This window comes from Arachis hypogaea, chromosome 13, assembly GCF_003086295.3.
Source record: "Arachis hypogaea cultivar Tifrunner chromosome 13, arahy.Tifrunner.gnm2.J5K5, whole genome shotgun sequence".
In the NCBI taxonomy this organism is placed as follows: Eukaryota; Viridiplantae; Streptophyta; class Magnoliopsida; order Fabales; family Fabaceae; genus Arachis; species Arachis hypogaea.
Window position 1 is genome coordinate 89,929,887 of NC_092048.1, and position 72,089 is coordinate 90,001,975.

The 72,089-nt window shown below is 37.3% G+C and overlaps 2 non-coding genes across 2 annotated transcripts; both read right to left on the reverse strand.

Annotated features, from left to right (window-relative positions):
• Positions 1-12,430: 12,430 nt before the first annotated feature.
• LOC112739574 (small nucleolar RNA R71) lies at positions 12,431-12,537 on the reverse strand. The gene has a single exon (XR_003170506.1). It is a non-coding gene; the product is annotated as a small nucleolar RNA R71 (small nucleolar RNA).
• Positions 12,538-22,658: 10,121 nt separating this feature from the next.
• LOC112739079 (small nucleolar RNA R71) lies at positions 22,659-22,766 on the reverse strand. Its single transcript, XR_003170019.1, has one exon. It is a non-coding gene; the product is annotated as a small nucleolar RNA R71 (small nucleolar RNA).
• Positions 22,767-72,089: the final 49,323 nt, after the last annotated feature.

Consider the following 72,089-nt stretch of genomic DNA (forward strand, 5'->3'; position numbering starts at 1 on the left):
TTCTTAATCACACTCTTTTTGCTTTGAATCACGACTTTAACCGCTTAGTCTCAAGCTTTTCACTTGACACCTTCACGCCACAAGCACATGGTTAGGGACAGCTTGGTTTAGCCGCTTAGGCCAGGATTTTATTCCTGTGGGCCCTCCTATCCACTGATGCTCAAAGCCTTGGATATTTTTTATTTTACCATTGCCTTTTGGTTTAAAGGGCTATTGGCTTTTTTCTGCTTGCTTTTTCTTTTTTTCTTTTTCTTTTTTTTTGCATATTTATATATTTTTTTCTGCAAGCTTTTCACTACTTTTTCTTGCTTTAAGAATCAATTTCATGATTTTTCAGATTATCAATAACATTTCTCCTTTTCCATCATTCTTTCAAGAGCCAACAATTTTAACAGTCATAAACAACAAATTCAAAAATATGCACTGTTCAAGCATTCATTCAGAAAAAAAAAAGGTATTGTCACCACATCAAAATAATTAAACTAATTTCAAGATAGAATTTGAAACCATGTACTTCTTATTCTTTTGTAATTAAAACATTTTTCATTTAAGAAAGGTGATGGATTCATAGGACATTCATAGCTTTAAGGCATAGACACTAAGATACTATTGATCATGTAATAAAGACACAAATATAAATAAAACATAAAGCATAAACAACGAAAAACAGAAAAAAGAATAAATAGACAAGGAGATTAAGGAATGAGTCCACCTTAGTGAGGGTGGCGTCTTTTTCCTCTTGAAGAACCAATGGTGCTCTTGAGCTCCTCTATGTCTCTTCCTTGCCTTTATTGCTTCTTCCTCATAGCTCTTTGATCTTCTCTAATCTCATGGAGAATGATGGAGTGCTCTTGGTGCTCCACCCTTAGTTGTCCCATGTTGGAACTTAATTCTCCTAGGGAGGTGTTAATTTGCTCCCAAAATTTTTTTGGAGGAAAGTGCATCCCTTGAGGCATCTCAGGGATTTCATGCTGAGGAATTTCCTTATGCTCTTGTTGAGGTCCATGAGTGGGCTCTCTTGTTTGCTCCATCCTCTTTTTAGTGATGGGCTTGTCTTCTTCAATGAGGATGTCTCCCGCTATGACAATCCCAGCCGAATTGCAGAGGTGACAAATGAGGTGAGGAAAGGCTATCCTTGCCAAAGTGGAGGACTTGTCAGCCACCTTGTAGAGTTCTTGAGGTATAATCTCATGAACTTCCACTTCCTCCCCAATCATGATACTATGGATCATGATGGCCCGATCCACAGTTACTTCGGATCGGTTGCTAGTAGGAATGATAGAGCGTTGGATGAACTCCAACCATCCTCTAGCTACAGGCTTAAGGTCTGGTCTTCTCAATTGAACCGGTTTTCCTCTTGAGTCACTTTTCCATTGAGCTCCTTCCACACATATGTCCATGAAGACTTGGTCCAACCTTTGATCAAAGTTGACCCTTCTAGTGTAGGGGCGTGCATTTTCTTGCATCATTGGCAAGTTGAATGCTAGCCTTACATTTTCCGGACTGAAATCTAAGTATTTCCCCCGAACCATTGTAAGCCAATTCTTTGGATTTGGGTTCATACTTTGATCATGGTTCCTAGTGATCCATACGTTTGCATAGAACTCTTAAACCATTAAGATTCTGACTTGTTGAATAGGATTTGAGAGAACTTCCCATCCTCTTCTTCTAATCTCATGTCCGATCTTCGGATATCCTTTTGAGCTTGAAAGGGACCTCAGGGATCACCTTCTTCTTGGCCACAACTTCATAGAAGTGGTCTTGATAGACCTTTGAGATGAATCTCTCCATCTCCCATGACTCGAAGGTGGAAGCTTTTGCCTTCCCTTTCCTCTTTTTAGAGGTTTCTCCGGCCTTAGGTGCCATAAATGGTTATGGAAAAACAAAAAGCAATGCTTTTACCACACCAAACTTAGAGTGTTTGCTCGTCCTCGAGAAAATAAGAGAGAATGAAGGAGAAGAAGAAGAAAATGGAGGAGATGGAGGGAGAGAGTGAATTCGGCCAAGGGTGTATAAAGTATGTGTGATGTGTGAAATTGAAGGAGTGATGAGGGGTATATATAGGAGTGGGGTAGGGTTAGGTTTATGGATTTGGGGTTGGGTTTGGGAGGGAAAAGAGTTTTGAATTTAAAGGTGGGTGGTGTTTTGGGGAAAAGTGAATGAGATGATTGGTGAAGGGTATTTGGGGAAGAGTGTTGTGGAAAGGTGTGAAGAAGAGAGAAGAAGAGGTGGGGTAAGTGGGGATCCTGTGGGGTCCATAGATCCTGAGGGGTCAAGGACTTATCATCCCTGCTCCATTTAGGCGTGCAAAACGCCCTTAGAGTGCAATTCTGGTGTTAAACACCAGATTGCTGCTTGTTTCTGGCATTTAACGCCAGCTTTTCTCCGTTTTTTGGCATTTAACGCCAACTTGGTGCCCTGTTCTGGCGTTAAACGCCAGTCTGGTGCCTGTTTCTGGCGTTAAACACCTAGAATGGTGCCAGACTGGGTGTTTAATGCCCATTCTGCTACTTTTACTGGCGTTTAAATGCCAGTAAGCTCTTCCTCCAGGGTGAGCTATTTTTAATACTGGTTTTCATTCTATTTTTGATTTTTCAGTTGTTTTTGTGACTTCACATGATCATCAACCTAAAGAAAACATAAAATAACAATGGAAAATAAATAGATATAATTAAATAACAGTGGGTTGCCTCCCAATAAGCGCTTCTTTAGTGTCAATAGCTTGACAATGAGCTCTCATGGAGCCTCACAGATAATCAGAGCAGGGTTGGGCCTCTCAACACCAAACTTAGAGTTTGGCTGTGGCCTCTCAACACCAAACTTAGAGTTTGGTTGTGGCCTCTCAACACCAAACTTAGAGTTTGGTTGTGGCCTCCCAACACCAAACTTAGAGTTTGAATGTGGGGGTTTTGTTTGACTCTGTATTGAGAGAAGCTCTTCATGCTTCCTCTCCATGGTTACAGAAGGAGAACCTTGAGTGTTGAATACAAGGTAGTCCTCATTCAACTTAAGGACCAACTCTCCTCTGTCAATATCAATCACAGCTTTTGCTGTGGCTAGGAAGGGTCTGCCAAGGATGATGGATTCATCCTCATCCTTCCCAGTATCTAGGATTATGAAATCAGCAGGGATGTAAAGGCCTTTAACCTTCACTAGCACGTCCTCTACTAGTCCATAAGCCTGTTTCATTGATTTGTCTGCCATCTCTAGTGAGATTCTTGCAGCTTGTACCTCAAAGATTCCGAGTTTCTCTATTACAGAGAGTGGCATGAGGTTTATCCCTGACCCCAGGTCACATAGAGCCTTCTCAAAGGTCATGGTGCCTATGGTACAAGGTATGAAGAATTTTCCGGGATCCGGTTTCTTCTCAAAGGTCATGGTGCCTATGGTACAAGGGGGGTTCATCCTCCCAAGTCTCAGTACCAAATAACTTGGCATTCAGCTTCATGATTGCTCCTAGATATTTAGCAACTTGCTCTTCAGTGATGTCTTCATCCTCTTCAGAGGAAGAGTATTCATCAGAGCTCATGAATGGCAGAAGGAAGTTCAATGGAATCTCTATGGTCTCTGTATGAGCCTCAGATTCCTTTGGTTCCTCAAAGGGAAATTCCTTTCTGTCCAGAGGACGTCCCATGAGGCTTTTCTCACCAGGACTCACGTCCTCCTCACTCTCTCCAGGTTCGGCCATGTTGGTCATGGTGATGGCCTTGCAATCTCTCTTGGAATTTTCTTCTATATTGCTTGGGAGAGTACTGGGAGGAGTTTTAGTAATCTTCTTACTCAGCTGACCCACCTGTGCCTCCAAATTTCTAATGGAGGACCTTGTTTCATTCATGAAACTTAGTGTGGTCTTGGATAGATCAGAGACTATGGTTGCTAGGCCAGAATGGCTCTGTACAAAATTCTCTGTCTGTTGTTGAGAAGATGATGGAAAAGGTTTGCTATTGCCAAACCTGTTTCTTCCACCATTGTTATTATTGAAGCCTTGATTAGGCTTCTGTTGATCCTTCCATGAAAGATTAGGATGATTCCTCCATGAAGGATTATATGTGTTCCATAGAGTTCTCCCATGTAATTCACCTCTGCCTTTGTAGGGTTCTCAGGATCATAAGCTTCTTCTTCAGAAGATGCTTCTTTAGTACTGTTGGATGCAGCTTGCAATCTATTCAGACTCTAAGAAATCATATTGACTTGCTAAGTCAATATTTTGTTCTGAGCCAATATGGCGTTCAGAGTATCTATCTCAAGAACTCCCTTCTTCTGAGTTATCCCATTGTTCACAGGATTTCTTTCAGAAGTGTACATGAATTGGTTATTTGTAACCATTTCAATGAGTTCTTGAGCTTCTTCATGCGTCTTCTTCAGATAAAGAAATCCACTTGCAGAGTTGTCCAATGACATCTTGGACAGTTCAGACAGACCATCATAGAATATGCATATGATGCTCCATTCTGAAAGCATACCAGAAGGACACCTTCTGATCAATTGCTTGTATCTTTTCCAAGCTTCATAGAGGGATTCTCCTTCCTTCTGTCTGAAGGTTTGGACTTCCACTCTAAGCTTAATCAATTTTTGAGGTGGAAAGAACTTTGCCAAGAAGGCATTGACCAGCTTTTCCCAAGAGTTCAGGCTGTCCTTAGGTTGTGAGTCCAACCATGTCCTAGCTCTGTCTCTTACAGCAAAAGGGAAAAGCATAAGTTTGTAGATCTCAGGGTCAACCCCATGAGTCTTAACAGTGTCACAGATTTACAGGAACTCAGCTAAAAACTGATGAGGATCTTCCAATGGAACCATGATACTTGCAATTCTGCTGCATTAGAGAAACTAATTGAGGCTTAAGCTCAAAGTTGTTTGCTCCAATTGCAGGAATTGAGATGCTCCTTCCACAGAAGTCAGAAGAGGGTGCAATAAAGTCACCAAGCATCTTCCTTGCATCTCCACCATTATTGTTGGGTTCGGCCATGTTTGTTTTGTCTGCTTCCCTTTCAAAAATTTCTGTTAGGTCCTCTCCAGAGAGTTGTGCTTTAGCTTCTCTTAGCTTTCTCTTCAAGGTCCTTTCAGGTTCAGGATCAACTTCTACAAGAGTTCCTTTATCTTTGTTCCTGCTCATATGATAGAAAAGAAGACAAAGAAAGTATGGAATCCTCTATGTCACAGTATAGAGATTCCTTAATGTGTCAGAGGAAAAGAAGAATAGAAGAATGAGGTAGAGAGGAGAATTTGAACTTATAGAGAGGGAGTGTTCGAATTGCTAATAGAAGAGGATTGTCAGTCTTTAAATAGAAAAAGGTGAGGAGGGAGAAGAATTTTCGAAAACAAATTTTTAAATAAAACTAAAAATTTTAAAATAATTAAAAAGAATTTTGAAAAAGTGGATGATGGTTTTCGAAAATTAAAAGTGAGAAAGTAGTTAAGTGGTTTTGAAAAAGATGTAATTGAGAAGATATGATTGAGAAGATATGATTGAAAAATAATTTAAAAAGATTTGATTTTTAAAATTAATGACTTGGATAACAAGAAATTTAAAAGTTATGATTCTAAAATTCAAATATTGAACATTTCTTAACAAAGAAGTAACAAACTTGAAATTTTTGAATCAAACTATTAATTGGTAGCAAGGATTTTCAAAAATAGTGAGAGAAAGATGGAAAGGATTTGAGTTTGAAAAAGATATGATAAAAAAATATGATTTGGAAAAGATTTGATTTTGAAAAATTTTGAAGATTTGAAAAAGATTTGAATTGAAAACAAAATCTCCCCTCCTGTGCCATCCTGGCGTTAAACGCCCAGAATGGTATCCATTCTGGTGTTTAACGCCCAAAATACTACCCTTTTGGGCATTTAACGCCCAGCCAGGCTGGCGTTTAAATGCCAGTTTTCCTTCCTCACTAGGCATTTTGAACATCCAGCTTTTTCTCTGTAATTCCTCTATTGTATGTTCTGAATCTTCAATTTTTTGTATTATTGACTTGAAAAGACATAATTTTGAAAAATTTTGAATTTTTAATGATGAGAGAGAAAAACAACAGAATGAACTAAACATGGAAAATCAATATCGAAACAAATAATGCATGCAAGACACCAAACTTAGAAGTTTGTATACTAGGGACAATAACAATTTGAAAATGCATATGAAAAATAACAAAAGACACCAAACAGGAGAGTTTAAAGATCAGAACAAAGAAAATCATCAAGAACAACTTGAAGATCAACAAAGAATATCATGCATAAAATTTCGAAAAATGCAAGAAAAGGAAAAACATGCAATTGACACCAAACTTAAAATTTGACACTAGACTCAAACAAGAAACACAATATTTTTGGTTTTATGGTTTTATAATTTTTTTTTGTATTTTTTTTTCGAAAATTAATTGGAAAAAGAGAAAATAAGGAATTCAAAATTTTTAATGAGAATTCCAAGAATCATGCAATGTTAGTCCAAAACTCCGGTCCAGGAATTAGACATGGCTTACTAGCCAGCCAAACTTTCAGTGAAAGCTCCGGTCCAAAACACTAGACATGGCCAATAGCTAGCCAAGCTTTAGCAGATCATTACATTCAACAGCAAGATTGATAGAAATCAATAAGCTATTGTGATGATAAGTTGAAACCTCAGTCCAAAAGTTTAGACATGATTTCACAACCAGCCAGACTTCAACAAATAATCATGAAACTCTAGAATTCATTCTTAAAAATTCTGAAGACATATAAAAAGCTAAAAAAAAAAATAAAATTACCTAATCTGAACAACAAGATGAACCATCAGTTGTCCAAACTCGAACAATCCCCGGCAATAGCGCCAAAAACTTGGTGCACAAAATTGTGATCTCTGAAATGGCACCAAAAACTTGGTACGCACGATCGTAATCTCAACTCTTTTCACAACTCCGCACAACTAACCAGCAAGTGCACTGGGTCATCCAAGTAATAAACCTTACGTGAGTAAGGGTCGATCCCACGGAGATTGTCGGCTTGAAGCAAGCTATGGTCATCCTTGTAAATCTCAATCAGGCGGATTCAAATGGTTATGGAGATTTCATAATTAAAAGATAAATAAAACATAAAATAGGATAGAGATACTTATGCAATTCATTGGTAGAAATTTCAGATAAGCGTATGGAAATGCTTTGTTCCTTCTGAAATTCTGCTTTTCTATTGCCTTCATCCAATCATTCATACTCCTTTCCATGGCAAGCTGTATGTTGGGGGATCACTGTTGTCAATGGCTACCGTCTGTCCTCTCAATGAAAATGGTCCAAATGCACTGTCACCGCACGGCTAATCATCTGTCGGTTCTCACTCATGTTGGAATAAGATCCATTGATCCTTTTGTGTCTGTCACTACGCCCAACACTCGCGAGTTTGAAGCTCGTCACAGTCATCCCTTCCCAGATCTTACTCGGAATACCACAGACATGGTTTAGACTTTCCGGATCTTAGGAATGGCCACCAATAATTCTAGCCTATACCACGAAGACTCTGATCGTGAACCAGGAGGCTAAGAGATACACACTCAAGCTAGCGCAGATAGAACGGAAGTGGTTGTTAGGCACGCGTTCATAGGTGAGAATGATGATGAGTGTCACGGATCATCACATTCATCAGGTTGAAGTGCGAGTGAATATCTTAGAACAAGAATAGGCGTGAATTTAATAGAAAAACAATAGTACTTTGCATCAGTTCATGAGAAATAGTAGAGACCTTAATCTATGGGGTGTAGAAACTCCACCGTTGAAAATACAAAAGTGATGAAGGTCCAGGCATGGCCGAATGGCCAGCCCCCTAAACGTGATCAAGAGATCAAAAGTGATACAAAGATAGTCTCAAAATGATCTAAATATGATATAAAATAAATCACTAAAAGTAATTTTTATACTAAACTAGTAACTAGGGTTACAGAAAATAAGTAACTAAGTGCAGATAGTGCAGAAATCCACTTCTGGGGCCCACTTGGTGTGTTCTTGGGCTGAGCATTGAAGCTTTCACATGTAGAGACTTTTGTTGGAGTTAAACACCAGCTTTGGTGCCAGTTTGGGCGTTTAACTCCAACTTTTATGCCAGTTCTAGCATTTAACGCTAGAATAGGGTAGAAAGTTGGCGTTCAAACGCCATTTTGCATTATCAAAACTCGTGCAAAGTATAAACTATTATATATTGTTGGAAAGCCCAGGATATCTACTTTCCAACGCAATTGAGAGGGCACCAATTGGGTTTCTGTAGCTCCATAAAATCCATTTCGAGTGCAGGGAAGTCAGAATCCAACAGCATCTGCAGTCCTTTTTCAGACTCTGAATCAGATTTTTGCTCAGGTCCCTCAATTTCAACCAGAAAATATCTAAAATCACAGAAAAACACACAAACTCATAGTAAAGTCCAGAAATGTGATTTTTATTTAAAAACTAATAAAAATTAACTAAAATATACTAAAAACTACCTAAAAACAATGCCAAAAAGCATATAAATTATCCGCTCATCACTACTCCTAAGCTTGAGGTACGTCAAATAGGCTTGATCACATCAACCCATAAGTCCCAACCTATCTACTAATTAGATTAGTAGTGGCCTGGTGTCAATGAGTATCAAATTGATCACCAAGGGTTCTCAAATCACCAAATCATTGAGACCCAATGACTCAAGGTCACTCAATTCCCTTAGCCTAGGCCAAGAGTAAAGGAAACTCTCAAAAACTAAAGGAAACATTTTATCAAACACCTAGTGTGCAATAAAAGTAAACATCACAAAATGCAAGAATTAAAGAAACCCATAACTAACACAAGCAAGAAATCAACAATAACAATCAAGATCAACATAAAAGAGACATGGAAACATAAATTTGCATTAGAAGAAATCAAGATCCAACAATTGTTCATCAACAAAAAAGAGAGTAAACTAAGAAACTAACAAGAGAAACAAAGAAGATTAAGACAATAGAACACTAAAATATAAAGAGAATTGAAATCAAAACAAGAATTGAAAGAGAAATTTGAGAGAGATTAACCTAGCTTTACCCTAATTTCTATCCTAAATCTAGAGAGAGGAGAGAGAATTCTACCTTAAAACATGATGAAAACTAAACCATGACTACTTGGTTCATTCCCCCTTCAATCCTTGGGTTCAATAGCATCAGAAATGAGTTGGATTGGGCCCAAAATGAGCTAGAAATCGCCCCAACGAGTTGCCCAAAGTGGACCCACGCTGCTCCATCGGCGCGCACACTGATGCCAGGGCATTTTGGCCAGTTTCACTGACCTTTTCTTTACTGTTTTAGGGTAGTTTCATGCATTTTCTTAGGAAATAAGCAAGTTTTGGGTAGAATTTCACTTACATCTTGATTCAAGCAAACATTGTGAATTTTATATGATTTCAGGAGAATTATGCATGAATTTAATGACAAATTGTATGATGCATAACTCATAACTTGGATTAGAACTTTGATGCACTTTATTTGCTTGATTTCAAGACATAGGAAGCAAGGAAAAGCCACGTTAGTCTAACTAACGTGACCACTAACGTGGAATGGGAGCTAGCTTGCAACGTTAATGAGAAAAGTGATCGCTAATGACGTCTTCGAAGCCATCATAGCCCAAGTTAATTACCACGTTAACTACATTAATGTGGTAGTTAACGTGGAGGAAAAGGAAGCTCCAAGCGTTAGTGGTAAAAGTGAGTGCCACTAATGCTCCAAAAGGGCAATTGGCCATGTTAAGAGTCACGTTAACTCAATTAACGTGAACTCTAACGTGGAAGAGGAAGATAATGCCAACGTTAGTGACACTCACCTTTGTCACCAACGTTGGACTAAGCCCATATTGGCTACGTTAAGAGCCACGTTAACTTAGTTAACATGAACTCTAACGTGGAAGGAGCATGGAATCGCCAACGTTAGTGACACTCACCTTTGTCACTAACGTTGGACTAAGCCACTATGAGCCACGTTAGTTACCACGTTAATTACATTAACGTGGAAGCTAACGTGGAGGAAAGGGATGATGAGCCAACGTTAGTGACACTTACCTTTGTCACTAACGTTGGAGATGGCAATCAACACCACGTTAGTGGTCACGTTAATGTAATTAACGTGAGGCACTAACGTGGGAAAGGGGCGTTTTAGAGCGTTAGTGAAAAGGTAGGTGTCACTAATGCTCTCGAAGATTTGGCAAGCCTACGTTAAAGGTCACGTTAACTATACTAATGTGAACTCTAACGTAGGGAGAAAGGGGTACTCTAAACGTTATTGGGAAAGGTAAACCTCAATAACGTTTGCGAAGGGCCAAGAGGCAACGTTAGTGGTCACGTTAGTGCCACTAACGTTGAAGTTAACGTGGACCATTTTGGATTAGGAACGTTAGTGAAAAAGGTGATTATCACTAACGTTCTCGACCCCATATTTTCACTTAACGTTAACACCACTAACGCCCTAAGCTAAAGTCCATGCCTACTGCACACTTTCTCTGCAAGTGAAGCTGAGCCCACTAAAGATGATAACTGCTTCAACTCAAGATCCAAAGGCCCATATCCAAGACTTGAAGAGCCAACTAGAAGATCAGAAGAGTAGTATAAAAAGGAGTAGTTTTGAGCTAGAGGGGAGCTTTTGGATTGGGAGAACTACTCTCTGTATAATTTTACTTTCTCTGCAACTTCTAGTTTTACTTTCAGAATGCATTCTCCATCTTTGTTTTCCATTCCTAGAGCCATGAACAACTAAACCCCTTTCATTGGGTTAGGGAGCTCTGTCGTAATTTGATGGATCAATAATAGTTTTCATTATTCTTCTTCTTTCTTTTCTCTTGATTTTATTAGAAAGCTTTCAATCTTCATCCAATTGGGTAGTTGTCATGGAAAAAAGCTATTCATACTTGGATCTCTTCAGAACCTTGGTAGAGGAATGAAGAGATCATGCTAGAAATGCTTTCTCAATTTTGGACCAAATTGGGGTTTGGATGGATATAGTGACATATAATCCTACCAATACTTTGAGTTGGAAATACATGTGGTATAATCAGTGACCATACTTCATCTCTTCTCATGAGTAATTGGACCAAGGAATTGGTTATTGATCAAGATTTGAGAGATTGAATTACCAAGGAATTGGAATTCAATCACCTAAGATTGCCAAGGAGATCAATGAATGCATTGATTGAGGAAGAGATGAAAATAAACTTGATCCGGAGAATGCAACATCTCCTAAGCCCAATGAATTCCCCATTTCTGATCTTACCCATTCTCTTTAATTTCTGCAATTTACTTTCATGCTAAATTCCCCATTCCCCATTTAAGATTCTGCAATTTACTTTCCGTCATTTATATTCAGCTCTTTATTCCCAGCATTTACATTTTCTGCTATTTACTTTCTGCCATTTAATTTCCTGCAACTCTCACATCAAATTCTGCTTAGCTCAACTAGAACATTCCTCTAATTAAAGTTGATTGAGCAATCAATCCCTGTGGGATTCGACCTCACTCTATTGTGAGTTTTTACTTGATAACAATTCGGTATATTTGCCGAGGAAAATTGTTGAGAGACAAGTTTCTGTGCATCAAGTTTATGGTGCCGTTGTCGGGGATTGATTTTGCATCAATAATGATTAAATTGGTGGATAACTAGATTGAGCATTTTTTTCTCTTTTGTTTGATTTAATTTCATTCGAGTAATTTACTTTCAGTTTTAGTTATTTCCTTCCATTTACCCTTTACCCGTTTATGGTGTTATCTGCACATTTTTTTTTACTATTTAGTTCACTGACCCACTAACTGTTTGATATATTGCATCACTCACACTAACAGCATTTCTGCAGGGAATACTGTCTGCATCTATCTTTCTTGCTTTTGACTTGTGGGTTGTATGATAGGTAGAAGAAGCAGGGCTTCAACTTCCTTTGATTCTGAACCTGAGAGGACCATCCTTAGATTGAGGAGGGAAGCAAGAGGAAAGAGAGTCGTTAGTGCTGAGGAAGAGGAGGAGTATTTTGAACCAGACATGGATAAGAATATGGAAAACCATCATGAAGAAGAGGCTCACAACCATGGCAGAGAAGGCCCAGTGCATCATGCTGGGCAAGAGAGAAGAGTTCTGGGATCTTACATCAATCCAAATCCAGGAAACTGTGGAAGTAGCATCCAAAAGCCAACCATACATGCCAACAACTTTGAACTAAAGCCACAGCTCATCACCCTTGTTCAGAACAACTGTTCATTTGGAGGAAGAGTTCAAGAAGATCCCAATCAACATCTAACCACCTTCCTGAGGATATGTGATACTGTGAAGTCTAATGGTGTTCATCCTGACACCTACAGACTGCTTCTATTTCCCTTCTCACTCAAGGACAAGGCATCTAAATGGTTGGAATCCTTCCCGAAGGAGAGTTTAACAACCTGGGAGGATGTGGTGAACAAGTTCTTGGCGAGATTCTATCCTCCTCAAAGAATCAACAGGTTGAGAGCTGAAGTTCAAACTTTCAGACAACAGGATGGTGAGACTCTCTACGAAGCATGGGAGAGATTTAAAGACTTGACAAGAAGGTGCCCGCCAGATATATTCAATGAATGGGTGCAGTTACACATTTTCTATGAAGGTCTTTCTTATGAATCAAAGAAGGTAGTAGACCACTCATCCGGGGGATCTCTGAACAAGAAGAAGACCATTGAAGAAGCCATAGATGTCATTGAGACTGTAACTGAGAATGACTACTTCTATGCTTCTGAAAGAGGCAACACTAGAGGAGTGATGGAGCTGAACAACGTGGATGCACTGCTAGTTCAAAACAAGATGATCACCAAGAAGCTGGCTAACCTTACCAAGAAGATGGAGAGGAATCAAGTAGCAGTAATCACTACCTTAATAGCAGCTCAAGAAGGAGTGAATGAAGAAGCAAAGGGTGATCAGGAACAAGCCAACTACATTGAAAATCCACCTAGGCAGAACCATGACCTATACTCCAAAAACCTATAATCCTGGTTGGAGGAACCACCCAAACTTTGGGTGGGGAAATCAACAAGACCAAGGCCAAGACCAGACCCCAATAACAATGCAGCTCACCAATATTCCACACAGAGATCATATCAGTACCCACCTAACAACACACCTCAACATCCATACCAAAGCCAAAATGGTCCTTCTCATCCCTCCAATCTCAACTCACCATCATCGGAAGAAAGACTATCAAGGATTGAGACTCTACTTGAGGGCATATGTAAGGAAATCCAAGATAACAAAGTGTTCAAGGAGGAGGTGCGAGCCAATATCAAGAACCAGGGAGACACCATCAAGAGGCTGGAATTTCAAGTGGAATACCTCTCTGAGAAGATTCCCAAACCTACTGATAGCTTCCCAAGTGACACAGAGAAGAACCCGAGAGGTGAAGCAAAGAAGCTCAGATGGGAAGATTGCAAGATGGTCACTATAAGTGATAAGGGGACTGAGGAAGATCCGAAAAAACCATTAGAACAACCTGAAGATACATCAGCAGAGAAACAGGAAGAGGATCACCAAGAAACCAAAATTTCACAGAAGGAGCTGCTGAGACTCTATGCACCTTTTCCCCCAAAGACTCAAGGGTGGTGTAGAAAAGAGAATATACTCAAGGTTTCTTAACATGTTTGCATCTCTCCATGTAAACATACCATTCATCAAGGCCCACCAACAAATGCCCTCATACATTAAGTATATGAAGGAGCTGCTGGCTAGGAAAAGCTCACTCAAAGGAGGGCAAACAATAGTGATGAATAAGGAGTGCAGTGCTCTCATTCAACCAGAGATGCCTACAAAAAGGAAGGACCCAGGGAGTTTTCACATCCCCTGTGCCATAGGAGAAATAATGTTTGATAAGGAATTCTGTGATCTGGGAGCAAGCATCAACTTAATGCCTTTATCCCTTATGAAGAAGCTGCAGATCAATGAGCTAATGCCCACAGATGTAGTCATCAGGTTGGCTGACAAAACTCAAAAACAAGCAGTAGGAGTGGTGGAAAACGTGTTAGTGAAGGTTGGGAACTACTTCCTTCCCACAGACTTTGTCATAGTAGAAATGGAAGAGAGTCACCTTCACCCAATCATATTGGAAAGACCATTCCTAGCTACAGCCAGAGCGCTTATAGATGTGGAGCGAGGAGAGCTAATGATGAGCGGATAATTTATACGCTTTTTGGCATTGTTTTTACATAGTTTTCAGTATGAGTTAGTTAGTTTTTAGTATATTTTTATTAGTTTTTAATTAAAATTCACATTTCTGGACTTTACTATGAGTTTGTGTGTTTTTCTGTGATTTCAGGTATTTTCTGGTTGAAATTGAGGGACTTGAGCAAAAATCAGATTCAGAGGTTGAAGAAGGACTGCAGATGCTGTTGGATTCTGACCTCCCTGCACTCAAAGTGAATTTTCTAGAGCTATAGAACTCCAAATTGCACGCTCTCAATTGCGTTGGAAAGTAGACATCCAGGGATTTCCAGCAATATATAATAGTCCATACTTTGATTAAGGATAAATGACGTAAAATGGCGTTGAACGCCAGTTCCATGCTGCATTCTGGAGTTAAACGCCAGAAACAGGTTGCAAAGTGGAGTTAAACGCCAGAAACAGGTTACAAACTGGCGTTCAACTCCAAGAAAGACCTCTACACGTGTAAAGCTCAATGCTCAGCCCAAGCACACACCATGTGGGCCCCAGAAGTGGATTTCTGCATCAATTACTCAATTCTGTAAACCCTAGTAATTGGTTTAGTATAAATAGGACTTTTTACTATTGTATTTACATCTCTGGACGTTTAGTTCTTAGATCACGTTTGGGGGCTGGCCATTCGGCCATGCCTGAAACTTCATCACTTATGTATTTTCAACGGTAGAGTTTCTACACACCATAGATTAAGGTGTGGAGCTCTGTTGTTCGTCACAGATTAATGCAAAGTACTACTGTTTTTCTATTCAATTCAAGCTTATTCCTATTCTAAGATATCCATTCGCACCCAAGAACATGATGAATGTGATGATTATGTGACGCTCATCATCATTCTCACCTATGAACACATGCCTGACAAACACTTCCGTTTTACATGCAAACAAGCTAGAATGAGTATCTCTTAGATATCTAATACAGAGGACCGAGTCCGAGATATTAGAATCTTCGTGCACTACAAGAAAACAGCTCTATTGCCACGCTTTTAAAGCGTGGCAAAAAGCTGAAAAAAGCGTGGCAATAGCTTTTTGCCACGCTTTTTGAGCTACCGCCACGCTTTTGAAAGGGTGGCCTCTACAAGCGTGGCGGTTGCTCTATCGCCACGCTTTTGGTGACCTATCGCCACGCTTTTTCTTTTGCCACGCTTTTTACAAATGGCCACCCGTTAAAGCGTGACCGTATGTGGGAGATATGGCCACGCTTTAAGAGCGTGGCCATATAGGAGATATGGCCACGCTTTTGAAGTGTGACAATAGAGAGAGATATGGCCACGCTTTTGAAGCGTAACGATAGCAAGATATCGCCACGCTTTTAAAGCGTGGCCATAGGCAGAGATACAGCCACGCTTTAAAAGCGTGGCCATAGCCTTATAAAATTAAAAAAAAAAATCCCTTTTCTGATTTTTACCTTCATCAATACAAAATATAAAATTTTCAGTTCTTTTTTATTACCAAATTTATAAATATAGTATACAATTTTTATTACAAGACAAATCAAATAATAATTAGTGACATATATAATTTTTGCTATAATTGTTTTATACATTAAAAAACTAATACTCAAATACAACATAAATCTCGAGTTCAAATTCCAAAACTAAAAACTAAAGAAAAATACAAAAACAATACGACTTAAATCCTAAGTCCTTTGCTGTTCCTCCTTCCTCTAGCCCTCTTAAACTTCCTTCCCTTAGATCTTATTCTGCACAAACATGAGATAACATTGGCAGATGATAGTAAGAAAGTAAAGAAACAAAGTTAAACTTAAAAACTACAATTCATCTTTCTACTCAATATCATATCCATGTTCCACTCAAACCTCATTGAATTTCAAATGTTTTAGCAGCAATGTGTAAAATTAAGAACATGATACAGTTCATTTGAATATCAGAATTCCAGATATATATGCCAAAGAAACCTACCATGTTTTGGCTAATATTTTTTTTGTTACCAACCATTTCCGATTCCCCAATTACTCACCAAATCCTTAGTTATATTTGACAAATTAACAATTGAACTTAACCAAGAACACAGACCTCACTAGTCTTGAGTAACCCCATGAGTTGATTTATGTATTCCATTGCATTTAACGGTTCAATCTCTTTAATAACATGGATCATGGTAGCAGCATCCAATGTAGAAGGGAGATAACCCATGAACCTTGAATCTGAATACAATGATAATAAGTATATGAATGTGTATATAATTAATAGAAAATGGTGTAGCATAAATAAATGCTTACTGGGAATGACAGAAAGAAGAACACGCTGGCACCTCCATAAGAACTCCCAATGCAAAAGGGTCTTCAAACCAATCCTTCTAACAATGTGTTCAAAGAAGGAAATTGGGGTGACAGGGTTCATCCTCCATTGGAGTGTAGACAACACAAGAAGCTCCATTCTCTGAACAGTCTTGGCTTCGAACAAGAACTTGGGTTCCTCCACCTATGAATAAAACCCAGGTTCAGAAAGAAAGAAAGAAAGAAAGAAAGAAAGAAACTTGAGGAAGAGTTAGAGAAAAAGAAGTATACTTGGAGGTCCAAGAGAAGTGGGACATGGATTTAAGAAAACTAATTTCATGTATTACATTCTTAAACCGTCATTATGAAATTCCATTCCTCATTTGTATGGGATCAATCAACAAGTATTTAGCAGGGCAAGTTTAAATCCCTTATTATGCTTAACAATAAGTTTATAGGCATCCACTTATATTTTTTCAAAGAAAAAATGAAAACAGAAAGCCTCATAATGACCTATCAATCATTCCAGATCCAAGTTTCTAATCTGCAAAGTATTTTTCTTATTTATCGGTGCTGTTCTCAGACTATACACTCAACATTAAGAAAGATAAGAACAACCCTAAACCAGGCAGCTCAGAAAATTCTAACCATAACCAAAACCAGCCCTTCTCACGTATCACATATGTACAAGTACAATTTACAACTTCAAGCAGATGAACACGAAGAGTGAGATTCCCACAAAATTTAAAGCAATCACAGCAAAACAATACTTAAAATCTCGATTTAATGAAACCAAACCGTACCATCACTCCGATTGTTCACAACAGGTGATTCAGCAGCTAGGGTTCCTGAATTCGACCCCTTCGGAGGTTTATCTGAACTCTTCATCACGCCGCGCTGCGACTCAGTTTCGCAAGGCGATTCACTAGCTCGTTCTTCTCCCTCTGACGCCTTCCCTTGTTGTCCTTGTTTGTTTCCACCTTCGCCGCCATGTTTGAACAATCTGCGGAATAAAGAGGAATCAATAGCATTCCTGCAATGGAAAACAACAAAAACCAAACCAAACCACCACAACTGAGACATGTTTTTTATATAGCATGATAACAAGAAGAAACTGTGTGCCTATCAATTCTCTTTTGCCATTACATCTCATGGGGACTTGTCAAAACCTAGCATCTAATTGAACAAAACCTCCAATATCTAATTTTAGTAGCTGTCAAAACCTGCAGGGTGTGAAAGAGGAAGAAAAGAATGCCTAAATCCATCTTTTAATATAATTATTCAGCACATTCCCTTCCTGAACAAACACACTGTGAACTTTCAACATATATCTCACCCTGAAATCAAAACAAGAACAAAATGTTAAAGAGTGTCATTATAATGTGTAACCTGAGTTTCTTCATTATTAATTCACGTAAGAGAAATAAAATCAAATGAGATGAAAGGAGAACCTGGGAAGCAGGGAATTGGAACAGGGGAAGGGAAGGGAAAGATTGATGATGATGAGTGAATGGCTGGAGCAACACGGTGGCGGCCTAGTGGTGGCGCTGGGGTAGCGGCAGTGGCGGAGGGTGGCTCTTAACAGAATCTTGGACAAGTGCCCCGAGAGTGCCATGCTGAACAAGAATAAAGGTAATTAATTAGTTCAAATAATCACAGTTGCTAGTCCAAAATTTAGTACAGAAAATAGAAAAATGCTCAAAAATTGACTCACATTCTAGCTTATTAATACATTTTCTGCAAGTTAAACTTACATTGCTATTTAAAGAAACAAGATAAACAAATCTTTGTAAAGAACAACATTCAGAGTTTGAGCATTGATAACAAAAAATTGATTTCTGAAACAAAACAAACACTGCAAAACCAACAGAACATCATTTAAAGTTTGAGCATTGATCACAAAAAATTAATTTTTGAAACAAAACAAACAATCAACAAAACAATGAAAACAGAATTTTTTTTCCTTCAGAAGAAGAAAACAATGAAAACATGAAGTATATAATAAATCAATGATCACCAATATCTAGCAAGAATCTCAAAGACAACAATAAATACACAACAACAATTTATTCTAATTTCACGCCCAATCAACTTACTAAGTTTCTAAAGGCTAGAAATGATAAAACCAACCCGAAATATGGTTAAAGCATTTCATCAAACATGTTGAGTGCGAAAAACTTGAAACGAAATAAGAGAATTCAAAGCTTAGTATCAATGTGATAGAGAAGAGAACATAACTATTGTATACTTTAATGCAGTCTATGAAAAAAATCCAAACCACTGCCAAATCAAATAGTTACTTATTGTAATAGAAATAAGAAGTTGCAGAGTTTCAAGCAGTGTATTGGTGTTGTGTGAGTGTGTTGGTGGTGGGTTTAGGGAACTCACGGCGGCGACAAAAGAGAGCAGTTCGACAGCTAGGTGGAGCGCACGGGTTGGTCGCAGAGTTTGAAGCAGGGCAACGTGGCTTCCAGACGAACGCGAACCCGAACGGTGAACGGCGAGTGAACGCGAATGGTGAACGGCGAGTGAACGCGAACGGTGAACGGCGAGTGAACGCGAACGGTGAACGCCGAGCAAACTTGAACGGCGAAGAACGCGAACGAAGACGACGGCTGAACGAAGACGCGAACGTTAACGGCAACCAACGGCGGCGGAAGCGCGGCTGAGCAGACAAAGACGACGGACGCCGAGCTCGAGGAAGCAGCTGCGATCGGTGACAGCGAACGGGGGTTGGAGACTTGGAGCACGAGGGAAGCTAGATAGACGGACGGACGGCATCAGTATGCCACTCCTTGCGGCGGCGGTGGTGTAGGCTTACATTGCTAGGGTTTTTTGGCTGAGTTTCTGTGAATGAAAGAAACGGAGGGAGAAAGGGAGAAAGAAACGAAGGAGCTTTAGAACCAAGCTAAGAGTGAAAGTAAGCAAGTTTGGCAAAAACGACGCCGTTTCTTTTAAACCGGTCGGTTTTCTGTCCGGTTCAACCCTCTCGCCACGCTTTTAAAAACGTTCCTGTAGCTCTCTATGGCCACGCTTTTGAAGCGTGGCAGAAAAAAACCTTTTGGCCACGCTTTTAAAGCGTGCCAAAAGAGTACCAGGATATGGCCACGTTTTGTAAGCGTGGCCGTAATGAAACCCTGTCGCCACGCTTTTAAAACGTCCTTGTTTCTCTCTATGGCCACGCTTTTGAAGTGTGGCAGAAAAAAAATGTTGCCGTTTCTCTAATCAATTGCCACCCTTACAAAAGCGTGGATCCTTTTCGCCACGCTTTTAAAGCGTGACAAAAAAAAAAGTGGCCAAATCTCTAATCTACCGCCACCCTCATAAAAGCGTGGCCATTGACCACTTTTGGCCACGCTTTTGAAGCGTGGCAAGAAAAAAGCGTGGCCATAGGCCTTTTTTCTTGTAGTGGTGGTATAAGTTAGAACCCATGGATGGCCATTCCTGAGATCCGGAAAGTCTAAACCTTGTCTGTGGTATTCCGAGTAGGATCTGGGAAGGGATGGCTGTGACGAGCTTCAAATTCGCGAGTGCTGGGCGTAGTGACAGACGCAAAAGGATAGTAAATCCTATTCCAATATGATCGAGAACCGACAGATGATTAGCCATGCAGTGACAGCGCATTGAAACATTTTTACAGAGAGGATGGGATGTAGCCATTGACAACGGTGATGCCCTACATAAAGCTGGCCATGGAAAGGAGTAGGAATGGTTGGATGAAGACAGCAGGAAAGCAGAGGTTCAGAAGAACGAAAGCATCTCTATACGCTTATCTGAAACTCTCACCAATGAATTACATAAGTATCTCTATCCTATTTTAATGATCTTTTAGTACACTATAATCTCTTAATACATTTGAATCCGCCTGACTGAGATTTACAAGGTGACTATAGCTTGCTTCAAGCCGACAATCTCCGTGGGATCGACCCTTACTCATGTAAGGTTTATTACTTGGACGACCCAGTGCACTTGCTGGTCAGTTGTGCGAAGTTGTGATAAAGAATTAAGATTATGAACGTGCGTATAAAGTTTTCAGCGCCGTTACCAAGGAATGGAACCGTCACGATTTCAATGCACCAAGTTTTTGGCGCCGTTGCTGGGGATTGTTCGAGTTTGGACAACTGACGGTTCATCTTGTTGCTCAGATTAGGTAATTTTATTTTAATTTTAAGCTTTTTATTTCTTATTTTCGAAAAATACATAAAATTTTTTCTTCTTTTTCGTTTTTTCCTAATTAAATTTCGAAAAAAAATAAAAAAAAGTTTAATAAAATAATAAAACCAAAAATATTTGATGTTTCTTGTTTGAGCCTAGAGTCAAGTTTTAAGTTTGTGGTCAATTGCATCTTTTTAATTTTCTAAAAAAATTATTTTCGAAAATTTCATGCATTGCATTCTTCATGATCTTCAAGTTGTTCTTGGCCAATCTTCTTGTTTGATCTTCATATTTTCTTGTTTTGTGTCTTTTCTTGTTTTTCATATGCATTTTTGAAACATTGATGTCTAAAGAATAAAAATTTTTAAGTTTGATGTCTTGCATGTTTTCTTTTCTTGAAAATCTTTCAAAAATAAGTTCTTGGTGTTCATCTTGACATTCAAAGTGTTCTTGGTGTTCATCTTGACATTCATAGTGTTCTTGCATGCATTTTTGGTTTTGATCTTAATTCTTCATGCTTTGTTTCATTCTTGCTGTTTAATAAAAAAAAAGAGAAAAACATCAAAAAGATATATTTTCCTTTTTTCTCTTTCCATATTAAAATTCAAAAATAAAAAAAAATATCTTTTCCTTATTTTACTCCTAATTTTCGAAAATTACATTGAATTAGTCAAAGATTTTCAAAATCATATCTTTTTTTTTTAGTCAAGCAAAATTTTCAATTTAAAAATTCTATCTTTTTCAAATCTTTTTCAAAAATCAAATCTTTTTCACTTTTTTTTTCATAATTTCGAAAATTTCAATTTGATTTTCAAAATCTTTTTCTTATTTCTATTTCATATTTTCAAAGTTAATGCTAACAATTAATGTGATTGATTCAAAAATTTTAAAAGTTTGTTACTTGCCTCTTAAGAAAGGTTCAATCTTTAATTTTTAAATCATATCTTTTTAGTTTCTTGTTAGTCAAGTAATCAACTTTAATTTTCAAAATCAAATCTTTTTAAATTTCTTTTTCAAATCTTTTTCAAAATAAGTTTCAATCACATCTTTTTCAAAATCAATTTCAAAATCTTTTCTAACTTCTTATCTTTTCAAAAATTGATTTTCAAATCTTTTTCAATTAACTACTTGACTTTTTGTTTGATTTTAAAAGTTTACTATTTTAATCATATCTTTTTCAAAACTACCTAACTAATTCTCTCTCTAATTTTCGAAAATCACCTTCCTCTTTTTCAAAATTCCTTTTTAATTAACTAATTGTTTTAAATTTTAATTTAATTCAATTTCATTTTCCTTTTTTTTTTCGAATTCTAACCTTAATTTTAAATTAAAAACAAAAATATTTTTATTTTAATTTGTTTAATTTTCGAATTCTTCCCTCTCATCTCCTTCTAATTATTTATTTAATTACTAACACTTCTCTTCATCTCAAAATTCGAACCCTTATTTCCTCTTGGTGTTCGAATTTCTCTCCTTCCATTCTTTTCTTCTTCTACTCACATAAAGGAATCTCTATACTGTGACATAGAGGATTCCATATTTTCTTTTGTGTTCTCTTCTTTTTCATATGAGCAGGAACAAGGATAAGAACATTCTTGTTGAAGCTGATCCCGAACCTGAAAGAACTCTGAAGAGGAAGCTAAGGGAAGCTAAAGCACAACTCTCTGGAGAAATTCTGACAGAAATTTTCAAAAAATAAGGAGACATGGCCAAAAATAATAACAATGCAAGGAAGATGCTTGGTGACTTTACTGCACCTAATTCCAATTTACATGGAAGAAGCATCTCAATTCCTGCCATTGGAGCAAACAACGTTGAGCTTAAACCTCAATTAGTTTCTCTGATGCAACAAAACTGCAAGTTTCATGGACTTCCATCTGAAGATCCTTTTCAGTTCTTAACTGAATTCTTGCAGATCTGTGATACTGTTAAGACCAATGGGGTTGATCCCGAGGTCTACAGGCTTATGCTTTTCCCATTTGCTGTAAGAGACAGAGCTAGAATATGGTTGGACTCTCAACCTAAGGATAGCCTGAACTCTTGGAATAAGCTGGCCACGGCTTTCTTAGCCAAGTTCTTTCCTCCTCAAAAGCTTAGTAAGCTTAGAGTGGATGTTCAAACCTTCAAACAGAAAGAAGGTGAATCCCTCTATGAAGCTTGGGAGAGATACAAGGAACTGACCAAAAAGTGTCCTTCTGACATGCTTTCAGAATGGACCATCTTGGATATATTCTATAATGGTTTGTCTGAGCTATCAAAGATGTCACTAGACCATTCTGCAGGTGGATCCATTCACCTAAAGAAAACGCCTACAGAAGCTCAAGAACGCATTGACATGGTTGCAAATAACCACTTCATGTACACTTCTGAAAGGAATCCTGTGAATAATGGGACGCCTATGAGGAAGGGAGTTCTTGAAATTGATACTCTGAATGCCATATTGGCTCAGAACAAAATATTGACTCAGCAAGTCAATATGATCTCTCAGAGTCTGAATGGATTGAAGGAATCATCCAACAGTACTAAAGAGGCATATTCTGAAGAAGAAGCTTATGATCCTGAGAACCCTGCAATAGCAGAGGTGAATTACATGGGTGAACCCTATGGAAACATCTATAATCCCTCATGGAGAAATCATCCAAATTTCTCATGGAAGGATCAACAAAAGCCTCAACAAGGCTTTAATAATAGTGGAAGAAACAGGTTTAGCAATAGCAAGCCTTTTCCATCATCCACTCAGCAACAGACAGAGAATTCTGAGCAGAATCCATCTAGCTTAGCAAATATAGTCTCTGATCTATCTAAGGCCACTTTAAGTTTCATGAATAAAACAAGGTCCTCCATTAGAAATTTAGAGGCACAAGTGGGCCAGCTGAGTAAAAGAGTCACTGAAACTCCTCGTAGTACTCTCCCAAGCAATACAGAAGAGAATCCAAAAAGAGAGTGCAAGGCCATTGATTTAACCATCATGGCCGAACCTACAAGGGAGGGAGAGGACGTGAATCCCAGTGAGGAAGACCTCCTGGGACGTCCAGTGATCAACAAGGAGTTTTCCTCTGAGGAACCAAAGGAATCTGAGGCTCATCTAGAGACCATAGAGATTCTATTGAACCTCCTTATGCCATTCATAAGCTCTGATGAGTATTCTTCTTCTGAAGAGAATGAAGATGTCACTGAAGAGCAAGTTGCCAAGTACCTTGGTGCAATCATAAAGCTGAATGCCAAATTATTTGGTAATGAGACTTGGGAAGATGAACCTCCCTTGCTCATCAATGAACTGAGTGATCTGGATCAACTGAAATTGCCTCAGAAGAAATAGGATCCTGGAAAGTTCTTAATACCTTGTACCATAGGCACCATGACCTTTGCGAAGGCTCTTTGTGACCTTGGGTCAGGGATAAACCTCATGCCACTCTCTATAATGGAGAAACTGAGAATCTTTGAGGTGCAAGCTGCCAGAATCTCATTAGAGATGGCAGACAACTCAAGAAAACAGGCTTATGGACAAGTAGAGGACGTGCTAGTAAAGGTTGAAGGCCTTTACATCCCTGCTGATTTCATAATCCTGGATACTGGGAAGGATGAGGATGAATCCATCATCCTTGGAAGACCCTTTCTAGCCACAGCAAGAGCTGTGATTGATGTGGACAGAGGAGAATTGATCCTTCAACTGAATGAAGACAGCCTTGTGTTTAAAACTCAAGAATCTCCTTCTGTAACCATGGAGAGGAAGCATGAAAAGCTTCTCTCACTGTAGAGTCAACCAAAGCCCGCACAGTCAAACTCTAAGTTTGATGTTGGGAGGCCACAACCAAACTCAAAATTTGGTGTTGAACCCCCACATTCAAACTCTAAGTTTGGTGTTGGGAGGTTCCAACAATGCTCTGAACATCTGTGAGGCTCCATGAGAGCTCACTGTCAAGCTATTGACATTAAAGAAGCGCTTGTTGGGAGGCAACCCAATATTATCTAATCATATTTATTTATTTTCCATTGTTATTTTATGTGTTCTTTAGGTTGATGATCATGTGAAGTCACAAAAACTATTGAAAAATCAAAAACAGAATGAAAAATAGAATGAAAAATAGCACACCCTGGAGGAGAACAGTCTGGCGTTTAAACGCCAGAAACAAGCATCTGTTTGGCGTTTAATGCCAGAAACAGGCACCAAGCTGGCCTTTAACGCCAGAAACAAGCATCTACCTGGCGTTAAACGCTAGAACATAGTATGGAAGTGGCGTTTAACGCCAGAAACAGGCAGCAGTCTGGCGTTAAACGTCAGGATTGCACAGCAAGGGCATTTTACACGCCTAATTGGAGCAGGGATGTTAAGTCCTTGACACCACTTGATCTGTGGACCCCACAAGATCTCTACCACTTTTTCTCTCATCTTCACACCTTTTTATAACATTCTTTCTCAATTAACCTCCACCAATCACCTCCATTACTCCTCCAAAACCATCATACAACCCACCTACACCCACCCACTTAAATTCAAACCATCACTCCTTCCTTTTCACACATCATAACCACCTAAACCCCCTTGACCGAACCATTCACACACCTCCATCTCCTCCATTTTCTTCTTCTTCTACTCACTTCTTTCTTCTTTTGCTCGGAGACGAGCAAACCTTCTAAGTTTGGTGCAGTAAAAGCATTGCTTTTTATTTTTCCATAACCATCTAGGGCACCTAAGGCCAGAGACATTCTCATTGAAGAGGACAAGCCCATCACTAAGAAAAGGATGGAGCAAACAAGAGATCATGGACCTCAACAAGAGTATGAGGAAAGTCCTCACCATGAAATCCCTGAGATGCCTCAAGGGACGCACTTCCCTCCACAAAACTATTGGGAACAAATCAACACTTCCCTAGGAGAATTAAGTTCCAACATGGGACAACTAAGGGTGGAGCACCAAGACCACTCCATCATCCTCCATGAAATTAGAGAAGATCAAAGAGCTATGAGGGAGGAGCAAGAAAGACAAGAAAGAGACATAGAGGAGCTCAAAAGCACCATTGGTTCTTCAAGAAGAGGAAGATGCCACCCTCACTAAGGTGGACTCATTCCTTAATCTCCTTGTCTATTTATTTTCTGTTTTCGGTTTCCATGCCTCATGTTTAATTATGTTTGTGTCTTTACTATATGATCATTAGTGTCTAAGTGTCTATGCCTTAAAGTTATGAATATGAATCCATCACCTCTTTTAAATGAAAACTGTTCTAAAAACAAAAGAACAAGAAGTACATGGTTTCGAATTCATCCTTGAAACTAGTTTAATTATTTTGATGTGGTGGCAATACTTTTTTTTTTCTGAATGTATGCTTGAACAGTGCATATGTCTTTTGAAGTTGTTGTTTATGAATGTTAAATATGTTGGCTCTTGAAAGAATAAGGAAAAAGGAGAAATGTTATTTGATAATATGAAAAATCATAAAAATGATTCTTGAAGAAAGAAAAAGCAGTGAATACAAAAGCTTGCAGAAAAAAAAAAGAAAAAAAATAGCGAAAAAAAAGGGAAGAAAAAGAAAAAGCAAGCAGAAAAAGCCAAAAGCTCTTTAAACCAAAAGGCAAGAGCAAAAAGCCAATAGCCCTTAAAACCAAAAGGCAAGGGTAAATAAAAAGGATCCAAGGCTTTGAGCATCAGTGGATAGGAGGGCCTAAAGGAATAAAATCCTGGCCTAAGCGGCTAAACCAAGCTGTCCCTAACCATGTGCTTGTGGCGTGAAGGTGTCAAGTGAAAACTTGAGACTGAGCGGTTAAAGTCAAGGTCCAAAGCAAAAAAAGAGTGTGCTTAAGAGCCCTGGACACCTCTAATTGGGGACTTTAGCAAAGCTGAGTCACAATCTGAAAAGGTTCACCCAGTTATGTGTCTGTGGCATTTATGTATCCGGTGGTAATACTGGAAAACAAAGTGCTTAGGGCCACGACCAAGACTCATAAAGTAGCTGTGTTCAAGAATCAACATACTAAACTAGGAGAATCAATAACACTATCTGAACTCTGAGTTCCTATAGATGCCAATCATTCTGAACTTCAATGGATAAAGCTAGATGCCAAAACTATTCAAGAGGCAAAAAGCTACAAGTCTCGCTCATCTGATTGGAGCTAAGTTTCATTGATATTTTGAAATTTATGGTATATTCTCTTCTTTTTATCCTATTTGATTTTCAGTTGCTTGGGGACAAGCAACAATTTAAGTTTGGTGTTGTGATGAGCGGATAATTTATACGCTTTTTGGCATTGTTTTTACATAGTTTTCAGTATGAGTTAGTTAGTTTTTAGTATATTTTTATTAGTTTTTAATTAAAATTCACATTTCTAGACTTTACTATGAGTTTGTGTGTTTTTCTGTGATTTCAGGTATTTTCTGGCTGAAATTGAGGGACTTGAGCAAAAATCAGATTCAGAGGTTGAAGAAGGACTGCAGATGCTGTTGGATTCTGACCTCCCTGCACTCAAAGTGGATTTTCTGGAGCTACAGAACTCCAAATGGCGCGCTCTCAATTGCGTTGGAAAGTATACATCCAGGGCTTTCCAGCAATATATAATAGTCCATACTTTGATTAAGAATAGACGACATAAACTGGCGTTGAACGCTAGTTCCATGCTGCATTCTAGAGTTAAACGCCAGAAACAGGTTGCAAAGTGGAGTTAAACACCAGAAACAGGTGTAAAGCACACACCAAGTGGGACCCATAAGTGGATTTCTGCATTAATTACTCAATTCTGTAAACCCTAGTAATTAGTTTAGTATAAGTAGGACTTTTTACTATTGTATTTACATCTCTGGACGTTTAGTTCTTAGATCACGTTTGGGGGCTGGCCATTCGGCCATGCCTGAACCTTCATCACTTATGTATTTTCAACGGTAGAGTTTTTACACACCATAGATTAAGGTGTGGAGCTCTGCTGTTTCTCACAGATTAATGCAAAGTACTACTGTTTTTCTATTCAATTCAAGCTTATTCCTGTTCTAAGATATCCATTCGCACCCAAGAACATGATGAATGTGATGATTATGTGACGCTCATCATCATTCTCACCTTTGAACGCGTGCCTGACAAACACTTCCATTCTACATGCAAATAAGCTAGAATGAGTATCTCTTAGATATCTAATACAGAGGACCGAGTCCGAGATATTAGAATCTTCGTGGTATAAGTTAGAACCCATGGATGGCCATTCCTGAGATCTGGAAAGTCTAAACCTTGTCTATGGTATTCCGAGAAGGATCTGGGAAGGGATGGCTGTGACGAGCTTCAAACTCGCGAGTGCTGGGTGTAGTGACAGACGCAAAAGGATAGTAAATCCTATTCCAATATGATCGAGAACCGACAGATGATTAGCCTTGCAGTGACAGTGCATTGGACCATTTTCACAGAGAGGATGGGATGTAGCCATTGACAACGGTGATGCCCTACATAAAGCTTGCCATGGAAAGGAGTAGGAATGGTTGGATGAAGATAGCAGGAAAGCAGAGGTTCAGAGGAACGAAAGCATCTCTATACGCTTATCTGAAACTCTCACCAATGAATTACATAAGTATCTCTATCCTATTTTAATGATCTTTTAGTACACTATAATCTCTTAATACATTTGAATCCGCCTGACTGAGATTTACAAGGTGACCATAGCTTGCTTCAAGCTGACAATCTCCGTGGGATCGACCCTTACTCACGTAAGGTTTATTACTTGGACGACCCAGTGCACTTGCTGGTCAGTTGTGCGAAATTGTAACAAAGAATTAAGATTATGAACGTCCGTAAAAAGTTTTCAGTGCCGTTACCAAGGAATGGAACCGTCACGATTTCTGCGCACCAGCTAATATTGAGGATACATGATGAACAACTCGCATTCAATGTCTTCAAACCCTCACAAGAAGCATATCAGAAAAGCAAGGAACCAAGGGGAGAGCACAACAAAGCACTGGTGGAAGAAACAAGCATTGAAGCACAAGCCGTACACCTAGGAACCCCTTTGGTTGATGAACAGGATAACCGGCAGTTGTCACAGCCTAAGGAAGATCAGGAGGAACCTAAACTACCAGAGTCATATGAGACCAGCAACAAAATTTCCTTGAAAGAAGAGGTCACAAAGAGCAGGGCAACATCAAAAGGAACAAAGAAGAAAGCACCAAGGAGGTGGAGAAACAAGAAGATCCCTACAGAGGATTTCTCTCCAGGGGATAAAGTGATCTCAGCTTACTTCCTAGATATCCCACCTCATCTTCCCACCATCCCATCTCAGCTACCTAAGATTTTCACTATCAACAAAGTTCTCTCCCTAGAGCATGTAGAGATCCTTGATGAAGCCAATGGATATAGGTTTACTGCAAGAGGGGAAGATCTGAAGTATTACCAACCACCCTGACAAAGGGCAGAACGTCAAGCTAGTGATGCTAAAGAAGCGCTTCATGGGAGGCAACCCATGTTTTATATGCTTTTAAAGTAATTAATAATGCAAGGTTCATGAATTCCAAATCAGCTTTGACATATCCTTGAATAAATCCTTTTATGCAACATATATTGGAGAACAAGTTTGGTGTTCAAGGTACACTAAGAGAACATGAATGCAACTCATAGCATGTCACTCTTAGCACCTTGAACAATTCTTTTTACACCACATGACCACAAACTAAATTTGGTGTCACCAATGTTGCATATATGGGAAATTAATTAGTCAGTTGGTTTGCATTCATGAATAGCACTTAGTTAGTTAAAAACAAAAACAAACAAAAAATTTTTTGTTTTTCTTCTTTTTGAAAAGTAATTATCCCACTTTTCCAATATTTGCCGCCAACTTTCAATCTTATTAATTTTGTTCCTTTATCCTGTAGGAGAAATGAGAGGAGGATTGGAAAGAATTGATTGGACAATTGAAGAAGGAGGATTCAGCCACCACAAAAGGAGAGTACTATACACGTGTTTTCAAGGGGGATGCATTGGGAAATGTTGCCATGCAACATTGGAAGAGTGGCACGCTTGGAAATCGAACCAACCCCCCTTCATAAAGTTGATGATCCTTGTGCTCATCCTATCTGAACCCCATCAGTTCATCACACAACCACTCCATCAATCCACACCTTTCATTCACTCACCATCTCTCTATATAAAGTGGTTCCTATTTCATACCCCTTCCACATCCCAAATTCTCATTCTTTGTACTTCTAACTTTCGGAACCCAATACCTCTTACCCCATCAAAAACACTCTCACTCACTCCCTTAACTATATCTTATCCTAACCCGGCCGAATTCCACCATCTATCCACACCCTTCAACACATTCACAACTCAAAAAGTCACTCATGGCATCATCGAGCTCCAAGAGGCAAAAGAGGAAGGAACCGGTGGAGAGCATCCTTTTCAATGAAGGGAGATTCAAAACTGCATTCCATGAACTCAAATTTGAACAGATAAAGCTCAAAAAGATATTGCCTGAGTTAACATTCTAGTTCAATGAGGATGAGTGCCCACATATTCGAGAGAAGATTGAACAAAGGGGTTGGCTAAGGCTCACGAACCCAGAAGCAAAGATAAACGCAAACCTCATCAAAGAGTTCTATGCAAATGTGATCAGAGAAGACAAAACTAAGGCCCCCATTTTTAAAAGTTATGCGAGAGGAACAGAGGTGGACTTCAGCCCCAATGCCATAACAAGGACTCTTCAGCTGAAATCGCCACATTTTGATGAGCCTAGTTATCATGTGAGAATAAGTAATGGCCCCGACAATGATGAACTTGAAGAAATTGTGAACGATATGTGTGTTATAGGATCTGACTGGGAAAGGTATTCGGATAGGAGACCCCGATTCATCAGGAGAGGAGACCTCATCCCGGAAGCCAAAGAATGGTTTGAGCTCGTGAGGAGATCTATCCTCCCAGCCGCGAATAATTCTGAGGTTAATACTACTCGAGCTACTATGGTACATTGCTTAATAAAGGGTGGAGGCATTAATGTGCACGAAATTATATCTGAGGGGATTCAAGAATCAGCCGAGAAGAATGATCCAGGTGCTAGACTTTGGTACCCCAGCACCATCCTTAGGTTATTTACAGAAGCCAAGGTAATCTTTGAGGACAGCAATCCAACTTGGGTAAACCCTGGACGGATGGTTATACTCCAGCGTATAACTTATGTGGCACCCGCCCAACAACAAAGAAGGCCTCAAATAGGGAAAAGAACATCACAAGAAGGACCTCACCAAGAAGAGTCTCATCAGGAAGAATACCAGCAAGAAGAGTACTATGATCCAACCAATATAAATCTGGGCCACATTCAAGGAGCCATTGAGGACTTGGCAAGGAGATATATGGAAGTGCAAGAGCAATAACTACACATTCAATCCCAAAGGATGGATGATGAGTATTTTGGAGGAAAAATAAATCTCTCCCAAAACACACAAATCTAACCGGCAAGTGTACCGGGTCGTATCAAGTAATAAAAACTCACGGGAGTGAGGTCGATCCCACAGGGATTGAAGGATTGAGCAATTTTAGCTTAGTGGTTGATTTAGTCAAGCGAATCAAGATTTGGTTGATGGTTTTGTGACTTGCAGAATTAAATTGCATTGAAGTAAAGAGAACAAGAAATAAATTGCTGAAACGTAAAGGACAAGAAATTAAATGGCAGAAACTTAAAGTGCAAGAAATGTAAATTACGGAATCTTAAAGTGCAAGAAATGTAAACAGCTGGAATTGTAAAGGGAATTGGGGAATGGATTTGCAGAATTTAAACAAGGAAAAGTTGAATTGCATTAAACAGAAGAGGGAAAGGGAATTGAGATTGAATCGGATATGAAGCAGAAAAATAAATGAACATAGAAAGCAGTAAACAGAGACGTGAAATGGGAAATTCAGATCTCAGGACCCAGAGACTAGAAAACCAAGTCTAGATCTCAATGCCTTCCTAGATCCAACAAGAACAATTGCCAGGGAATTGTAAATTGCAAAGAGAATAGATGAAGAGCAATTAACCGGAAATGAAATTCAATTAACAGTAAAGAAACAGAGAGATCCAAGATTGAGATTGAAACAGAATTTCTTCAATTCTCCAATCCAAGATCCAAGACAAATGTAAAATGAAATTGAAAGCAATGGAAACAAAGAAATTAAAGTTCACTCAATAACAAAAGCTCTCCGAAAACTATTATGAAAATTCCAAAAGGAAAGCTCTTCGAAAACTTGAATTTATCCTATTTATACACTTTCTTCAAATGATCGTCAAGCCTTGAGTTGGGCCTTTGCTCTTGGTGGAATTGGGTTGAAAGAGGCCTTGGTTGATTTCTCTTGAAGTTTGGAGAAGAACCAAAGTGAACCAATTGAACCGGTTTTGAGGTTAGCAAAAGTTGGACCAAAAGTTTGAGCCAAAGTTAGGGGTCTAACTTTGGCTCCAACTTTTCATAGCAGCCAGCACAATTTGCTGGTATGAACGTTGGTGCCAACGTTAGGGGTCTAACTTTGACCCTAACGTTGGCCTTGCCTTGTGTGCTAGTGGCGCCAACGTTAGCCACCAAGTTAGGGGGCTAACGTTGGCGCAAACGTTTGCTCCTTCCTCATTGAATTTTCATGTGCCAACGTTAGCCTCCAAGTTAGGGGGCTAACGTTGGCGCAAACGTTGGATGGCCAGGGAGGAATTCATGTGCCAACGTTAGCCTCCAAGTTAGGGGGCTAACGTTGGCGTAAACTTTTGGTGCCCAGGGGATAAATTCATGTGCCAACGTTAGCCTCAAAGTTAGGGGGCTAACGTTGGCGCAAACTTTTGGAGTCCAGGGGAGAATTTTCAAGTTCCAACGTTAGCCTCCAAGTTAGGGGGCTAACGTTGGGGCTAACTTTTCAACCAAAAGTTTGTGCAAAAGTTTGATGCTAACTTTAGGTCCAGCTTTTTGCTTCCTGGTTCAATTTCACTTATTCCCTTGTCCTCTCTTCACTCCTAGCCATTCCTTCTTGCTTCAACCTTTCTCCAAGCTTTCTTTACCTATCATTAATCAACCAAACTCATCAAAGCTATGCTCAAAATCATGAGATATTCATTCTTTCATAATATGTAACAAATATAGCATAAAACCTCATGAAATGGCATGAATTCATATATGGTTGATTCAATCAAGGGAAACATGAAAATCTACTCAATTAGCTTGCTTGTAGCTCAAGAAAGTGCATAATTCTAATGAAAACAAAAGAAAAAGACTAGTTAAAATAGGCTAGGATGACTTGTCATCAATGGATCGTCAAGAAGAACTCCTTTCTAATTGGATGAATCAACAAGAGGAGTGGCAGAAACAGCAAATGGAACACTACTCCCAGCTCACTCAAGCCATCAATCAAGTGACTGAAAGGCAAGAACGTCAAGACAAATACCTTCAAGAACTCAACCAACGTCAGCTAGCTCAGACGAAGGCATTCAATGAGTTCAGCGTACTTAATGAAGGACAGCAACTACATAGGGAGGAGTTCAACATAAACACTCAAGCCAAGTTGAACTATATGTCTGGTCATATGCATAATCTGCACTCTGCAATCCCTAGGTATGATGTAGTCCAAAAAGATCTAACAGAATAAGAGGAAAGGAAGGTGAAACAGCAGAAGGAAACATTGAAAAAGAAGATGGAAGATGCTGGCTTCTGGAAAAAGTTGATTGGAAAAGGAAAGGGAAGTGGGAGTTCAAGCACTCAAGAAAAACACAAAGAGGACAAACAAGAGGGAGAGCATGAGCACTCCCATGAGTAAAAGGTGGTGGAGTTTCCTCTTTTTTCCATCTTTTTCAAATCTTTAAATAAGGAAAATCATGTATGAAATAGAACATGTTTCCATAGTAGCTTAGGAATTTTCAATTCTGTCTTTAGTATTTTCATTGCTTAGGTCTATGCTTGCTGGTTCAAGTTACCTGTCTTCATTTTCACCTTGCTTACTTGTATGCTTGTCCCTTAAGTCAAAAAAAAAAAAGAGATGTTATGAAAGACCAGAGTGATGATCAATTGTGGAGTAGGTTCTTAAGCTTGTGGTGTAGTAATCACTTAGCTAAGTTGGTTCACCAACAAGGTAGAAAGGCAACTATCTGTCCTGAAGTCATATGCTTGAAACACACCCCATGAGACTAGCTAAATAACAAGATCTTAATAAGAAAAAGGAAAAGAACAATAAGAGTTGAAAAAAAAAAGAAAAGTAATAAGAAATAAGGCTAGGCACCAAGGGCTTGAATCTTGAGGGATGTGTCTGTGGTGCTCTTGTACCAAGGATCTGCTTGGATGAATAAGTTCTTAGGAGTGCTTCATCACTTGGTAACTTGGGTTAACTAACCCGGGATTATCAACTGAAAATCCACTATCAAGAGCAACCTTGCTACAGAACATTTAGTAACCCAAAGAGGTGCTAGACACCAAGGCCTCAAGGAAAGAAAATAACAAACCATGTACCTGTGGTGTGCATGTATGGGGGAGAGAGACTTGAGGGAGTAAGTCCTTAGGGGTGTTTCAACACCTAGCACCTTGAACCAATTGGTTTGGGAGTGTTGGCTGAAAGCTTATTTTAAAGAGTCGCCCCCTCACAGAGCACTTAGCCTAAGGATGCAATAAACCTTGAAAAGACAAAGGGATCAATAAATAAAAGTCTCAAAGGGTGTAATCAAGTGAGTATTCCAGGGCATGATAAAGGTCTGAAAGCCAGTAGAGGAATGAACCTAAGTTGTTATGCATGAAACCCCATAAAACCAAGGACATGACTTCCACAATAATGATTCATTCCTCTTGTCACTTCATTCATCATTCTCATGTTTCAGTACTTGCATAGGGACAAGCAAGCTTTAAGTTTGGTGTTGTGATGCCAGGACATTTCGGCCAGTTTCACTAACCTTTTCTTTACTGTTTTAGGGTAGTTTCATGCATTTTCTTAGGAAATAAGCAAGTTTTGGGTAGAATTTCACTTACATCTTGATTCAAGCAAACATTGTAAATTTTATATGATTTCATGAGAATTATGCATGAATTTAATGACAAATTGGATGATGCATAACTCATAACTTGGATTAGAACTTTGATGCACTTTATTTGCTTGATTTCAGGACAAAGGAAGCAAGAAAAAGCCACGTTAGTAGCCACGTTAGTCTAACTAACGTGGAATGGGAGCTAGCTTGCAACGTTAATGAGAAAAGTGATCGCTAATAACGTCTTCGAAGCCATCATAGCCCACGTTAATTACCACGTTAACTACATTAACGTGGTAGTTAACATGGAGGAAAAGGAAGCTCCAAGCGTAAGTGGTAAAAGTGAGTGCCACTAACACTCCAAAAGGGCAATTGGCCACGTTAAGAGTCACGTTAACTCAGTTAACGTGAACTCTAACGTGGAAGAGGAAGATAATGTCAACGTTAGTGACACTCACCTTTGTCACTAATGTTGGACCAAGCCCATATTGGCTATGTTAAGAGCCACGTTAACTTGGTTAACGTGAACTCTAACGTGGAAGGAGCATGGAATCGCCAACATTAGTGACACTCACCATTGTCACTAACGTTGGACTAAGCCACTATGAGCAACGTTAGTTACGACGTTAATTACATTAACGTGAAAGCTAACGTGGAGGAAAGGGATGATGAGCCAACGTTAGTGACACTCACCTTTGTCACTAACGTTGGAGATGGCAATCAACACCACGTTAGTGGTCACGTTAATGTAATTAACGTGAGGCACTAACGTGGAAAAGGGCTGTTTTGGAGCGTTAGTGAAAAAGGTAGGTGTCACTAATGCTCTCGAAGATTTGGCAAGCCTACGTTAAAGGTCACGTTAACTATACTAACGTGAACTCTAACGTTGGGAGAAAGGGGGTACTCTAAACGTTATTGGGAAAGGTAAACCCCAATAACGTTTGCGAAAGGCTAAGAGGCAACGTTAGCGGTCACGTTAGTGCCACTAACGTTGAAGTTAACATGGACCATTTTGGGTTAGGAACGTTAGTGAAAAAGGTGATTGTCACTAACGTTCTCGACCCCATATTTTCACTTAACGTTAACACCACTAACGCCCTAAACTAAAGGTCCATGCCTACTGCACACTTTCTCTGCAAGTGAAGCTGAGCCCACTAAAGATGATAACTGCTTCAACTCAAGATCCAAAGGCCCATATCCAAGACTTGAAGAGCCAACTAGAAGATCAGAAGAGTAGTATAAATAGGAGTAGTTTTGAACTAGAGGGGAGCTTTTGGATTGGGAGAACTACTCTCTGTATAATTTTACTTTCTCTGCAACTTCTAGTTTTACTTTCAGAATGCATTCTCCATCTTTGTTTTCCATTCCCAGAGCCATGAACAACTAAACCCCTTTCATTGGGTTAGGAAGCTCTGTTGTAATTTGATGGATCAATAATAGTTTTCATTATTCTTCTTCTTTCTTTTCTCTTGGTTTTACTAGAAAGCTTTCAATCTTCATCCAATTGGGTAGTTGTCTTGGAAAAGAAGCTATTCATACTTGGATCTCTTCAGAACCTTGGAAGAGGAATGAAGAGATCATGCTAGAAATTCTTTCTCATGTTGGACCAAATTGGGGTTTGGATGGATATAGTGACATATAATCCTACCAACACTTTGAGTTGGAAATACATGTGGTATAATCAGTGATCATACTTCATCTCTTTTCTTGAGCAATTGGACCAAAGAATTGGCTATTGATCAAGATTTGAGAGATTGAATTACCAAGGAATTGGAATTCAATCACTTAAGATTGTCAAGGAGATCAATGAATGCATTGATTGAGGAAGAGATGAAAATGAACTTGATCCGGAGAATGCAACATCTCCTAAGCCCAATGAATCCCCCATTTCTGATCTTACCCATTCTCTTTAATTTCTGCAATTTACTTTCATGCTAAATTCTCCATTCCCCATTTAAGATTCTGCAATTTACTTTCCGTCATTTATATTCAGCTCTTTATTCCCAGCATTTACATTTTCTGCTATTTACTTTCCGCCATTTAATTTCCTGCAACTCTCACATCAAATTCTGCTTAGCTCAACTAGAATATTCCTCTAATTAAAGTTGATTGACCAATCAATCTCTGTGGGATTCGACCTCACTCTATTGTGAGTTTTTACTTGACGACAATTCGGTATACTTGCCGAGGGAAATTGTTGAGAGACAAGTTTTCGTGCATCACACACGTATAGTGCACGTGCGCATCCCTAGACGTCAGGAAACTATGACAAATTTTATATCATTTTGAAGCCTCGGATGTTAGCTTTCCAACACAACTGGAACCGCCTCATTTGGACCTCTGTAGCTCAAGTTATGGTCGATTGAGTGCGAAGAGGTCAGGCTTGACAGCTTTACGGTTCCTTCATTTCTTCATGAGTTCTCCCACTTTGCATACTTTTCTCCTCACTTCTTCCATCCAATCTTTACCTTCTAAACCTGAAATCACTTAACAAACATATCAAGGCATCGAATGGAATTAAAGTGAATTGAATTTAGCTATTTTAAGGCCTAAAAAGCATGTTTTCTCATTTAAGCACAAATCAAGGGAGAATTACAAAACCATCCTATTTCATTGAATAAATGTGAGAAAAGTTGATAAAATCCCCAAATTAAGTACAAGATAAACCACAAAATCGGGGTTTATCAGTTGATAGGAAGGTATTAACTCTATAAATCATTTAAAATTTGGGAGCATACTCATGTGAAACCAAATTAATTAAAATACCATGTGCCTTGAATTGTTGTGTTTATGAAAAAAAATCCCTTTTAATTAAATAAATAAATAAGGGGAAAAATTACCCCATTATTAAGTTTAATAGAAAAATCAATGCACATAGGATAAAATCAAAAATAAAATTGGCACATGAGTATGTGATACAAAAGTGGGAAAATTGGATAGCTAGGAAAATTTTAAAATTGTATAGAGTATGTATATGTTAGGTGAGATCTTAGACTAATCAATGATTCAATTTCTAACTCACTTAGCCTTATATATGCCCTCACCTTTACCTTAGCCACATTACAACCTTGAAAAGACCTCATGATGTTTGCATGTATACATTAAATATTTGTTGATTGGTTAGATGAAGAACAAAGTTTTAGAAAGCATGACTAGAAAAGAATAGAGTGATTAACCCCAAACACTGAGTGATTAGAGAGTAAACACAAATCCAGTGAGGGTTCAATAGCTCATTTCCATATATCCATGTTTAATTATTAATTGTCTTGCAAGTCTGTGAAATCTTTTAACTCAACTCCATTGTGAATGTGTTTTAATATGGTTTGGCCTTAGTTGTATATATATGATTCCTTGAAAATATGAATCAATTTAACCACATGAAAGCTTTATATATATAAGAGGATAGTAATTAGAATTGCATGATTCATTTAGGTAGCTTGCATTTAGAATAGATTGTATTACATAAGATTCCACCATTCTACCTTCACTCTTTTTTCTTGGATTTAGCATGAGGACATGCTAATGTTTAAGTGTGGGGAGGTTGATAAACCCCTATTTTATGATTCATCTTGTGCTCAATTAAGTATTTTTGTCAATTATTTACCCACTTATTCATAAGATTTGCAAGGTTTTATAATTCCTTCCTTATTTTATGATATATGTGAAAACATGTTTCTTATGCTTTAAAAAAATATTTATTTTAATTGTCCTTTATTACCATTCGATGTCGTGATCTGTGTGTTAAGTAATTTCAGGCTTCATAGGGTAGGAATGGCTTAGAGGACAGAAAGGAAACAAGCAAAAATGGAAGGAATGCACAAAATGGAGTTTTGAAAAATGGCAGCGACGCGCATGCATGGACGACGCGGACGCGTGCCTAGCGCAAAATGCAAGCGACGCGCACACATGGACGACGCGGACGCGTGCCTAGCGTAAAACGCAAGCGACGCGTACGCGTGACCCACGTGCACGCGTGACGGACGCTACATGCAGAAAATTGCAGAAGTCACCCCAGCGATTTCTGGACCCTTTTTCGGCCCAAATCCAAGCCCAGAAACACATAATAGAAGCCAAAGAATGGGGGAATCAATGGACGATTCATACAACATTTATAATACACAATTTTAGGTTTTAGATGTAGTTCTCTAGAGAGAGAGGCTCTCTCCTCTCTCTTAGGTTTTAGAATTAGGATTCATCTTAGTTTATGGTTATTTCTTCATTTCAGGTTCAGTGTTCCTATACTTTATGTTCTCTTCTACTTTATTTATTCTATTACTTTAGTTGATTACTTGATGTTGCCAATTTGGTTTATGGATTCCTATGTTTAATTTGATTTTCTATTTAATATAAATTGAGGTATTTCAGATTTATGATTGTTTCCTTCTGTTTATGATATAAATAATTTAGATTTTTTCCCTTTTGGCTTTGGTTGAGTAATTGGTGACACTTGAGTTATCAAACTCCTTTGTGATTGATAATTGGAATTTGCTTATTGGTTTGGATCCCTCTAAAGCTAGTCTTTCCTTGGGAGTTGATGCGCATAAACTAGTTATGCCACGATTTAGGAAATTGCACGATCGGCAAAATTCCTTCCGGCAAGTGCACCGGTTATCGTCAAGTAAAAACTCACAATAGAGTGAGGTCGAATCCCACAAGGATTGGTTGAATGAGCAATTCGGATTAGAAGTGTGTCTAGTTGAGCGGAATCAAGAATTAGATGAGAATTGCAGAATGTAAAATTGGCGGGAAACGTAAATGGCAAGAAATTGAAATGGCGGAATCTTAAATTGCATGAATTAAAGAGCAGAAGCTAAATTGCTGAAATTAAAAGGGAATGGGGGTGATTGCATGAATTGAGTTGCAGAATGTAAAGAGAAAGTGGAAATCAGAAATGGGGAATTCATTGGGTTATAGAAGATATTGAGATCTCCGAATCAAAACATGTTTATCTCTTCCTCAACCAATGCGTTCATTGAATTTTGCTTGGCAATCTTATATGATTGGATCCCAATCCCTTGGCTCACCAATTCTCTCTAAAAACAAACAAATTCCCAATCCCTTGGTTTAAATGTTCATAAGAAGAGATGATGCTCGATCACTGATTATACCACACAGTTTCATGAACCACAATTTGGTAGGATTACATGTCACAATATCCATCCAAACCCCAATCCAATTCACTGTGAGAAAGCTTCTCTAGCATGAATCCTCCATTCCTTTCCCAAGGTTCCGAAGGATTCCAATTATGGGTAGTTTCTTTCCCAAGACAACTACCCAATGGAATTAGATCGAGAAGCTTTCTAACAAAATTCAAGAGAAAAGATTGAAGAAGAAGATAAACTATTATTGATTCATTGAATTACAATAGAGCTCCCTAACCCAATGAAAGGGGGTTTAGTGAGTCATAGCTCTGAATTCAATTACAAAGGTATGAAAACTAGCCAAATGAAAGGTAAAAGTCCCTCCTCACTTAAATTCTATCCTATTTATACACTTTCTATATTGAGCTTCTGTTGTGTTTCTTGGGCTTTGAGGCCTCTCCCTGCCTTCCTTTTGCTTTGGGTTTATGATCCATAATCTTGATGAGGCTGCTGATCCACATTCTGTAACATTCATTGAGCCAACTTAGTGATAATCAAGTAATGACACATGACTCAACAAATTGAAATTCCAGACTCATCAATCCTTCAGGCCCAATCCCATAAACCATGATATTCAATTGGGTTTCATACCAGAGTAAGTTTAAGTTAATGTTTGTGCTCAAAAGCTAACTTAAACTGCAATATTTTTGGCCCAGAAACCTTTTCCAATAGTGGCGTTTAAGTTGCAGTTTAAGCTTAAACTGCAGCTTAAACGCCAGACACTTCCAGTGATGCCTTTTGTGGAAGCACGTTTAAGCTTCAGTTTAAGGTTAAACTGAAGCTTAAACGTGGAAATGGAAGAAGGCAGCCCTGGAGGTCGAACACGTTTAAGCTCCAGTTTAAGGTTAAACTGGAGCTTAAACGTGGAAGAGGAGAAAGGTAGCCCTGGAGGTCGAACACGTTTAAGCTCCAGTTTAAGGTTAAACTGGAGCTTAAACGTGGAAGAGGAGAAAGGTAGCCTTGGAGGTGTCACACGTTTAAGCTCCAGTTTAAGGTTAAACTGGAGCTTAAACGTGGAAGAGGAGAAAGGTAGCCCTGGAGGTGTCGAACACGTTTAAGCTCCAGTTTAAGGTTAAACTGGAGCTTAAACGTGGAAGAGGAGAAAGCAACCCTGGAGGTGAAAACTTGGTCGAACACGTTTAAGCTCCAGTTTAAGGTCAAACTGGAGCTTAAACGTGGAAATGGCTCCCTGGTGCATTTCCCATTTCTGGCGTTTAACTTCCAGTTTAAGGTTAAACTGGAGGTTAAACGCCACTTTCACCCTTTCCTCAGCTTTCATGATTTTGGCGTTTAAGCTCCAGTTTAAGCTTAAACTGGAGCTTAAACTCCACATGTGATATTCAAGCTTCCTTTATTGATTTTTGTTGCTTCCTTGCCTAGCCTCTTCTTTCCTGAAATCATCCAAACAACTGCATCAAAGTCTTGCAAATTTTCATGAGAATCTTCCATTCATAGCATTCAAGTAATATAACTAAAAACTCATGGAATTTGCATCAAAATCATACTGTTTGGATGGTTCATTGCTTTGTTATTCATTTAACCATTCTTGGTTACTTTAAGCTCAAGAAAATGCATAAAACAACTAAAACTAACAGAAAAATGCTAGTGAAACTAGCCTAAGATGCCTTGGCATCAGGAGTTGACTAGGACTTGAGGAATCAAATTGATTAGTCCACTTGACTTTCCTTTATTTAGTAAGGGTTAACTAAGTGGGAGCAGTGAACAATTCTCATCACCAGTGATAAGTATAACTGGGATAGGATTTCCAGTTCTCAAACCTTGCCAAGAGCTTTATTAGTTATTAATTTAATTTCTTGCAATTTATTTTCCTTGTTCCTTATTTCAAAAACCCCAAAAAGATACAATCTCATAACCAATAATAAATCATACTTCCCTGCAATTCCTTGAGAAGACGACCCGAGGTTTAAATACTTTGATTATAAATTTTATTGGGTTTTGTTACTTGTGACAACCAAACTTTTGTACAAAAAGATTCTTTGTTAGTTTAGAAACTATACTTTCAACACAATTATTTTTATAAAATTCTTTACTAGCAAGAATCCATTCGTCAGTGTGGTAATGGGTGCAATGGTGTGTGAAGAAATTGGTGAGTGCATTGAGCTTGAGAAATGTTCATTTGAATCTGTGAGTGTGGTATGTATGGGTGATTGCAAATGATGTGTGGATGGTGTATCATATTGAAAAAGATCAATACATTGTGGAGTACGAATGGGTACCACAGAAATGTCAGTGCTAGTGGAATGTAAAAATGGAAAATGAGTTTCCTAAAAAGTTACATTTCTGGATATGAAAATTTCCTTTGATTTTAAATCAATAAGTCGAAAACCCTTTGTTCCTAATTTAAAACCAAGAAAAGCTTTTTTTCTGGCTCTTGGGTCTAATTTTGTTCTTGAATTTGTTAATGTGGAGGCATATGCAACAGAACCAAATACTCTTAAATATGAAAGGTCAGGTAAGTTACCATACAAAAGCTTGTAAGCACTAGCATTATCCAGGTTAGTGCTGGGCAGCCTATTAATTAGGTGAATGCCGTGAGCAACTGCATATTACCAAAAATAATGTGGAATTCCTGATTGATATAGCAGTGCTCTAGCAACACCTAAAATATGCTAGTGTTTTCTCTCTACAATCCCGTTTTGCTCTAGTATTTCTACACAAGAAGTTTGGTGTAAAATTCCAGTTGATGCAAAAAAGAATTTTAGAGTGAACTCTAGCCCATTGTCAGTCCTTATACACTTAACTTGTTTTTCAAATTGTACTCTGACAAAATTCACAAAATTAATAACCAATTGTAATGTTCAGATTTGGTTTTCATAAAAAAAATCCAAGTGAATCTTGCTATCCACCACAGTCAAAAAATACCTATGTCATTCATTGGAAGGGACAGAAATAGGACCCCAGATATCCATATAAACTAAGTCAAAACAATCTTTTATTTTAGTTGTACTAAGATTAAAAGATAATTTCTTTTGTTTTGCAAAATGACATGAATCGCAAGGAAGTTTTGAAGCAATACAATCTATAAAAGGATAATACTTCTTCAGAATAATCAATTTATGCATGAGTATGTGTCCTAATCTAATATGCCAAATGTTATTGTGCTCACTGTGTGAAGGTGTGGTGGGATGAGTAGTAGTCGTAGCTGCCGCCAATCATCTTTGATGTGGATCTATCTTTTATCTCACAACACTTATCATTGATTAACAGTTGACAATGTAAGTTTGAGGTTAACTTTGAAACAGATATCAGTTTAAAATCAAAAGAATGAATGTATAAAACATTTTTGAGAAAAAAATTTTTAGAGAATGTGATTGTGCCAATGATGGTGCTCACAGTTTTGGTCTCATTTGGCAATATCACATTGATTGGAGCAATATTTTGAAAACTTGCAAAATCTTTTAAGTCAAAAGTCACATGATCTGTTGCACCGGAATCAATGACCCATAGTGCAGATTTTGGAATGATAATACTCATAATTCTCGTATTAAAATGTAATGCAATAGTTTTACCTGGAGTGGAAGTCTGAATGGAATTAGTCAAAATTTGATTTGCATTATGAGGTTGTTGCTGCACACTTTTGTCTTTAATCAACTCTAACAAGGTAAATCTGTGCTCTGGAGTGAACCCAGATCTTGATATTCCAGTGTTCTCTTGGAGACAATTGAGCTGGGATTGTTTGTCACTGAGTATATCATCATGCCCCTCAGTGATCACATAATTGATGGTGGTGTTATGTTGCTGCCGTTGATAGAAATGGGAGGAGTACCCATGCTTCTTATAACATACATTTTCTGTGTGGCCTTGCTTGTTGCAATGAGAGCAAGCCAATGTAGCTCCACAACCTCTACAATGAGAGGATCTGTTTGCCATGTTTGCCATTTTGAAAAATCAATGAATCACAAAATAATAAAGATTTAGATCTTCTTCCTTCCAACTCGTTGATCGGAACAGCCATGTTCACCAAGAAAGAATCTTGCGAAATAGCCTCTCATCAAGCTCTATTGGATGAGTATGAAGGAAGAGGTAAGAATGGGGGAAAGAAAATGTCGAAAAAAAATTAGGGATAGAAAGAAAATGGCAAAATTGGATTGATCTCAATTCACAACTTTTTTTTTAATTTGATTCACAGCTTGGTTGCTCTCCATGCTCACCGTACAATGAAGAAAATCTCATGCCCTAAGCTGTTCAAGCTGTGATGTTGATAGTTTGATGAACCAGAAGGGATTAAGAGAGGGAGAGAAATAAGTTCTTCTCATTGTTGAAGAGAATGAAAAATCTCCTTAGAAAATATTTGTTGAGTTATTACACCTTATATACTATGTACTCTTTATGTACTCTCACTAAAAAAAATTACAATGGTAAGCCTATTATTGATAAAGAAATAATCTAGGTAACAGTGTATAAAGAAAATGAAGCAGGAAAACCTGGTATTCGTTGTGAGGAGAAAGTGGAGCATGCTACCTAATTCGTAAGCTACCTCTCACTACCCATAACAAATTCAAAAGCAAAAGTGATCCATTCATACAATTAAATATTTGGATAATTAGTTTATTTGCTGCTAACAGGATAAAAATGATGTTTATTTGACATATGACTTCAGCCAAGTCACATAGAAAAATATTTGGATAATTAGTTTTTCAAAAATAGTTCAACTAAACATGTAAAATTTCAAAACCGCAATTCTTAAACATATACCTTCTTAACAAAATAATCAAAGCGAGCATCATCAGCATCTACTATATTGAGTATACATCAAATCGTTCATAGATCTACAAGTCACATGATCATCAAGAGAATTATTAGCATAAGGGAAAACAAGGCAAGATAATTTAGAATAATATTTGATAACTCAACACCTCAAGAATAATTAAGGACTACAAGCATGTCAAACGAATTAATAATAACAAGAATACAATAGTTGAGCATACATTACATATCATAACTACCTAAAACAAAATTTATCAAGACATTTTCAACTGTATGCCTCGTTTAACTATGACAGTCATCCAACTAATCTATTGGCTCATTAGAACCTCCACTCAGAACAGAATACAATTAAATTATCCATAATTTTTTAAATTGTATTAGCCACACTATCAGCAAATGAGAACTATCAATATATATATAGATAAATATAAAAGAGCTATCAATATATATACATAGATATATAAGCCTTAAATTATATATAAAAGAGCTATCAATATATATAAAAGGGCTATCATCTAAATTCAACCCTTCAACTCAAACAAAAAACCTGTAACTCCAAGAAAAATGGTTTCAAAACAAGAATGTTACAACACAAATGTATCATACATCCAAAATTCCTGAACTATAACATAAAAAAAATCCACAATACTAACATCCACATTAATTTAATTATTATTTACTGTTCATTTCATCCTAATAATTGCAAAATTTAGCATCTAAAGTAAGAGAACCTTGATATAGAAAAAATGAAAATGGTACAGAACCTCGCTTTTGGTTCATTGTCACGTTGAAAACCCTTGCTCGTGCGATTAGCTGCTGTGCTGGACTTCAGAGTAGTGAGTGCGACAGAGGCACTGGTCATTGAGTAGGGTTTATGGTTTGCTCGTGGTCATCGTTTTCTTGGTTTGAGGGCGTATTGAGAGAGAGAGAGAGAGAGAGAGAGAGAGAGAGAGAGAGAGAGAGAGAGAGAGAGAGAGAGAGAGAGAGAGAGAGAGAGAGAGAGAGAGAGAGAGAGAGAGAGAGAGAGAGAGTGTGTGTGTGTGTGTGTTGAAGGGGTTGGTGATGAAATGGGGAATTTGGGGTAAAACGAGGAAATTGTGTTTTTGAAGTTTGGACACGGAACCGGAAAGTGGACGCGGGTATGTGTTTTTAGTAATAAAAATCGACAGTATATTTGTCGATTTTAATTTTAAAAAAATCAACACCTTAAGCGTTTATTTTATACATAAAATTTACACCGTTTATTCAATTTTAGAAAGTGATCTAGACCGTTTAAATTTATCGACGGTAACTATTGTCGATATTTTAATTAATAAAATAGACGCCATATTCCTCGATTTTAAAATAAAAGTATTTTTGACCCCTGATTCGTCGACAATATGAGTATATGACGATAGTAAAGCAAAGGTTAATGCATCATAAAATTATCGACGACCTGCCTGTTGATTTTAATATTTTATTTTTAATTTTTTAAGTAATATCAACGGCAAGCCGTCGAAAAATATCGACGACAGAAATAACCATCGACTTTTGGCGTCGAAAAAATGCTTTTTTTAATAGTGACTTCTCTTGACGTCAATGTGACTTTAGAATTTTGAGAGGTCTAGTGTAACTTGATATGTTAAAAATTGAAGTCTCTTTGATTTTTTCTAGTTTTCTTTTTTATAGAGAATAAATCTAATCGTACTGAGTGATATTCTCTTCTACAATATAGTTTTACCTTGTCTTACAAACTTAACCACCCACATTTCTAATCTACCTTAGTTATCAAGTAGTTACTCCACGTTTTTCCTCTATCAAAAGTCCTTATTTTCTACATACTTTCTTGTTGTTTCAACTCAGCCTTTTTAGTTCAAGTTTTATCTAACCTGTCAGACCAAATTATTTGTCGATTTATATATCATAGTCAATGTTATTATTGTGTCAAACTTTTATGCTAACAAAAGCTAAAATATCTAATCTAACATTCTTTGAGGATGTAATATTTTGAGACGCTTTAATTATTTGGACCTTAACAACTACAAATGTGAATGTTGTATCAGAAATTGCATATTTATTTGAATACTAATAGTGTGAACATTTTTTTTTCAAGTTAAAATAATTACAGTACTGGTGAGAAAGGTTCGACTACGATAAAGTCTTACTTTAAAAGCGGTAGTCAACTAAAAAAACCATATAAAATTTATATTTTTAAAAGTGAAAAATTAACAAAATAATAAAATAAGAGTTAATCAATATTAAATTAATGAATATTTAAATTGATCCATGAATTTATATTGTATTAACTCGCATGATATTTATATTTTTGCGAGAAAGAATGGGAACAGTGAACAGCTAATATAATTAAGCTGAATGCGATCTTCTCCTTGCTAAGTCTGGAGGGTTAGCATGGATCATGGATGTAAGAGTATATACCTATTTTGGTCCTTAAAGAATTTCAAATCAGAGACTTTAGTCCCTAACTAAAATTAATTACTCGATTGGTCCTTAACAATTAATTCTGTCAGTCACTTAGGTCCTTGGCTCCGTCAACTCTAACGGAAGACAAAATGGTCCATGACAACTCTAACAGGGGACAAAATGATCCCTGACAACTCTAACAAAGAACAAAATGATCCCTGACAACTCTAACAAAGAACAAAATGATCCATGATCCCTTTATTCGAAAACGACACTGTTCTTCCCCAATTTTTATCATATCTCACATAACTCTAATATTCATACTCTCCTTCTTCACCTTCACAGTCTTCTTTTCCATCTTTTTCTTCCTCCTCTTTAAGTCCAAGATTAAGCCATGGTGTAATTGCCACACGTGTCGCACCTACCTCAACATGTCATGGACAACACGCTTTTTAAATCTTTGTGACTAGTACACCCACCTCCTCTGCATTTCACCCACCAGAAGCATCCACTTCCACATCTTCGATAACATCACCTCCAACCCCGACAACGTCCACGACATCCTCAAGACCGAGTTCCACAACTACCCCAAGGGCATGCCTTTCTCCATTCTCCGGCAAGCAATATAGATTGTTGGACATTAGGACATCATGAGAAGGTTCTCCTTCGACATCATATGCAAATTCTCATTTGAAATAGACACCGAGTACTTCATTCCTTCTTTCCCAGAGTCCAAGTTGGCAGACAGCTTCAACCTCGCATCTAAGCTATCAGTAGAACGAGCAATGTCGCCATTGCCGCTCGTATGAAAACTGAAGCGATTACTGAACATTACTTTGGAGAAAAAGCTGAAGGAAGCGATCAGAGTGGTGGACAATGTGGTGTCATGGAGATGATAGGGAAGAGGAGGAGGGAGATGACAACAACGACGATGAGTCTTAACAAATCAGACTTGCTGTCTATATTCATAGGATCCATCGAAGACGATAAGTAGTTGAGAGACATAGTCATTAGTTTCCTGAGTATGAATTGGTTGAGAATAAGTTGAGGATTTTTTTCCTTATGAACATTAAAGTTATAGAGTATGCATTGTGTAGCTTGAAGTTACAATGTTAGACTGTTAGTGTTATGCGAGATATGATGGAAATTGGGTGAGAACAGTGTCGTTTCCGAACAAAGGAGATCAGGGACCATTTTGTCCCATGTTAGAGTTGTCAGGGACTATTTTATCCTCCGTTAGAGTTGACGGAGTAAAGGATCTAAGTGACTGACGTTGTTAATTGTTAGGGACTAATCAAGTAATTAATTTTAGCTGGGGACTAAAGTGTCTGGTTTGAAATTCTTTGAGGACCAAAATGGGTATATACTCTGGATGTAATGTTGTGCGTATGTATGTAACATTTGAGGGGTTGGATCATGATCGATTACATACATATAAGTACAAAAATTTATTGACCATACAAGTCACGACCATACATACATAGTTACATTCATACATACGTACATACATACATATATATAATTATAAAATTTTGATAATATATACTTATAAAAGATAATTAAAATTGAATTTATATTTTTATTATTTAACAATATTTTTAGTTTAAAAGAATAAAAAATAAAAATATAATCAAATTAAAAAATATGACTTCCTTTTACAGCATTCTTTAAATATTATTAAAGTTTCATTATTGGACTAATATAAAATATTAAATTATTTTTAATAAATAAATTTTATTAATTAATATGTATAAACTCTAAAAAATATAGATATAAATTATATATATATATATATATATATATATATATATATATATATACAAATTATATAATTTTTTGTGTATAAAATTTATGCAAATATAACTACAAATTATTATTGATTAAATATTAACAAAAAAAATAATATTTACTGAAATATTACTTTAACTAATAAGATGGGGAAGAAGAAATCTTCCGTGTAATTAGAGTAAACTAATAAACTAAAATGTACTACAAGAAAAAAGGCCTATGGCCACGCTTTTTTTTGCCACGCTTCAAAAGCGTAGCCAAAAGTGGTTAATAGCCACGCTTTTATGAGGGTGGCGGTATATTAGAGATTTGACCACTTTTTTTTGCCACGCTTTTGTAAGGGTGGCAATTGATTAGAGAAACGGCCACGTTTTTTTCTGCCACGCTTCAAAAGCGTGGCCATAGAGAGAAACAAGGACGTTTTAAAAGCGTGGCAACAGGGTTTTATTACGGCCACGCTTACAAAACGTGGCCGTATCCTGGTACTCTTTTGGCACGCTTTAAAGTGTGGCCAAAAGGTTTTTTTCTGCCACGCTTCAAAAGCGTGATCGTAGAGAGCTACAGGGGCATTTTAAAAGCATGGCGAGAGGGTTTCCGGCCGATTGAACCGGATAGAGAACCGACCAGTTTAAAAGAAACGGCGTCATTTTTGCCAAATTTGCTTACTTTCGCTCTTGTTCTAAAGCTCCTTCGTTTCTTTCTCCCTTTCTACCCCCGTTTCTTTCATTCACAGAAACTCAGCCAAAAAACCCTAGCACTGTAAGCCTACACCGCTGCCGCCGCAAGGAGTGGCATACTGCTACCATCCGTCCGTCTATCTAGCTTCCCTCGTGCTCCAAGTCTTCAACCCCCGTTCGCTATCACCGATCGCAGCTGCTTCCTCGAGCTCGGCGTCCGTCGTCTTTGTCTGCTCAGCCGTGCTTCCGCCGCCGTTGGTTGCTGTTAACATTCGCGTCTTCGTTCAGTCGTCGTCTTCATTCGCATTCTTCGCCGTTCAAGTTTGCTCGGCGTTCACCGTTCGCGCTCACTCGCCGTTCACCGTTCGCGTTCACTCGCTGTTCACCGTTCGGGTTCGCGTTCGTCTGGAAGCCATGTTGCCCTGCTTCAAACTCTGCGACCAACCCGTGCGCTCCACCTAGCCGTCGAACTGCTCTCTTTTGTCACCGCCTTGAGTTCCCTAAACCCACCACCAGCCAATACACTCACACAACACCAATACTCTGCTTGAAACTTTGCAACTTCTCATTTCTATTACAATAAGTAACTATTTGATTTGGAAGTGGTTTGGTTTTTTTCATAGATTGAATTAAAGTATACAATAGTTATGTTCTCTTCTCTATCACATTGATACTAAGCTTTGAATTCTCTTATTTCATTTCAGGTTTACCGCACTTAGCATGTTTGATGAAATGCTTTAACCATATTTCGGGTTGGTTTTATCATTTCTAGCTTTTAGAAACTTAGTAAGTTGATTGCATGTGAAATTAGAATAATTGGATCTTAGTAATTAGGAAATTTTAGCTGCACAAATAGCATCTTTGTAGAAAACATATTAGCATGATGATTCCACTTGCATTAGTGTTCTTCTGGTAAATTTTAACTGTTAGTGTGAACTTGTTAATTTGCTAATTGTTCTTGTGTTGTTGTTCTGTTGTTCTTCTGTTATTTTTATTTTTTTTTTTGTTGTGATTTTCTGTTTTTGAACCTGTTAAGTTGATAATTTGCTAAATTATTAGGCTGCTGTTGTTTTAATTTGCTAAATTGTTAGGTTTCTGTAATTTAATTTGTTGAATTTTCTATTTAGGTCTTGTTCTTGTTTATTTGCTAAATTGTTGTGTATTTATTGTTGTCTTTGAGATTCTTGCTGGATATTAGTGATCATTGATTTATTATATGCTTCATGTTTTCATTGTTTTCTTCTTCTGAAGGAAAAAAATTCTATTTTCATTGTTTTGTTGATTGTTTGTTTTGTTTCAGAAATTATTTTTTTGTGATCAATGCTCAAACTCTAAATGCTGTTCTGTTGGTTTTACAATGTTTGTTTTGTTTCAGAAATCAATTTTTTGTCATCAATTCTCAAACTCTGAATGTTGTTCTTCTGTTTTTGTTTTGTTTTGTTTCATAAATCAATATTTTGTGATCAATGCTCAAACTCTGAATATTGTTCTGCTGTTCTTGTTGTTTCAGAAATCAATTTTTTGTGATTAATGCTCATACTCTGAATGTTGTTCTGTTTTGTTTTAAGGCTGCGTTTAGAAGAGGTGATTGATTTTTGAGTGTTGTTTTGTTTTTGTTTTAAAGCTGTGTGTTGTATTCAATTTTCATTTTGTAGAAAATTATTTGAGGTATATAAGAATTAAGAAGGAAGACTATTTTAGCGGTATGCTACAAGCTTGAACATAGAATTGAAGAGAGAAACCCTTTATTATTTTATCAATGACCTATTTTTTGTATTGCATATCATTGTAGTTTGTTTATTCATAGAACTAGTTGTTTATGATCCCCTTTTGAAGTAAAAAAATGCAGTAGAAGAGTGTTTAGAATTTGATAGCTTCATTAGCTAATAAAGAGATTAGCTAAGGTTCTCGAAACCTAATAAATATTGTATTGAAAGAGATAAAAACCAGGTTAGTGTGATCTTAGCTTGTTGTTTGAAGATATATATGAATCTGTAAAGGTATGTCTTCTGATTTGCATTTTAATCTTTACAATGATGGTTGCCCGATGTCCAGTGTTATCAATTCACTTTATTTTATAATTTTTATTTTGTATACTTTCTATTTTTCTCAATACTTGCTACACTTTATGACAGGAAATCATCAAGCATGTGTTTCTTTAAATAGCTATGTAAGTTTAACTTGTAGAAAATGTATTAATAAGCTAGAATGTGAGTCAATTTTTGAGCATTTTCTATTTTCTGTACTAAATTTTGGACTAGCAACTGTGATTATTTGAACTAATTAATTACCTTTATTCTTGTTCAGCATGGCACTCTCGGGGCACTTGTCCAAGATTCTGTTAAGAGCCACTACTAGACCCTGTTTTACTGTGCACCCACCCTCCGCCACTGTCGCTACCCCAGCGCCACCACTAGGCCGCAACCGTGTTGCTCCGGCCATTCACTCATCATCATCAATCTTTCCCTTCCCTTCCCCTGTTCCAATTCCCTGCTTCCCAAGTTCCCCTTTCATCTCATTTGATTTTATTTCTGTTTGATTAATCTGGTTTAGCTCATTCTGTTTAGCTTGTTTAGTTCAACTAATTTAGTTTAGTTGAATTAGGTGGTTAGAGAATCTGGACTGGTTAGTGGATGTAGGTTTTGTTTTATTTACTGCTACTGTTCGGAATGAATTTGTCTTTCCTCTGAATGTTGCCCTGGATGAACTTGTTTATTGTGCTGTTTTGGTGTTGAGTTCTGGACTTATTATTGCTGTTTATTGTATTTTTTTTCATTGTCCAAAATAGATGCTGTGAAAGTGTTACTATTTCATTAATTTTTCTTGGTTTGTTGTTGCTGAGTGCTGCTCTGCTTGTTGTTTGGTCCATATTATATGAACTGCAATTATTTCAGTTTGTGGAACTGGTTAAGTCATATGAATTCTGTTTCCTGCTTGCTTGAACCTAGGAAACATGCTATTTACTGCTGCTATTTAATAAGTGTTGCTGCTTCGTGCCATGTGTTAGTAACTCATTTCTTCGTTGCGATTCTTTGTGCTTATTATGCATTCATGCTCATTACATCCTTAATCATTGGCTACTGCTGATTTCTCAATTTGCATTTCCTCTTCTGTTCACTTCCTATGCATGCATATATGATGTTGATGAATTTAATTATTAAAGCATTCATATGAAATTTGATTTGATTGATTGAGTTTGGGAAATAGCCAATTTACTACTGAAATGTTGCTGGATTTTTCCTAACCTTGTTTTATTACTTCCAACATTATTCTATATATTTACTGCTGAAATGCTGCTGGAAATAGCCTATTTGCATTTTCTGGTTATTCCTTGCTTGGACTCTCTTGTATAAGTGGATGAGTAATGAATATTATTGAAGAAGTGAGGAATGGAGAGATGAGTTTTTTTTTTTTTTTGGTTTACTTGGGCGAGCTGGCTATCTTTAAGAAGCAAAGGAACTGGTTTACTTGGCGAGATGGCTGACATGGACTATTGTTCCTTTTTAGCTAGCACTCCTAAAGATGGTTTATTATATTGTGCACTTGCAATCTTCAACATCTGCCTGAGGTCACGTGTATGTCAGATTCCTATATTCTTGAGATGGGTATCTCACATCCGTGTGCATATAATTCCTACAAATCAAATATGCCTGGCATATTAGATGCCCTGCAAATAAATAATTTTGTCACTTGATAAAAGAGCTAATAATGCGTCTGCTTTATAGTTGTTCAATAACTTAGTTTGGTATTTTGAGCATAGTTTAGTTTCGTGTTATTGTACTTTTAGATTTGCATTTACCAATCAGTGAGCATTCAATTCAATTTTTGGCTATCTGTGGTTAAATCTAACAGTATTTGATAATCCTCGCTTATGGGTCTTTTTTTTCTAAATAAAATAAAATAAAAGAGTGAGAATTTATTATCTCTCTCTCTCCAAGGATCTAATTTTTTTGCTAAATGATTAACAGACAGTAGACTATAAGAGACCAACCTATGAAGAAGTTATTAGAATCTCCAAGCTTTACTTCCAAGGGAGTGCAATATCTGCCAAGTGCAAATCGACGAAATGGTGAACTTTATGGATTCAAAATGTAGTTCAATCCATTTTCTTCACTAATTTTCACTTACAATGAGTTTGGAATACTATTTGTAAGTGGATACTAGGTAGAAGATGCTCATTAGGTGCCTACTACTTTTTGTAATAATAAAGATAAATAGATCTGCAAGGTGTTTGGAATTTTTATTCCTATTAGCAAAATAATGCTGATGAATTTTTATAGTAGAATGTGAACCTGGTTTAATTTGGAATTGTTAATACATGCATCAATTAGATTATTTCTTATAATGTTTTTATATATATCGTTTTTGTTGGTTCAATTTGTTCTTGATATTTTGCTGCAGGCTAGTATTGGAATGGATAACTTGAACGCTTAATGCACAAAGTGGAGTAATTTTAGGTTGATTCTGATCTTTTACTAAGTATTTAGGCTGATAATCATCTCTATTAGTGTAATTTGATATATTATGAGCATTTCTAACTTGTATTGTTTCTGTATTTTTCTTCGGCTTTTAGTTTTGGAATTTGAACTCGAGATTTATTTTGTATTTGAATATTAGTTTTTTAATGTATAAAACAATTATAGTAAATTATATATGTCACTAATTATTGTTTGATTTGTCTTGTAATAAAAATTGTATACTATATTTGTAGGTTTGGTAATAAAAAAGGATTGAAAATTTATATTGTGTAGCAATGAAGATCAAGTAAGGAAAATGATTTTTTTTTAATTTAACAAGGCTTTTGCCACGCTTTTAAAGCGTGGCTGTATATCTTGCTATGGCCACGCTTTAAAAGCGTGGCCGTATCTCTTCCTATTGCCACGCTTTTATCTCCCACCTACAGTCACACTTTAAAAGCGTGGCCATATCTCCCACCTACAGCCACTCTTTTAAAAGTGCCAATTTGTAAAAAAGCGTGACAAGAAAAAAGCGTGGCGATAGAACAACCGTCATCCTTTCAGATGCCACCCTTTCAAAAGCGTGGCGGTAGCTCAAAAAACGTGACGAATTTCGCCACGATTTTTTCAGCTTTTCACCACGCTTTTAAAGCGTAACAATAGAGTTGTTTTCTTGTAGCAAATTAGCCCATATCCAGCCTAGCTAACTAGCGTAGCAAGTGTATATTAACAATTAAAATGGAGAGCGTCAGGTCAATATCTTTTAACAATTAAAATTCAAAGATATGATTTTCTACTCCATTATTAATTTCCACGTACTTCGAACAATTCATACAGATTTAAATATGCAATCTCATCAAAACGAATGTGCTATAGCACAACTTGACTTGGAACTTTTCCTTGTTTCACACCATTTGTTTGGAAATGTATGTTACGCGACATAAGTGAATACAATTTTAAGTGATTTTACTCGAAAAGAAAATTGATTAACGGCAAGCAACTACTACTACATAATGTTTTTCATTAGTCATGAAGATGTTTTACTAAATATCATGAGACTTTTGAACATTGTTCTAGCTAGTTAGAAAATTCTCTTGACAATTAATGCCATTTATAAAAAAATAATCAACTTCAATATAGTAATTTCTTTAAGACAGATAGTACGTTAAATTATTGTTCCAAGTTAGACTTCCGCATTATTTCGTTAACTTTGACATGCATGTACCTTCCTAAACATTGCTAGGAAATTCTTTACCGTAAAATAATAAGCATAATAATATGTTGGAATTTAGAAAAGAAAAAAGGTTTTGCAAAAACAAAAAGAGAAGTTGAAGTTGGGATATAATTAAGATCTTTGATTAATATTTCAGGTGCCTTAAAAAAGTCCAATATTTTGTACTACTTGATGAAAATATTTTAAAAATTATAAAATATAGATTCAAGATACAAATAAAGTTATCAATTAAAAAAATTAATATATATATATATATATATATATATATATATAAATTAAATTTGAATTACCAATATATTTCTTATACATTTATTAAAGTAAAAAAAAATAAAAAATGTTTACTCATAATAATTAATGCACATATTAGTTAACACTTTATTTTTTATCAATCATACTACACATCCATATAATTTTGTATCCAAGTCCATCCAAATTGGCCCAACATAAAAATACCCAATACCATTAAATGAGCGTGTATTACATGCGCACCAAACCCCCGAAACGTTAACATTCATTCATGTTTCATTATGAAAAAATATTTTCTTCTTCAACCTTGAAATCGCAACTGGAGAACTTCGAATCACTCTCAAAATCTCTCAAACTTCACTCGTATTCTCTGCGAAAACCACTATTGGAGAAGAATCGCGAGAAAATTTCGAAAGCAAGAAGAAAAAACAAACGAAAACAGCAACAGAGACTACGAAAGGTATGAAAAAACTACTGTTCATTTAAAATCTCACATTCTCACACTTCTCCTAGTTGGATTTAAGGTTTAGTGGATTGATTAGCTTCGTTTATTAGATCGAGTTATTCTAAATCAATTTTTTTTGCGTAACTAGGGCATAGGAATGAAAATGTGCTCTTATTTTTGTTCAGTTCAGTGGAGTTGGTCATTTTGATTCACTTGATTGTTAGTGTGTCCAGTTGAGTACTTTTGCATGCAGAAATGCTTTTGTTGCTTATTGAATATTTATCACATTTTATTCACACCATGAATTGTGTTCTATTCAATGGGATTGGTGATTTTTATTCACTTGATTATTAGTGTGTTCAGTTGAGTCCTTTTGCATGCAGAAATATTTTTTTTTGATGATTGAATGTCTATCATGTTTTATTCAAAACATGAATGGTGTTCAGTTCAGTGGAGTTGACCATTTTCATTCACTTGATTATTAGTGTCTTTAATTGAGTCCTTTTCATGATGATTGAATGTTTATCACATTTTATTCAGAACATGAATGGTATTTATTTTAGTACAGTTGGCCATTTTCATTCACTTAATTGTTAGTGTGTTCAGTTGAGTCCTTTTCTTGATGATTGAATATTTATCACATTTTATTCAGAACATGAATGGTGTTCAGTTCAGTGCAACTGGCCATTTTTATTTACTTGATTGTTAGTATGTTCAGTTGAGTTCTTTTGCATGCAGAAATACTTTTCCAGCTGTTTAAATGTTTATCATGTTTTATTCAGTACATCAAGGGAGTTCGGTTCAGTGAGCTTGGACATTTTCATTCACTTGATTAAAGTATGCGTGCTTGTGCTTGTCAGTGTATTTAGTAAAGTATTGACTAAATTTTTTTGTCCTTACAGTAAAAATGAAGAAGACAATGGTAACAAAGAAGGAGAAGCCACGCTATAACGTAAGAATATGTACGCATTAAATATATTTATCGCCTTTCACTCGAATAAACTCTATTTTATATTTTAGATATATCGTGACATACTATTTCGAAACATTGCAGAAAGCTCATGATCTCAGATGCCAAACAAAGACAATAGCGAGGGTGTTCAAGGCAATGAGTCAGGAAAAGAAATATATAGTTGAAGAAATGAGATTCGCTGCGTTGGAACAAGTCCCGGAAATGAACGTCTCTCACAGCCTCTTGAGAGAGTTGATAGCTTTCTATGATGACTATTATGGATGCCTGAACACTCTCCATGGCAAAATATACATAACACCTGACAAGGTAGCAGCTCTGCTGGGCATAAATCACAGGGTAATACACTTTCCACCTTGCGCTTATTTTGGTTCATTGCATGTTTATTTTTGGTTCACTTATGTACAGAAAACAAAACTGAGCCTATTTCACTGGTTAAAATATTGTAGGGGATCTTTTTCCTGAAAACGTTAACTATGGCAGACTGAATGAGGCAGACAAGCAGATTATTGATGGCTTCAAATGTGTTACTTTAGCATCTCTAACGAAATCTGTCCTCGATATGAGTGTTGAAGGGGAGAAAAACCGGCAGAAATTCCAAAGGACTTTTGTCATCTTCGTCCAGAAATGCTTCCTGCTGCCGACGACGGTAAGCATGGCCTCCCCAATCCACAAGCCATCTGCCCTTCGTGTGGCCAATATCCGACAGTGGGATTGGGCAAATCATGTCCTGAGCTTCCTGAGGAAGGGGATTGAAAACAGGAGAAAGGGAAAAAATAGTCTGTTGATGGTTGCGTGTTTGTGTTGATGCTCATATATTTGCATGAATCCAAGTTCCCTCGCTTCGATGCACCTGGGGCTCCCGGGCCACCGTGGGTGGCCCACTAGACACGAAAGATGATGCTCAACTGGATTTCTCATGAAGCAACAGATACAATGGTAAATTAAACAAAAATTTTCCCTGAAATTTTGGTTCAGATGCACCTAAAATACTCTGCTAACTGAATCAGCTTGTGTTTTAGGGACTTCTGTACAGAGAACAATGAAGGGAGGAAAAGAAAAAAAAAGGAGAGAAGGTGGAGAAGAAATAAGTTTTTCTGAAGGGGAAAGAAAAGGGGAAGCGGAAGAAAAAAGAAAAGAAAATTGTTCTCCTGGATTCTTCTTCAGAAGAAGACAGTTTTTTTTTATTCTGAATCTGAATCTAAATCCAAGAAAACACCACCAGTCAAAAGAATAACACAAGGCTGGTTAAAAAATAAAACATTGTTCCGACGGATTCGGAAATAAAGTGAAACTGCAAGCAGTCCCACAGATTCAGAAAGCAAAAGTGAATCCAAAAATCAGTAAATTTGATGTTCATATTGGTTTTGTTTTGCTTGTATTTGTTTAAAATTGTTCTTATGTATTGCATAGAAGAAGAAAAAATTGAAAAAATAGCTACAAAGAAAAGAAAACAACCACAGAAGGTGGTTAAAAAAGAAAGCGAAAAAAGGAAGCCCGTACCGATGGATTTAGAGAGCTCAAGAAAATCTGAAAGCCAATAAGTATTGGAATTGATAGATTTCGGTTCATTTGTGTGATTGTATGATGTTCATCTGGTTTTGTTTTGCTTTTCTTTGCTGAAAATTGTTTATGTGTGCTTGTTAAGTAAATTACAAATGTGGTATTGTTCAATGGAGTTGGCCAAGTTGATTCATTTGATTGTCAAGTGTTCAGTTGAGTCCTTTTACATGCAGAAACATTTTTCTTGATGATTGAATGACAATCACGTTTTATTCAGAACATGAATTGCGTTCGTTTTAGTGGAGTTGGTCATTTTCATTCACTTGAGTGTTAGTGTCTTCAGTTGGGTCCTTTGGCATGCAGAAATATTTTCTTGCTGATATTATTCTTGTGTATAAATTCGATGTATTTGTATTTGTTGCAGAGAAAAAGAAATTGAAAAAACTCCGACGGTGAAGAGAAAACCACTGGAGAGGGGCGCAAAAAAAAAAACCAAATCAAGCAACGTTGTTCTGATAGATTCAGAGAGCAAAACTGAATATGGAAGCGAGTAAGTATTCTGAAATCATATTTTGGGTTAATTGATACTTTTATTTTAGGTTCATTGATACTTATTTTATGAATTTTCAAAAGTGAACGAGTAAGGGTCGGTGCTGCCGAGAGAAGAAGAGAGGCATTGTAGCTGTTAAGAGAAAAGAGAGCAAAGAGAAGAAATGATGGAGCTCAGACAACAAATGTTACTCTGGATCACTTTGACTAGATAGAGGCGCAAAATGATTTAACTGAGACGTAAGATTCAGTTTCTTATATCGAGTTCTTTTTCTTTGTTTGCTAAAAGCTCTTCTAATTCCTCTGGATTCATTGAGTAATATTTATTTATTTTGCTTAGACTGCCGACTGTAAATCTGGGTACCGAACCTCTCTTACAGACTCAGACGAGCTCCACACCATCTGTAAATGCCCCTTCCAATACCAGGTAAATTCGTTCATTGCAGGATTTATTTCTGGTTCAATAGATTCTAAAAATGAATTTGATGTATTTCTAGACCTCCACTTTTAATCTTGGTTGCTGATTTTAATTTTGTATCCTTTTTATTAGGAAAAATATCCTGAAAACCCCTTAAAATTTTTTAGGAGAAAGAAAATCCATCAAAAACAGAGTTTAAAAACTCCACCTGTGTAAGTTGAAAATATTTATGTTGGTCTTTTAAATTTTGGTAATAATTTTTGTTTAATTGAATCACATAAAATTCGTGTTTAAATGTCAGTAGCACTAGACCTGATCCTGACCTACAAATCATTGAGGTTCAAGAAGAAGCTCGTTCTCAACCTCTAGAAATGTGAGTTTTTCAATGTGTAGAGTTCAGTTTCACAGTACATATTCTAATCATTTAACATTGACTTCTTCCTTGTTTATATTCCTTAGATTTCCAATTGCGGTGTCTCTTCCGAGTTCTCTTAAGGAAGAGTTAATAAAAGATGACTTTACCTATGTCCCTTCGGAAAGTCAAACACAAGAAACTTCTGTTAATGAGTAAGTTGCACATAAAATTCTTTTTATTAATTTTAATGCTATAGGATAATAATTTGGGGTCATTATTGAACTATTTTCTGTTTAATGTAGCAGCCCTTCTGAACTACAATAGCAGCCCTGCGAAGAAGCACTGGCACAACAATCAGAACAAGAAGCACCTGTCTATGTGTAAGTTTTACTGCTTGCTTAAAACTGGTTAATTTCGTTTCATTACTTGCTTTACTTGTGGATCATTTGAATCCACAAATCAATTCAATGTGTTCTTATGTTGGCCTCTCTTCTGTTTGTTACAGCTTCCCTCCAGAACCAGAAAAGCAGGCCGACGAGGACGGAGCCAGAACCTCCGATGAATGTGTAAGTTTTAATTAAAATCATTTTTTATAATCTTTCGTATTATATGATATTGCTTTTTCATTGTTCTTTTAAGTTGTAAGTAGAATTATTTTTATTAGTTTTAATGGTACAGGAAAATAATTCTGGGTCGTTATTGAACTCTTTTCTATTTAATGCAGCAGCCCTCTTGAGGAACAACAGCAACCGTGCCAAGAAGTTCCGGTGGCACGACAATTGGAAGAAGAAGCACAACCTGATTTGTAGGTTTCCTACTTGTTCAAATTTGGATAATTTTGGTTCATTTCATGGTTCAATTTTGGTTCAGTTGAATCCAGAAATCAATTACTCTTTTCTATTTGTTACAACTGTCCTTCGGAAGCCGAAATGCAAGCCATCAAGGGATCTTCCCAGAGGAAGACGGAGCTAGAACCTCTGTTTAATGTGTAAGTTTTAATTAATATCATTTTTTCATTAGCTTTCGTGTTATATGATATTGCTTTTTTATTATTGCCTAAAACTTTCCTCTGTTGTCTTGCAGTGCTGCTGGTCCTTCTTTGTGGGAACCTGATGCACCTTCTTTCGATCTTGGCATAAGTCTCCCGACATCTCAACCAACTCCCCCAACCTCTCAGCCGATAGTGACATAGCTTGAAATCCTGGCAGACGTGGTGGTAGATGGTGGGGTGGCGGTGGCATTAAAATTTGCCGACGCAACAAGTGCCGAGCCTTGCTTCACAGCAGCTGAAGTGTACAAACTCCGGAGAAAGAGAAAGAAATCACGGAGGAGTTGAAGGAGAAGTGTGATCATTTGATGACACATGTGAAAGAAACCAAAGATAGTACCAACGAATATGAACCCATATTCGTCTTGAAGCATGAAGTAAATTTCGAGGGGCTTAAACATCATTTCATGTCTTTAATGCCCAAACAACATGTGGAAATCACGGTAAATTCTTTGCCTATTACGTTAATGTTAATGATTTTTCTAAAGACTCTTATACTGCATATCTCCTAAATTTTCTTCCTGTAGGTGGTCAATGCACAATGCATGATTCTTAACGACATAAAATGTCCCCGGTTTCAGAAAGATATATACTGTGTGTTGACGAATTTTATGATAAGCAAAATTTTTTTATTCCCTGCTGATTGAATATTTATCACGTTTTATTCAAAACATGAATGGAGTTTTATTCAGTGGAGTTGGTCAAGTTGATTCATTTGATTGTCAAGTGTTCAGTTGAGTCTTTTTGCATGCAGAAATATTTTTCTTGATGATTGAATATGTATCACGTTTTATTCAGCACATGAATGGTGTTCGGTTAGTGGAGTTGGTCATTTTCATTCACTTAATTGTTAGTGTCTTGAGTTGGGTCCTTTGGCATACAGAAATATTTTTCTGGATGATTAAATCTTTATCATGTATTATTCAAAACATGAATGGTGTTTTACTGGTTCTAATAAATAATTTGGTTTATTTGTAATTTAACTGAGATTCATTTTGCAGATGTTTATGTTGGGAACCCAAGGCGAGAAGTACATTGATCCAAAGACCAACAAGGCATACCAGATGGATGTCGATCGACATGCACACTACCGCCAATTTCTTGACAAAAGAAAACTTGCATCGCATCCATTTGTAAGTTGTGATTTCTAAAACTTCTTTGATAATTCTCTCATTTGCTATCGTTTCGACTAAAATATTATATCATTTTCCCAAACTTTAGCTATTTGTGCCGATTTACAATGGAGGACACTGGTGGTTGTGGATTGCCGATGTCCGAAAAAAGGCATTCTATGTGCTTGACCCTGTGAACAAGAACAAAGATGAAATACCTGATTTGAGAATTAAACTGAACAAATTTGTTGTAAGTTATTTAAGTGTTTCCCTTGCTTATTGAATGTTTATCACGTTTTATTCAAATCATGATTGGTGTTTGGTTCAGTGGAGTTGATGATCTTGATTCACCTGATTGTTATATGTTCACTTGCGTTCTTTTGCATGGACAAAATATTTCTCTTGCTAATTGAATGTTTATCACGTTTTATTCAGAATATGAACAGGGTTCGGTTCATTGTAGCTGCTAATTTTCATTCACTTTTTGTATCCCTTTTAAGGATTAATAATCTCCTAGATAAGGGTTTACGCTGGGGAGGAACCCTTAATGGAGGACGGAGAGGAAGAAGAAGTAGAGTATATCAAGATGAATGGTCAACGTACAAGATAAAAAATTTTCTCTTCTGTAGTGCTATTTTTAGTGTGTTTTATTTTATATACTATTAATCGTACTTTACTTAATTCTTTCTTAGCTATGATTGTGCAATATATGTCACGAAATAACTTGAAACAATTGATCCTCGAAAGATCAAAAAAGGGAAGGGGTATCAATATAAAGCTTGGACACAAGTAAGTAGTTTATAAATTAATGAATTTTTTTTTCTTTTCTCAGTTGGGTTCATTTCTTATGTAACTAATTCCTTTCAATTGAAATGTAGCAAGAGATTGATGCCTTCAGGCTTGAATATGGTCCAAATATTCTATTGCACAAACTGAACAAAATCAGAGACCAAGTGATTCGGGCATCTGAAGCAATAAGACTCCTGAAACCATCTGCTGCCCTCTCCAGCCCTTATTGTAAATTCACGTCTGGGGATATATATAGTAAATAGGATATACTTTGTTTGACTGGTTGTAATTAACACTATTTTGTTTAACTTGTTTAAAAAAGCAAACACTGCTTCTTTCAATGTACATACGTGAATATTAATGTAAATGTTAATGTATATATCTAATGTTAATGTTAATGTTAATGTATATATCTAATGTTAATGTATATATTTGATTCAAGATGGATTAGTCCTTGTCCAGTTGTCCTATCAATCTGAAAAGTTAATGTATATATCTGTTGGAAGTATCTGGCTGCTGTTTTATTCCAGGTTCACAGTGAATGGAATCAGAGTATTTATCAAACATTAAGAGACCCAAAAACACAAATGAACCGAAATTAGTACACTGTGTGAACTGAAAATGTTCATATATCAATATAGCAGAGAGATTATTTGAAAAAAATGTATATATCAGTATTCAGTTTCAGAAACACCTGAACTCTTTGACATAACAGAATAAATTGACTATTCAATAAACAAAAAAGTAACTATTCAATAAAGAATTTCAAAAGCTAATATCAAACACAAAAAGGTGACTATTCAATAAAGACTAACGTCAATAAAAAATTAACCCTCCTATAACTTCACTGAACCGAAATTTGCTCATACATGAATGGAAATTTATGTTAATAAAAACTGAAACTCATGTAATCCTCTCCAGGATAATTCATATCCGGTCCATTGTAAAGGCTAGAGCTTGATTAAATCGTTGATCTGCCGTCTAAAAGGTTCAACTACAAAAGAGAAAATAAATCGTATATTAGCGAAATGCACAGATGAATTTTTCCCTAGTTGAAAGCAAATCGATTTTACCTCACTTGAAGCTGGCTTTTTCTTTTTCTTCGTGGCATTTGAGATCTTTTTTTCTAGGTTTGATCCCAGTCTGTTCTTGGGCCGGCCTCTTGTTCTGACACGTGGCAGGCTTTGAAGGCGTTCACGTCGCTCAACGTCGCTTCTCTGTAGGATAACAAACTTTTTCTTTGCTTCTCTCTTGATATTCTTGTATCTTGGTTTTGACATTGTCAAACACCCAGTGTAGAATTCCGATCAACTCCTCAGACTCTGGCGCAAATTCGCATATATTGTGCGAGTGAAACACCAAATCATCAAATCTCTTGCTTCTCGGCTCCAGTAGAGGCTCATCTTGGTTGCTCTTGATGTGTATGTGCCTCCTCTTTATGTTCTTGCTCCAGCATTCCAGTATGTATTTCGGTGCCATGTTATCTACTCACTCGAAGCTTAGGACGCTCAGGAAATAGCGGCACAGTATGTCCCCTTGACTCGAACAGCAGGCACTAACACTTTACCTCTCGTGATACTGCATCGTAGGTGACGAAAAAATTTTTGAATGTGGAGTTAGAAACCTACTCTATGACTTCATATGTTGTGAAACCTAGGGTGGAATGCATTGATCTTGCGATGCAGTTCACCATTCCTCTGAATTGTCCTTGAACTTCCCTAAACTTCTCGTAGGTATACACGTGCTGAAACTGCGCCTCTATTGCTGATTTTTGTGCATGGTATCATAGTGTGAAAATTTATAGCGTCGAATTCTCTCTCTCTTTTCTCTCTGCTTGCTAGGTAATCGTCCTATTGCTTCACGAATTGACTCAAGGAGCTGTTGCGCGTGATGAACCTGTTGAAAAATATGTGCATGCTCTCGCTCCTTTGTGTGCTTCTCATCCCGACCCAGAAGTGGTGATCCAGGAAAACTGGAATGCATATATGACGATCTTCGTATAGCTCTGCAGAATGAACCGAAAATATGAGCCAGCATGAACTAAAATCTGTGCACGTTTTAACCAAAAAAATAACGGCATAAAAATAATTCGAATTAAAACCTCATATACCTGAGAGCCACTTGTTGCCTCCGAAGCTGTACTTTGTGAGGAAATCATTCTAATTTTTGTCGAATGCATCTTTTGTGAACAAGTTCCAAATGATGTGTCTCATCTCTTATTCAATTTCTTTATGTCACTTGAAGCCGTTTAATTTGTTTGGGATTTTCTTCATGATGTGCTAGATGCACCACTGGTGAATCATTGTTGGCATGCACATCTCGATGGCCCTTTGCATCGATGCGCATTGGTCGGTGAGAATGCCTTTTGGTGCCTTTCCTCCCATGCAACAGAGCCAACACTCGAATAGCCATTTAAATGATTGGATGTCCTCGTTTTTCATAAGGGCGCATCCGAGAAGTGTCGACTGACCGTGGTGATTCATGCCCACAAAAGAACCAAAAACTATATTGTACTTGCATAAATGGACACTCTCACAAAGTGATGAACCGAAATGTGTAGATTTGGTGAATGTAAAGAATCAATTTGGGTAACCGAATACCTATCTATGTTGTAGGTGGTGTCAAATGAAATCACATCTCCGAAATACTCGCATGCAGCCCTGCTTCTTGCATCGGCCCAGAATGCATTTTTGATGGAGTGATCGCCTTCGAGGTTGGGGTCGAAAAAGAAATTTTGGTTCTTCTCTTTCATTCTAAGTAGGTACTTCCCGAATTCTTTGGCATCGTCTTGTTCGGAAACATTCCGTACTCCCCTTGTGATGTAATTCCTCATGTTTTTTCTATAAAACTTAGTTCCCAGTGACTGCCGACTGCTGCTACGAATGGGTGGTAAGTTTTGCTCGGTCTGATTCCGGCTTCCTCGTTAGTTTTGATGGTGCGACACACGAACATGCTTAGCTCCTTGTGTTGTTTGAACATCTCTGTCCAGTTTGGACAGCACGGGTGTGAATGATTCAGAACAACTTTAGAAATTGTCCAAAGGCCGAAGTCCTTCAATATGTGTATGTAGAACCTGGCTGGGCAGTTTTTACCGGCTGAGGGATTTGTGTTCAGAGTAGGAGATATCTTGGATTTTTACCTCCCCTTTCTACTGCATACGATTAGTTGATTCTTAATCTCGTCTCCCTTCCAAGTCGTGTTCCTTATTTTGGTAGAAAAATCAGCAAGTTTGGAATAACTTTTGTAGAACTTTCCAGCTTCTTCTAGTGTCTTGAAAATCATCCCGACCTTTGGGACAAATTGTTCATCCACAACACACCTGGTCTGCAAAATGAACTGAACATATTATTATGGTGAAACAATTGTATAGAACTAAATGAATGGAACATTATCCATTATATAAAATCAAATTCAAAACACATATGTCTACAATTTAGAGATTATCAATTGAATTCAATTCAGAACACCTACGTCCATTCAATTCAATTCAATTCAAATTAGCAATTACATTCCATTCAATTCGATTCAAAATTAAATAATCCAAACCTCGTCTGCTTCATTCGTTTCAGAAGTTCAGATCGAAGAAGAAAACAAAAAATAATAGGAAGAAGATAAATACAACATAACTAGATCGAAAGAAGAAAATGAAGAAGATGAGCGCGACCAGAGAAGAGCGACGAAGTTTGTTACGTTGAAGGCAATGCAGATCAATAAGAAAGAATGCGAGCAGAGAAGAACTAAGAGAGCAGAGGGTTTAGGTTACAGCAGAAGGTTTACGTTGAGTAAAGATTTAGGTTGTAGCAGAGAAGGTTTACGTTGTATCACAAACGAGTGGGGGGGTTGGACGTGCGTCTAACATAATATGCTTGGATAACTTGGATGCATTTTTTACATGGATGTGGAACATTATTGATTTTTTATATTGGGTTAATGGTATTTATACGCTTTTTGGCATTGTTATTAGTATGTTTTTAGTATATTTTAGTTAGTTTTTATTATATTTTTATTAGTTTTTATTCAAAAATCACATTTCTGGACTTTACTATGAGTTTGTGTATTTTTCTGTGATTTCAGGTATTTTTTGGCTGAAATTGAAGGACCTGAGCAAAAATCTGATTCAGAGGCTGAAAAAGGACTGCAGATGCTGTTGGATTCTGACCTCCCTGCACTCGAAGTGGATTTCGTGGAGGTACAAAATCCCAATTAGCGCACTCTTAATTGCGTTGGAAAGTAGACATCCTGGGCTTTCCAGAAATATATAATAGTTCATACTTTGCTCGAGATTTGATGGCCCAAACCGGCGTTCCAAGTCAGCATAGAAATTATGGCGTCAAAACGCCAGAACTGGCATGAAAGCTGGAGTTAAACGCCCAAACTGGCACAAAAGCTAGCGTTTAACTCCATGAAAGCTTCAATGTTCAGCCCAAGCACACACCAAGTGGGCCCCGGAAGTAGATTTTTACACTAACTATTCTAGCTTACTCATTTTCTGTAACCCTAGGTCACTAGTTTATTATAAAAACTACTTTTAGTGATTCATCCTGTACCTCATGACACTCTACACGTTTCATATTGTATCTTCTACGGCATGAGTCTCTAAATCCCATGGTTGGTGGTGAGGAGCTCTGCTGTGTTTTGATGAATTAATGCAATTACTACTATTTTTCATTCGATCACGCTTGCTTCTATTCTAAGATATTCACTCGTACTTCAACTTGATGAATGTGATGATCTGTGACACTCATCACCATTCTCAACCTATGAACGCGTGCCTGACAACCAGCTCCGTTCTACCTTAGACTGAGTGCTTATTTCTTAGCCTCCTGGTTCAGATCAGAGTCTTCGTGGTATAAGCTAGAATCAATTGGCAGCATTCTTGAGATCTGGAACGTCTAAACCTTGTCTGTGGTATTCTGAGTATGATCTGGGATAGGATGACTGTGACGAGCTTCAAACTCACAAGTGCTGGGCGTAGTGACAGACGCAAAAGGATCAATGGATCCTATTCCAGCATGAGTGAGAACCGACAGATGATTAGCCGTGCGGTGACAGCGCATTTGGACCATTTTCACTGAGAGGATGGATGGTAGCCATTGACAACGGTGATCCACCAACATACAGCTTGCCATGGAAGAAACCTTGCGTGCGTGAAGAAGAAGACAGTAGGAAAGTAGAGATTCAGCAGACAGAGCATCTCCAAAACCTCAACCTGTTCTCCATTACTGCATAACAAGTATTTATTTCATGTTCTTTTACTTTTTACCATTAAAACTAAGAATCAATGCTGATATCCTGACTAAGAATTACAAGATAACCATAGCTTGCTTCAAGCCGACAATCTCCGTGGGATCGACCCTTACTCACGTAAGGTATTACTTGGACGACCCAGTGCACTTGCTGGTTAGTTGTGCGGAGTTGCAAAAGTGTGATTATAATTTCGTGCACCAAGTTTTTGAGTCTTTTATCTGAGTTAGTTTCATATTTTAAGTTTGGTGTCAATTGCATGCTTTTATTTTCTTTTAATTTTTCAAATTTGCATGTTCTTAGTTCTTTCTTGATCTTTAAAATTCTAAGTTTGGTGTCTTCTTTGTGTTTTCCTTTAAATTTTCAAAAATTTGTGTTTGATTTTCTAAAAATTTTAAGTTTGGTGTGTTTTTGTGCTTTTATTTACTTAAAATTTTTTCAAAAATTTGTTCTTGGTGTTCATCTTGACATTCAAAGTTTTCTTGTTTGTTCTCTTTGTTTTGATCTAAAATTTCTAAGTTTAGTGTCATTTTGTTGTTTTCCTCTTTCCTCATTAAAATTCAAAAATTAAAAAATATCTTTTCCTTATTTTACTTATAAATTTCGAAATTTTGCATTAAATTAGTCAAAGATTTTCAAAATCATATTTTTTTTAGTCAAGTCAAAATTCTAATTTCAAAAATTGATCTTTCCAAATCTTTTTCAAAAATCAAATCTTTTTCATTTCTTCAATCATATCTTTTTTTTAATAAATTAGAATCATATCTTCTCAATAATATCTTTTTACAATAATTTTCAATCATATCTTTTTGATTGCTAATTTCCAAAATCTTTTTAATCAATTAATTAATTTAGTTTTCAATTTGCTTTTATTTTCTTCTAATTTTTGAAAGTTCTATTTTATCTTTCATTTATTTTGTTTTATTTTTTTCAGTTATTTTTAATTAAAAGAATAAAATAAAATTTAAAAATATAATTTAATTGCAATCCATATTAATTCCCTTTTCTCCATCATGGACATAAGTGAAAATGAACAGTCCAGAAGGACTCTAGGGTCATATGCTAACCCCATTACAGCTGCATATGGGAGTAGCATTTGTATACCTCCCATCAAAGCAAGCAGTTTTGAGCTAAATCCTCAGCTCATTATCATGGTGCAGCAAAATTGCCAGTATTCCGGTCTTCCACAGGAAGAACCTACTGAGTTTCTGGCACAGTTCCTACAAATTACTGACACAGTACGTGATAAAGAAGTGGATCAGGATGTCTATAGATTATTACTATTTCCATTTGCTGTAAAAGATCAAGCTAAAAGGTGGTTAAATAACCAACCCACAGCAAGCATAAAAACATGGAGACAGCTATCAGACAAATTTCTGAATCAATTTTACCCTCCAAAAAGGATGACACGGCTGAGGCTGGACATCCAAGGCTTTAAACAAGAGGATCATGAATCCCTTTATAATGCCTGGGAGAGGTACAGAAGGATGCTAAGGAAATGCCCCTCTGAAATATTTTCAGAGTGGGTACAGTTAGACATCTTCTACTATGGGCTTACAGAAAGAGCTCAAATGTCTCTAGACTACTCAGCTGGTGGATCCATACACATGAGAAAGATGATTGAAGAAGCTTAAGAACTCATTGACACGGTTGCTAGAAATCAACATCTGTACTCAAGCAGTGAGTTCTTTATAAAAGAAGAGGCTAGGATAGTAACTACTGATCCTAATCCTCAAGAACAGATTATTGAACTTAATCAGCAATTACTCCTTATAACAAAACAATTAGCAGAATTTAAAGAGATGCTCCAAGACACTAAAAATGCTAACAAGAATATGGAAGCACAATTGAATCAGACAAGACAGCAGCTATCTAAACAGATAACAGAAGAATGCCAAGCTGTCCAACTAAGGAGCGGGAAGACATTGAATAATTCAACTCAAAGTAGAAAAAAGCCAAGAAAGGAACAACTGACAGAGGATGACCAAACCACTGCCCAAAATCCCTTTGAGGACAGTAAGGGCCCAGAGAGGAATAATTCTGGCGTTCAAACGGCAGAAAAGGGTGAAAGATTGGCGTCAAACGCCTAGTGGATGCCCACTTCTGGCGTTCAAACGCCAGAAAACGGAGAAAAGTTGATGTTGAACGCCCATTCCTTGCCCAATTCTGGTGTTCAAACGCCAGAAAAGGGTGGGAAGCTGGCGTTAAACGCCCATCCAGCACCCAATCCTGGCGTTCAAACGCCAATGAGGGATCAGACACCTGCAAGTGCTGATAGTAACCCCTCTAAGAAGGCTTCTCCAACCACCTCTGTAGGGAATAAACCTGCAGCAACTAAGGTTGAAGAATATAAAGCCAAGATGCCTTATCCTCAGAAACTCCGTCAAGCGGAGCAGGATAAACAATTTGCCCGCTTTGCAGACTATCTCAGGACTCTTGAGATAAATATCCCATTTGCAGAGGCACTTGAGTAAATACCCTCTTATGCTAAGTTCATGAAAGAGATCTTAAGTCGTAAGAAGGATTGGAGAGAAACTGAAAAGGTGTTTCTCACTAAAGAATGCAGTGCAGTCATTCTAAAAAGCTTACCAGAGAAGCTTCAAGATCCATGAAGCTTTATAATACCATGCACATTAGAGGGTGCTTGTACCAAAACAGCTCTATGTGACCTTGGAGCATGTATCAACCTAATACCTGCATCCACTATTAGAAAGCTTGGCTTGACTGAAGAGGTCAAACCAACCTGGATATGTCTTCAACTTGCTGATGGCTCCATTAAATACCCATCAGGCATAATTGAAGACATGATTGTCAAGGTTGGGCCATTTGCCTTTCCCACTGACTTTGTAGTGCTGGAAATGGAGGAGCACAAGAGTGCAACTCTCATTCTAGGAAGACCTTTCCTAGCAACTGGACAAACTCTTATTGATGTACAAAAAGGGGAAGTGACCCTGAGAGTCAATGAGGATGAGTTCAAGTTAAATGCTGTCAAAGCTATGCAGCATCCAAACACATCAAATGACTGCATGTGCACTGATATTATTGACTCTTTGGTGGAAGAGATCAATATGACTGAAAGTCTCGAATCAGAGCTAAAGGACATCTTTAAAGATCTTCAACCTGATCTGGAGGAATCAGAGGAAATAAAAGAACCTCTGAAAATTCCTCAGGAAGAGGATAAGCCTCCTAAACCCGAGCTCAAACCACTACCACCATCCCTGAAATATGCATTTCTGTGAGAAGGTAACACTTTTCCAGTGATCATAAGCTCTGCTTTAAATCCACATGAAGAGAAAGCACTAATTCAAGTACTAAGGACACACAAGACAGCTCTTGGGTGGTCCATAAGTGATCTTAAGGGCATTAGCCCAGCAAGATGCATGCACAAGATCCTATTGGAGGATGATGCTAAGCCAGTGGTTCATCCACAGAGGCGGGTAAATCCAGCCATGAAGGAGGTGGTGCAGAAAGAGGTCACTAAGTTACTAGAGGCTGGGATTATTTATCCTATTTCTAATAGCCCCTGGGTGAGCCCTGTCCACATTGTCCCCAAGAAGGGAGGCCTGACAGTGGTTCATAATGAAAAGAATAAACTGGTTCCTACAAGAACAGTTACAGGGTGGCGTATGTGTATTGACTACAGAAGGCTCAATACAGCCACCAGAAAGGATCATTTTCCTTTACCATTCATAGACCAGATGCTAGAAAGACTAGGAGGTCATGATTATTAATGCTTTTTGGATGGCTATTCAGGTTACAACCAAATTCCAGTTGATCCTCAAGACCAAGAGAAAACAGCATTCACATGTCCATCTGGAGTATTTGCCTACAGAAGGATGCCTTTTGGTCTGTGCAATGCACCTGCAACCTTTCAGAGGTGCATGCTGTCTATCTTCTCTGATATGGTAGAGAAATTTTTAGAAGTCTTCATGGATGACTTTTCAGTATTCGGAGACTCATTCAGCTCCTGTCTTGACCATTTAGTACTTGTTCTAAAAAGATGCCAAGAGACCAACCTAGTTTTAAACTGGGAAAAATGTCACTTTATAGTGACTAAAGGAATTGTCCTTGGGCATAAAATTTCAAACAAGGGAATAGAGGTGGATCAAGCTAAGGTAGAGGTAATTGAAAAATTACCACCACCTACCAATGTAAAGGCAATCAGAAGCTTTCTGGGACATGCAGGATTCTACAGGAGGTTTATAAAGGATTTTTCAAAAATTGCAAAACCTCTGAGTAATCTTCTAGCTGCTGATACACCATTTGTCTTTGACATAGAGTGTCTACATGCGTTTGAAACCCTGAAAGCTAAGCTGGTCACAGCACCAGTCATCTCTGCACCATACTGGACATTACCATTCGAACTAATGTGTAATGCCAGTGACCATGCCATTGGTGCAGTATTGGGACAGAGGCATAACAAGCTTCTGCATGTCATTTACTATGCTAGCCGTGTTTTAAATGATGCACAGCAGAATTACACAACCACAGAAAAAGAGTTGCTT